At 41.3% G+C, this 72,089-nt stretch overlaps 1 protein-coding gene across 2 annotated transcripts; it reads left to right on the top strand.

The window, feature by feature from the left end:
- On the top strand, positions 16,444–67,768 carry SPARCL1 (SPARC like 1). 2 transcript variants are annotated; one of them, XM_005681882.3, is made up of 11 exons: positions 16,444–17,140; positions 45,921–45,984; positions 49,253–49,420; positions 49,927–50,892; positions 52,362–52,431; positions 53,436–53,554; positions 54,275–54,395; positions 56,498–56,634; positions 58,722–58,870; positions 59,959–60,107; positions 67,320–67,768. In XM_005681882.3, the coding sequence occupies exons 2-11, from the start codon at positions 45,931–45,933 to the stop codon at positions 67,346–67,348; spliced, it is 1,962 nt and encodes a 653-aa protein (XP_005681939.2). In that variant the 5' UTR covers positions 16,444–17,140; positions 45,921–45,930; the 3' UTR covers positions 67,349–67,768. The 2 variants fall into 2 exon arrangements, with proteins under 2 accessions (XP_005681939.2, XP_013820234.2); XM_013964780.2 differs by lacking the exon at positions 16,444–17,140 and adding an exon at positions 38,343–38,364.

Raw genomic sequence — 72,089 nt, 5'->3', positions numbered from 1 at the left:
CCAGGATGCTCGATGCTGCTCCCTTCTGGTCAGGAATGCCAGCACCCCACCCCTCCAACCCCACCCCTGCACCTCTGGTCATTCCTACTCATCCGCAGGTCCAAAGGGCACGTCTTCAAATTAAGTCCAGTACCCCTGTTACACATGTCATGCTATAATGCTTCCTTTTCTTCATCGCCCTTTTCAGTTTACACACTGACCTGTGTGATTAATGAATATCTGTCCCCTCCACTAAGCTGTAGGCTTCATGAGGACAGAAATCCTCTACTTGCACTCCCCATCACAGCTGGCACAGAAGGGGCGCTTCATAGATACCTGTTGGATAAAAGAAGCCTCCTGGGAGTCAAAGGAAAGAGAGAAAGATGATACATTAAAGCATTTACAAAGTCAATGAGGAAAAGCAAACAAGTTTTCCAGGCAAAACACAGCTTTTCCTATGTTCTGAGTTTTGAGTAAATTTTCTCCCATAGGCCCTCAAAAACAGAGCATTGTGTGAATTTGCAGGATTGCCGGCAAATCTTTATGTTGATATAATAATACATTTTAAACAGCTGTCTCTTAAAGTATCTCTCAATATAGGCCTCTGCATGCATGCAAAGTCGCTTCGGTCATGTCCAACTCTTTGTGACCCTATGGACTACAGTCTGCCAGGTTCCTTTGTCCATGGGATTCTCCAGGCAGAAATACTAGAGTGGGTTTCCATGCCTCCTCCCTACCTGGGGATCAAACTCACATTTCCCTGCATCTCCTGCATTGCAGGTGGATTCTTTACCCACTGAGCCACCTGGGAAGCCCAGTACATATATACCCCTTCTTTTTTTAATTGTCTTCCCATTTAGGTCACCACAGAGCATTGAGTAGAGTGCCCTGTGCTATACAGTAAGCTCTTATTAATTATCTATTTTATACAGAGCAGTGTATATATGTCAATCCCAATCTCCCAGTTCATCCCACCCCACCCCATCCCCCCTTTCATGTGCTTATATTTGTCAATATAAATAATTCTTAAGGGAGCAGAACAAGGTGACCTATGAGTGCAGGTTTCTCAGGGTTCTGGCTTAATGCAGAGGTAACATAACGTCAGTGAAACTGAGAGAGAGGGTTGCCTGTCCTTCGGGTCCTCTTCCCACAAATATTTCTTGCAGTCAGGATTAAAGTGTAAATAGACAGCAGAGAGCTGAAGGTAATATTCTCTGTGAACATAGAAAGGGCAAACCCACACTCATCCTCTGATGCTCAGCTGGAAGGAGTATGATTATTCAGTTGACTGTTGCTCCGAAGGAAGCATGCGTTCACCTGGAGAATTCTTCAGTTCCTCTCATTTGTTTGTGAAAGATGACAGTGGTTCATACTCCCCTCTTGTGGCCACTTCCAAGTTTACTGGCTTTCAGGCATACTACAGGAGCATAGTAAGGCAAATGAGAAATCATATTCCTTTTCTCAAGTCAGGTAATCTTGGAATCACCCCATCAATCATTCTAGAATGTCAGACCAATTTTTTTTTAAGTGGCAGGATGTTTAACAGCATCTTAAAGCAACATTTGAGTTAAAACTGGCCGAAGATTTGATGAAAATACATGAGAGGTCTGATCATTCCTTGTATATTACCCTTCCTTAATTACATTTGGCTTATTTCAATTTGGGCTTCCTAGGTGGTGCAATGGTAAAGAGTCTGCCTGTCAGTGCAGGAGATGCAAGTTCGATCCCTGGGTCAGGAAGATCCCCTGGAAGAGGAAACGGCAACCCACTCGAGTATTCTTGCTTGGGAAATCCCATGGACAGAGGAGCCTGGTGGGCTACAGTCCATGGGGTCACAAAGGGTTGGACACAACTGAGAGACTGAGAAAATGAGTATTTATATCTCAGTTTAGTCCCTTTAAGTGGCACAGGAGTCAATTTGGAATTTGGGGAGGGAAATCAGAAGGAATGGCCTAGTGGATGAAGCAATTGCGTCACAAATGCTCATATTACAAATGTTTATTGAGTACTTGACCCTGTAGGGCATCGTGGAAGTCACTCAGTCGTATCTGACTCTGCGACCCCATGAACTGTAGCCTACCAGGCTCCTCTGTCCATGGAATTTCCCAGGCGAGAATACTGGAGTGGGTTGCATTCTCTTCTACAGGGGATCTTCCCAACCCAGGGATCAAACCTGGGTCTCCGGCATTGCAGACAGATGCTTTACCATCTGAGCCACCAGGGAAGCCTGAGGTTACATTTAAAAAATAATCCTTGCTTTAAAATATTACCCAGTAGGAGAGATACCCTGGTGGCTTAGGTGGTAAAGAGTCTGCCTGCAAAGTGGGAGACTCAGGTTCGATCCTTGGATCCAGAAGATACCCTGGAGAAGGAAATGGCAGTCCACTCCAGTATTCTTGCCTGGGAAATCCCATGGATGGAAGAATCTGGAGGGTTACAGTCGGACACAACTGAGTGAATTCGCTTTCACTTTCAGGGGAGACAGGGACTTATATACATATAACTGTGTCACATGATGAAAAGTGATAGATTCCAAAGAAAAAAATTAAATTAATACTCTCTTCCCCTCTGACACAGGACAATACCAGAGATGAGAAGTGTTAGGGGCACAGTAATATGCTACGTCTTCTGAACCAACACATTCTAGTGCAGGACAAATATGGACAAAGCATTTACTCTGCATCAGATCTTCTAAGCATCTTATCAAATATAGTATGCTATTCACTCCACACCCATTAGGATGGCTGCTATCCAAAAAGAAAATAACAGAGACTTCCCTGGTGGTTCAGTGGTTAAGACCCTGCAGTCCCAGTGCAGGGGGCCCAGGTTCGATCCTTGGTCAAGGAATATCTCACCTGCACTGTTAAACAGCCAAAAATAAAAAAGTTAATAAATTTTTTAAAGTGTGCAATTCTCTTTTTTAAAAAGAAAGGAAAAAAATAAAAAAAAAAGAAAGGAAGTGTTTGGAAGGATGTGGGTAAATTGGAATCCTTGTGTACTATTGTTGAGAATGTAAAATGGAATACCTACTGTGGAAAACAGTATGGCAATTTCATTCCTCAAAAATACAGAAATAAAATTGAATTACCGTATCAGCCAGCAGTTCTACTTCTGACTATATTACCAAAGTAATTGAAAGCAGGGATCAAAGAGATATTTGTATATCCATGTTCATAGCTATAAAAATAAACAATAATAAAAATGTGGAAATAACCCAAGTGTCCATTGACAGATGCACAGATAAATGAAAATGTGATACAGATGTTCAGCAGAATATTATCCAGCCATAAAAAGGAAGGAAATTGCGACATATGTGCCGACATGGATGAACCTTGAGGACGTTATGCTAAGTGAATTAAGTCAGTTACAAAAAAAAACACAGTTACCACTGTGCAATTCCATTCATATGAGTTACTTAGAGTAGTCAGAACTGTACAGACAGAAAGTAGAATAGTAGTTCCAGGACTCTGAGGGATGAGAAGGGATAGGGGGCTATTGTTTAATGGGTAGAGGGTTTCAGTTTTACATGATGGAGAGTTATGGTGATGGATGGCCTAAAAAGTATTGAAAGTGTTAGTCACTGAGTCTGACTCTTTGCGACCCCATGGACTCTAGCCCGCCAGGCTCCTCTGTCCATGGGATTTCCCAGGCAAAAATACTGCCATTCCCTTCTCCAGGGGATCTTCCCAACCCAGGGATCGAACCCAGTTTTCCTGCACTGCAGGTGAATTCCTTACTGTCTGAAAGTGAAAGTCACTCAATCCTGTCCGACTCTTTGCGACCCCATAGACTATACAGTCCATGGAATTCTCCAGGCCAGAATACTGGAGTGGGTAGTCATTCCCTTTGGTCAATATTTGATGAGCACATAAAGTTTCAGATTTCTGACTTATCTTTAAAACAATAAAATTATCTGGCAACACTGGACATTTATTCCCCCATGGGAATAAGAATGCAGTAGTAGAACGACAGATGACCGTTTTTAGATCAGGGGTCCCCAACCTCCAAAATCTAATGCCTGATGATCTTAGGTGGAGCTGATGTAATCATAATGTAAATAAGATGCACAGTAAATATAATGTGCTTGAATCATCCCCCAACCATCCCCCAACCCTGGTCCATGGAAAAATTGTCTTGCATGAAGCTGGTCCCTGGTGCCAAAAAAGGTTGGGGACCGCTGCTTTAGATGGATCATACTTTACAGTTCCCAAGTCCCAAGCACTTCCTCTTGTCCTCCTGACACAGGGCCCAATGTCAGCTGCCAGTCATCATTATCCTGAGTGTGTTGCTTTCTTGCTTCTGACCTTCTCCATTCTTGTGTCCTCCCTGGCCCCTGTGGGCAATTACATCTGTGAATGTGGGTCCAGAGGGAGAGAGGAGTTGGCTGTGAGGTGACCAGTTCTTCCCATCAGGAAGGTGATCACAGGAATGAAGAAGAAGGTCATGTGCTAAAAATACTTATCCTGCTGTTTTTCACTGAATCTCAAACTATTAACGTATAACCTAAGAAAAGCTGACAAAATGGAACAAAAAACTTATAATTATGAAAAATTTGACTACATTTCTTCAGAAAAGCAACTATAATGTTTTCAGAAAGTTTTCTGACCTTGTTCCTTTATATAAGTTTTAGAGTAATGAATGCTGTTAGATATTGGAAAAGGTGTATGGATTCATTACATATTCTAATGTGTTGTCTATAGATTATAAGATAAAATCAAGCATGTGCCTGCTGATACTTTTTAAGTTGACCTGTCTTTATACTTAGAAATGTCTCTTAATAGTAGGCTTTCCTGGTGGCTCAGATGGTAAAGAATCTGCCTGCAATGCAGGGAACCTGTGTTCAATCCCTGGGTTGGGAAGATACCCTGAAGGAAATGGCAACCCACTCCAGAATTCTTGCCTGGAGAATTCCATGGATAGAAGAGCCTGGCAGGCTACAGTCCATGGGGTCACAAAGAGATGGACATGACTGACTATCACTCACATATATTAAAAAGAGTTCAACAGGAAAACATAAAAGACTCAATCTCTCCAACCATGAATTATTATAGTCAATTGAGTGTGTATGTGTGTGTGTGTGTGTGTGTGTGTGTGCACGCACTGTCATGTCTCACTCTTTGCAGCCTCATGTACTGTATTGTAACCTGCCAGATTCCTCTGTTCATGGAATTTTCCAGGCAAGAATACTGGAGTGGGTTGCCATTTCCTACTCTAAGGGATCTTCCTGAGTCAGGGGTTGAACCCACGTCTCCTTTTTGGCACGTGGATTCTTTACTACTGTGCCACCTGGGAAAGTGATGAAAGTGAAAGTCACTCAGTCATGTCCAACTCTTTGTGGCCCCATGGACTATATAATCCATGGAATTCTCCAGGCCAGAATACTGGAGTGGGTAGCTGTTCCCTTCTCCAGGGGATCTTCCCAACCCAAGGATAGAACCCAGGTCTCTCACATTGCAGGCAGATTCTCTACCAGCTGAGCCATCAGAGAAGACCAAGAATAGTGGAGTGGGTACCCTATCCCTTCTCCAGCGGATCTTCCCAACCCAGGAATCAAACCCAGGTCTCCCGCATTGCAGGCAGATTCTTTACCAACTGAGCCACCTGGGAAGCTTCAGTCAATTGATTACACTACAATAAATTGTATGTTTTTAAGCATGAGATGTGCTTTAGTCAATCGTTGAGGCTCTTTAGTCAAGGGTGCAAAACTGACTCTTGGGAGAGGTAAAAAATCCTATTCTTTTTTGTATATAAAACAAAAGTATGGATAGAATACATAAATGCATGTCCAGTGTAGCTATGATATTATAGTTTCGTGAAGTGAGAAGAGCAGAGGCACTCAGGAAAGCAGTTTCAGAGGGCCTTTGGCAGAGTGACAGTAAAGAAGAAACGTTGAGAACTACTAGACTAGAAAGAACAGGCATTGTTCAAATCACCCATGGTGTCTCCACTTGAGTTGCCAGCCAGTTAACGCCAGTGCAGACTCTGAGCTGTTTGTGCTTAGTTGCCCAGTCATGTCCGATTCTTTGAGACCCCATGGACTGTAGCCAGCTAGGCTCCGCTGTCCATGAGATTCTCCAGGCAAGAACACTGGAGTAGGTTGTCATGCCCTCCTCCAGCGGGTCTTCCCAACCCAGGGATCAAACCCAGGTCTCCTGCATTGCAGGTGGATTCTTTACCATCTGAGCCACCAGGGAGGCCTTCTGATCAGTCCTGATCAGGCTCTCTCATCATTTGCTAGAGATGGAGCCTCAGTTGTAGCACTGCCAATGCTCATGTGTACAACCAACCCACGTGACATCTCTCTAGCAACCCCAGTGCTCTTCCACGACTGAATTATTGACAAAAATACAAATGCCCTTGCTCAAAACCAAGAAGAAAACACAAGCACTGGAGCACATTTCCAGAACAGGATTGAATTATTACACAAACAGGACTTCTCAGTCTAAAACAGCTTGCTCTGGGAACTAGACAGTACAGCCAAAAACGCATCAGACAGATTGAGAGGAGGGCGGGCTTTGGCGAAGAACAGCAAAATGACCTCACCCCTGAGATGGCCTGAGCATAAACTTCAGTCCTGGTGAGCAAGACACATCCTGTGAGTCAAATGCACAGAAATGTGAAGTCCAGCTGCACCTCGCTTGGACAAGAGATCCAAACACCGAATGTTTGACAGATTGCGTTGTGTGTCTAGCCCAAAATGGGATCAGGATGAGAGCAGCTCACACTGCTAGTACAGGGCCACCCAGATTCCCCCAAACTCAATGAGGGCTCTGTCTGAGAAAAGACAACAACCCAGGCCTCCAGGGACGGATGTGAGCAGCTGCTGTGTTTGTAGAGCTTAACTGAAAGGATGTGTTTTATCCCTCTGCCTGAAAGCCATCATCCTTCAGAGGGTTTATTAGCAGTTTTTGTGAAAAGAGAGGGCGTTCTAATCTCTACTGCAGAAGGCCCCATGACACTTCCAGCAGCACCCAGCTTCCTTATTGGTGGCTTCACCATTCATTTATTCCCCAAATAAATCCACCGCAGTTTATTATTATTATTAATTTATTGCTCCTATTCCAGTCATGCATTAGACAAAGCATTATGCAGACATCATCTCTTCCTCAGAATTACCTTATGAGGTAGGTATCAGGTTGGCCGAAAAGTTCTTTTGGGTTTTTCTGCACCATCTTATGGAAAACCTTGAGCTACATTTCAGGGCAACCCATTATTATTAACATCTTCATTTGACAGATGAGGACCTGAAGACACAGAGAGGTTAAGTAACTCCCTCAAGGTCACACAGCTAGCAAGCAGCTAGGACTTGAAGTCAAGTCTGTCAGACTCATCAATTCTCTACAGTACTTCATCCTGGGAGAAGAAGGATTTTCAATACATGCTCCACCACCTGAGAGCCGGATTGGTATAAATCATATTGAAGGTAGTAGCACTTGTTTCTGGTGATATTCAGTCACATCAGTGATTAGAAATATCCTGTAGGCCTTTTTAATGTCCTTTGATAATCTGGCATCTGATAGGGAAGTCAGCACAAAAGATTGAAGGCAGAAGAAAATGACAGGCATTGAATTTCAACTTTTAATGTCCTTCGATTTAGAATTTACCAATTTTGAATCAAATCACTGGATTTATGTATCTACGGGTAACTTTTTAGACTGGGACTCAGACATGGGTCTTGCATCTTAGTAACGAATTTAACAATTATGTTAATAGTCAAGTACTATCAGACTGGGTCCTTTAGGAATCTTTCAGTGGTGATTAAAACTTCTCAGGGGACAGAAAAAAAGAGAGAAAAGATTTCTTGCTATTGTGATGAAGGACTTCAGAAACACAAAAATGGAGACAGACACTTAACTACTAAATGAAAACCATCTGCTCATATGCAGGTGCGAAAATATCATCATGAACTGGGCAGCATAAAAAACAGCTGTGGATTTTGATTAAGCTGAGAATAACCTTAAGCAATTACAGAGGACAAAAATATGTATGAAATTCTCCTGTTTCCTTCATCAGGCCATTGCAGCTTCACTTTTTTGAATTTCAACTTTAGTCTTTAAACTCAGCTCTCTAGAACAGGGATGCAGACATAGAGTGGACATGTGGTCACAAGGTGGGGAAGGGGAGGGTGGGAGGAACTGGGAGATGAAGACTGACCTATGCACACTGCCATATGTGAAATAGATGGCTAGTGGGAACCTGCTATAAAGCCCAGGGAGCTCAGCTCGGTGCTCTGTGATGAGCTAGAGGCGTGGGATGGAGCAGAGGCGGGGAGGTCCAAGAGGGAGGGGATACATGTATACAGTCAGCTTGATCTCCTGAAGGAGATCAACCCTGAATATTCATTGGAAGGACTGACGTGAAAGCTGAAGATACTTTGAACACCTGATGCAAAGAGCTGACTCATTGGAAAAGACCCTGATGCTGGGAAAGATTGAAGGCAGGAGGAGAAAGGGATGACAGAGGTTGAGATGGTTGCATGGTATCACTGCCTTAAAGGACATGGACGTGAGCAAACCCCAGGAGATAGTGGAGGACAGGGGGGCCTAGTGTGCTGCCTGGGGTCCCAAAGAGTCGGACACAACTTAGCAACTGAACAACAACATAGCTGGTTCACTTTGCTGTATAGCCGAAACAACACAACATTGTAAAACAGTTATACTCCAATAGTAAAACAAGAAAAGAAAAACTGAGCCTTCCACCTGAAAGTTACACACAATCATTATTTTCCTTATGTCTTCAAAGACTTCTCACATGTTCCCAGATTCTCAGTAATCACATCTTCAACTTTGTAATCTCTTGCATGGCTCATCCGGGGTCATCCACTGTTTGGGAAGCTACTTGAGGTGGGTCCTGCTCTGAGACCCATGACTGGGTCACCAGCTATTGCCCCCTCCTATTTAGCTCCTATTTAGTGCCCCTCTTGGGCACCACTGAGCCACCAACCTCACCAGGCCCTCTGTCTCTGCCCAGCACTGTTGCTGATAGTCGACATCACTATTGCCATCACCCCAAGGGTCTACACTGCGCAGTGTTGCTGGAGCCAATGAGATGCTCCAAGTAGCTCCATGTGCTCTGGAGTCATCCATACACCAGAGCCTGCCATGCCTTGCACGACACTGAGTCACGTGGTATGCAAGCAGGCCTGCTTATCAAATCAAGAGACTTAATTAAATAGCTTGTTCCATTTAAACCTAGTGTCCCCCTCTTCCCAGAGCACACTTGAGTCCACTGAAGACTGGCTTAGGGTCAAATATAAAAGAAATAAACTATCCCACCACTCCACAGGCTAGATTATTGAGCTAATCTTATCTCCCTGGTTTCCTGTTCCCTTAGAATGAGTCTTTCCCAAGAAGTCCTTAGTTCTTCCCAGAGGATCCATCCCACTCATCCTGCAGGCATGCCCAAATTTTTCAGTTGTGCATACAACTAGGGACCAACTGAACCACAGAATAGATATCAAAATTTAATTGCAAATAAGAATTACATTTTTTTGGAGTTTTGCTAATATCAAAACGGAAGGATAAAAACCAAACTATCACAGATTGTTACTGTCTCATAGAATCTTTTACTTAACTAGACTTTAACATTTTTCCATTACCTATCCACCTTAATGACGTTGTAGTAAACAGCAAAAAGAAGTGTGGTAAGCATCCTCTAAGGGTACCATTTGCTGCTCTATATAGTGCCTTATATATTTTTTTGAAATTTTTTTACCCTATGAGTTTTACCATTCATCATAGTTTCCACATTCCTTTACTTAAACTTGAAGTTTATGGTTAAATTGCAACCCACCTTGTAGTGGGTAGAGTTGTGTTCCTCAAAAAGATATATTCAGGACCTCCCTGGTGGTTCAGTGGTTGAGAATCTGCTTTGCAATGCAGGGAATGCAAGTTCGATCCCTGGTCAAGAAATTAAGATCCCACATGCCATGGGAAACTAAGCCTGTGTCCTGCAACAAAGCCTGGGCCAGTGCAGCCAACATTTTTTTTAAAAAGATATATTCAAGCCTTTGGTCAATAAAATATGGACAGAAGTGATGTGTGTCACACCCTGGCAGAAACTTTAAGAACTAAGCAGAGTTTCATCATTGATCCTATGTATAAAATAAGTAACTACTGAGAACCTGCTGCTACTCAGTGGTGACCCAAATGGGAAGAAAAAATAGGGGAATATATGTATATGTATAGCTGATCCACTTTGTTGTACAGCACAACCCTGTAAAGCAATTATACTCCAATAAAAATTAATTGAAAAAAAAGAACTGAGCATAGTTTGCCATATTTCTTCCTCCTCTTTCTGTGTTGGTCCACCCGAATCCTGGAGTAAAAACAATGCAGAGCAGAATTTCCACAGAGCACAATAAACTTCATGGCAGATAGACGGGGAAGCAGTGGAAACTGACGGACTTTATTTTGGGGGGCTCCAAAATCACTGCAGATGGTGATTGCAGCCATGAAATTAAAAGACACTTGCCACTTGGAAGAAAAGCTATAACCAACCTAGAAAAGCATATTGAAAAGCAGAGACATCACTTTGCCAACAAAACCTGTCTAGTCAAAGCTATGATTTCTCCAGTAGTCATGTATGGATGTGAGAGTTGGACTATTAAGAAAGCTGAGGGCTGAAGAATTGATGCATTTGAACTGTGGTGTTGGAGAAGACTCTTGAGGGTCCCTTGGACTGCAAGGAGATCCAACAAGTCCATCCTAAAGGAAATCAGTCCTGAATATTCACTGGAAGGACTGATGCTGAAGCTGAAACTCCAATACTTTGGCCACCTGATATGAAGAACTAACTCATTGGAAAAGACCCTGATGCTGGGAAAGATTGAAGGCAGGAGGAGAAGAGAATGACAGAGGATGAGATGGTTGGAGGCATCACCAACTCAATGGACATGAATTTGAGTAAACTCCGGGAGTTGGTGATGGACAGGGAGGCCTGGTGTGCTGCAGTCCATGAGGTCTCAAAGAGTCGGACATGAAAGAACAACTGAACTGAACTGAACAATAAATGTGGAGCACGGATGAAAACAAAACTTTTGTTGTAGGCCCCTGATTTTCTGAAGTTCTTTTGTATTTCAGCATAATCTGTCTTGATAGATGTATTTTATATTTTTGCCTTCCTACTCTTTCTAATCTTCCAGAGCTCCTTTTAACCTAATGATAAAAGAGCCAAATTGCTTAGCCTGGCATACAAAATTCATCCAACCCTAACCACTCTTCCTCTTTAGAATTTTTTTTTTTTTGCTTTGAGTTATAAGGAGAAAGATGGCAATTAATCACATTCAGCACATGATATTTAGCAACATACTTTGCATATTTGCAACTGTCTTATTTTTTAATTACTTCTGTCAGTCAAGCCTCTGCTTAAGACCTAATAAAGGGTGTGACTAAGCCCATGGGTGTGCTGGGCCAGGGGAGGATGGCTACAGCAACTTCTGCAAGTATCCATAGTCAGGAATTGACCCCACATCTGAGACATTGGAAAAACCAATTCAACCTCTCTCAGCACAGTCATCTCATTTCTTAAACAGGCATTTAATATCTACTGGGCCATTATGAAGATAAAATGTAAAACAGAATGTTTACTGTTAGTCACTCAGTCATATCTGATTCTTTGGGACCCTATAGACTGTAGCCTATCAGGCTCCTCTGTCCATGAAATTCTAAAGGCAAGAATACTGGAGTGAGTAGCCAGTCTCTCCTCCAGGGGAATCTTCCCAACCCAGGGATCGTACCTGGATCTTCTGCACTGCAGGTGGGTTCTTTATCGTCTGAGCCACCAGGGAAGCCGTAGGAAAATAGAAAATAGTGATGGAATAAGTAAAGAAAAACTATATTCTCTAATTCAATAAAAAAGTACAAAGGTGAGAAAGAAAAATTAACTGAATGAGTTGACAACCAAGACAGAACTGAGAGATCTGAAATGGTTCGGTGTCAGGATATGATGGTAGTGCAGAGGAATGGAGGAAATTCCATAGAAAGAGGTCAGAGACTAAGCCAGAATTGAGAAATGAGTGTGGTTCTCAGAAGTAAGGCCCATAAAGAAATACATTTTAAAAAGTCTGAAAAATACATGGGATGCTATGGCCTGAATGATGTCCCCCCCCATATTCATATGTTGAAGCCCTAAACCCCAATGTGACTGGATTTGGAGAAAGAGCCTTAACAGGTTATTTCAACTAAGGTGAAATGAAGTCAAAGGGTGGGACCCTAATCCAACAGGTCCAGCACCCTCATAAAACATGGAAGGGGTCACAGGGGTGTTTGAGAGCAGAAAAAAAGAAGATAAAGTGAGGACGCAATGAGAAGACAGCCATCTACAAGGTGAGGAGAAAAGCGTCAGGAGAAACCAGCCAGGCAGCACCTTGGTCTTGGACTTCCAGCCTCCAGGACGTAAAGAAGGCTGAGCACCAAGGAACTGATGCTTTAGAATTGTGGTGCTGGGAAAGACTCGTGAGAGTCCCTTGGACAGCAAGGAGACCAAACCAGTCCATCCTAAAGGAAATCAACCGTGAACATTCATTGGAAGGACTGTTGAAGTGCCAATGCTTTGGCCACCTGATGTGAAGCGCCAACTTATTCGAAAGACCCTGATGCTGGTAAAGATTGAAGGTAAAAGGAGAAGGGGGTGACAGAAGATGAAATGGTTAGATAGCATCACCAAGTCAATGGACATGCATTTGAGCAAACTCCAAGAGATAGTGTAGGCAGAGGAGCCTGATAAGCTGCAGTCCATGGGATCACAGAGTCAGACACGACTTAGCAACTGAACAACGACAAAGCTTCCCAGTGTGTGTACTTTGTTTTGGTGACCCTAGAAAAGTAACACAGGGCATCAGCAAGGAGAAGGTCCTACAGACTAGGTCTCAGCCGAAATAATCGTCGACACTGTTGTCACTACAGCTTCCCTTCATCCAGACTCACTTCCTACCTGGGACTTTCCACTCTGTGAAATAAAATTCCTGTTTTATGGGACGACAAGAAAAATTTAAGCATAAACAATTCTTCTCTGCCCTTTGTTCTCCTCTCTCCCTCACTGTGCATTGTGTATCTGATTATACATGGACCAGCCCTCCCCCATCAGCAGGATTACCTGCTCAACCATAAAGAGCGATGTTCTCTTAGCATCAACCCAACTTCTTTAAACAATCGCATTCCTTCTTGATCTTGTGCAGGGTCGCATGAACCACCATGAAGACACTCAGATCTGGAGTAGGTAAACTGTCAGTAATAATGTCGTCTGATCATTCTGTAAGTCTGTTTGTGCTTATATTTAAAATGGATAACCAACAAGGACCTATTTATCACACAGAGGACTCTGCTCAGTATTCTGTAATAACCTAAATGGGAAAAGAATTTGAAAAAGAGTAGATCCATGTGTAAACATAACTAAATCACTTTGCTGTATACCTGAATATAACACAGCATTGTTAATAAATTATATTCAAATATAAAATAAATTTGTAAAAATATTATGTCATTTGATGTACAGCCCTCTCTCTCAAAAAACTTATATAACTGTGCTTTGACTTCTAATGGATGGAACAAGTCTCAGAGCTTGCTGAGCTGTTCTTCCTGGGCTATAATCCTCAAATCTGGCTCTATTGAAATTTTCCTTTTTTTTCCTTAGGTCAGCTGATCAATTGTTCATCGACAACTTGTCCAAGGTAACCATGCCCTCTTCTGACAATGAGTGTACTCTTGACTCTTAGGTTCCTAAGACGCAGGAACTATGACATTTCTCTCCTATCACCCAGAGATTTGTGCTGTGTATAACAAAAGGACTTATCTGATGCTTGAGGACTGGTGAATATGTTCCGTGGTCCTTAACCTGAATCAAAGGTTCTTAACTTCAGGGAGGTTCATGGATGAACTTTAGGAGTTTGGCCACAGCTTTCACTAGGGTAAAGGGGAGTCCTAGAATTAAAAGCTTGAAAAACCACCAACTTTGAAAAAACACTTCAAGGGTCTGACTTTTGTTGGACCCTTCTGACCGAAGCTGATTTTATGTGGGTCAGTTCATATGCAGGAATGTAATAAGCTCCTTTTTAATCAAAGTTCTCCCATCACATTTAGATACTGGATAAGTGTCTAAATCCATGCCACAGCTCCATCTGTTAGTGTGGTATTGGAGTAGGCTTATTGTCCTCAGCTTCATGAGCTGTGAACTATTTTAGAAACAACAATTTTAGAAACAATTAGTTTGGATATCTGCCCATAAACATTTCCAAAATAAAGTCATACTTAGATACTGTGGATTCAAGGTTAAAAATACACATATTCTCTCTTTTCTCTGTTATCTAATTGTAAGAAATACAACGGGTCTTTTTAATCATTTAGATTAATAAGACCTAGAGCAAAATCCTGTATAACTGACAGTCAAAATTCTCAAGCTTTGCCACCTACAAATTCCTTAGGTACGTATTTACATTTGAGAGATAAATCCAGTTTACTCTAACCAAGTTATTTGTTATGTTAACAGATTTCTGTAGGAAATTTTATTAGGATCATTTTGTAAAAACATAAAATATCAATTTTAGTATTAGAAAAAATACTTTTCTTGGTCAAATCTTTTCCCCACAGCCCTCCAGCTGAAACTTTCCCTACGTTCTCAATGAATTGATGTAATTACCTGAAACCAATCTCATGAAGACATGTCAGACAAACAGGGAATGTTGTTATAAGAAGTTAACACTTTAGGTCCCAGAGAAAATTTTCTTTAGCCTTTCCAGGTAAAATCTTCGGTAAAGCTTGTCCTTCAGTAACGCTTGTCCTATGTACCCTGTAGGGCTTCCCAGGTGGCGCTAGTGGTAAAGAACCTGCCTGCCAATGAATTAAGAGACATGGTTCCTTCCCTGGGTTGGAAAGATCCCCTGGAGGAGGGAATGGCCACCCACTCTGATATCCTTGCCTGGAGAGATATCCCGTGGACAGAGGAGCCTGGAGGGCTACAGTCCATGGGGTCGCAAGAATTGGACACGACTGAAGTGACTTAGCTCACACACACATACCCTGGAAGAGTCCCACCACACCTGAAGTCCTCAGAGCCTTTGAAGAAATGGTGCCCATGTCTCCCACACTTCTCAGACCCAGATGTGTGCAGAGGCAGAGGAGAACCAGAGTTTAACACAGCCCACCCCTTTGATCCTTCTCTGAGGAGACTGCTCACACCCCAGACCTTGGCTAAGGAAAAACATCCCATTGTCTGAGGCAAAAGGACATCACGTCATTTCATCCTGCGCCTGGCAAGGCAGTTTGGAACAAGCGATCCTGATTGCAGAGACATTGAGACAGTTCCCAGCTGCACCGTGACTTGTTTGCAGTTCCTAGGCAACTTGCCCAGTTTCCTCTGCTCCCAAATTTTCCCAACTGCAAAACTGAGATAATTCTTATTACCTTTCTCTTGCAGTGATCTGAAAAATAAATAGGGCCAATGTTTCTAAAGAGACTAAAGACAATTGTCTGAGGGCGTATTTGCCTAGAATTACAGGTGGGGGTTTTTCTTTCTTTTCGATAATGTTGTTTGGCTTCTGTGCCAATTTTGGCATAAATGTAGTAAAATTTAAAGCTACTTTAAACTCTGACCTACCTAATGTTAATGGAATGTTCACATTATGCCAAGCACTGTGCTAGGCACATGGAGAAAACACAGAGACATGTTCCCACCCTCAGGGACCTCGCAGCTCATGGAGAAGGAAGTGTTAGAGCCTAGATATTGAGTAGCGTCAGTCAGCAAGGTAGCTGGGTTGGAATCCTGCTCCACATTCTACGAGCTAGAGACCCTGGAAAAGTCACTCAGCTTCACCAAGCTCCCATCTCCTTGTGTAAAGCATAATCACTAACATTTGAGGGTCTATTGGGTGGCAGGAGGTATTTACCTACTTAGGATGTAGAACAGCCGTCTGAGATGGACACTATTATCATCTCCTTATCTGTATTCACATCTTATAGATAAGGATTCTGAATCATAGAGACTTTATGTGACTCATCCCAGGTTATACACAGTTAGGAACCAATGTGCAAACCCACGCGGTGTGGCCTCAAACGTGCGGACTTTCCCACCAAACCACGCTATCATCGAATGGACGTGATGGTCACTTCATGTAGACTGCGCAGGATCAACTGAGACGGATGCATAAAGAACTGTTAACCAATGTCTGACACATAACAAATGTTCAATAAATGCAGAAGTTGCAGTGGAAGAGAGGAAACACATATGGAAGTAATGGAAATGGTTAAGTCTATTTCATGGGAAAGCTCCCTCTCACAGATCAATCATTATACAGGGGCTTATGGTAGGGAGTTCTGTTGCGGAAAGAAAGGTTTATGAACTGCAACATTTCTGGATCAACATATAAGTGATCCATACTATGAAGGAATAGCGCTTCATATATATGTAAATTTCTGAAGGTCATCTTTTGAAAAGGTTAAAGTACCTGCAATATCCTGCTGTTACTAAATTCAGACGCATTCGTGAGAACAGTTTTTGCACAGGAGACAGTAAAAAATGCATCTGCTACGATTATTCTTTCCCCTTCTTTAACCCCCATCCCCCCTCCAATTTCCTTTAGGAAGAAACCACAGCATGGAGTCTCTTTTCAGTCTCTTTTAAAATTAAAAAACTCTCAAAAAGAGATCCTGCTTGTAAAACCTTTTAGAGTTGTTTGCAAAAGAGAAGGGGGGCGGGGGGGAAGCGCATAAGGAGCGAAGTGCTTATATTCTGGCCAAGTTATGAGCCTCTGAGAACAAGAGCTTGAGGGGAGGACAGTTAACCCAATTCTCTCGGGCAGAGTGAGCTCCTTCCCGCGGGTCTGCACTGCCTGTGACGCTCAGCGCACCCTCGCCCTCCTCGGGAGAGGCTGGACCGCCGGAGAACTGCGGGAATCTGCAACAAAAAAAAAACGATGACAGTCTGAAATACGTCCCACTGCCAACCTCCGAATTCGTCTGTCACCTCAGACCCTGACGAGTTTGACAGAGCAGCAGAATTTCAACTCCAATAGACCTGAATGTGTTTCTGGGCAAAGAAGCAGAGCTAAACAAGGAGAGAGATTTAAAGAATATTGGGCATTTGTCAAACTTATTTCCAGGCTGTGTGCAAAGACAGGATTCAGCTGCAATTTTCTGCCAAGGCTCTGGGTCCAGCCACCTACCTGAAGGTAAATTTTAAGAAGTTTACTGTATTGGCTTAGTTGTATTTGTTAACCTAGTTTGCATGATCAGATAGAGAGGTCTAATATTTTTGCCTAATACAAAGCCACTTGTTAACAACAACAATGGAAAAAAAATCCTTTTGCATGATTTACAGAAAACCTACTTACTAGGGAGTTTTAACACTAGAAGTCATGTTTCCTTTCCTTCCCCATGGTTAAAGAGCAAATACTAATAAATGATGCTTAGAAATGTAAAAATATTGTTGGCCAGACTAGCATTCAGATCTTGGTGAAGTCTGAAATCCTGAAATGTGTTTGGCAGAAATACTTGACTAACTGTATTAAATAAATCAAAAGGAAAGTGGTTGTTAAAAATAAACTTTCAAATCAAAGTAATTTGGGTGTTTTCCCTGTTTAAATTATCTAAAGTTATTCAGTCATCACCACTTTCCCAGTCTTTTACCTAATAGCAATGTAGAAATGGAACATTTTGCTTTTCCAAAAGATAAGAAAATTTCTATAGTATTATATTCATCTTTGATTGCTTCTTTAGTTATTGTGAATTTTTTTTTCCTGATTCCCTTTTAGAGTTTTCTGACTCATTGTCTTTTGTCTCCTTTCATTATTTTTTTAGGATGCATACTCACATACACAAAATTCCTAATTCCTAATAATGTTTTATTTAGGAAGAGATAAAAGGGAAAGGGAATCAAAGAGCTAAAAAATTATCATAACTCCTATATTGTGAGGTACCTTCATTTCTGACTCTATCTTCTAAAATAAAACAATAATGCAAGCCACGCTTCCTCATTCCTCCTGGGAATTAGAGGTCGCCCTGCAGGAGAAAGCCGTGCTTTCAACTGCAGATCAACGCTGTTGATCTATAACCAAGAGGTCTTGCAGAGAGTGTATCCCTTTCGAACTGCCATTAATCTGCAAAGAGGTTAAATATGTCACCTTGGCATTATATCCAAGCTCCGCTCTGGCCCAGGGCCTAAGTATGCTGAATAGAAATGTTCACTTGGTCCAACTCAGCAGAAATCCTTTTTTTTTTATTCTCCCCTTTCTCATGGATATCAGTCTTTTTCAGTTCACAGCTTATTCAGCTCAGCCCTGATGGTTATGACTATCATTCACCATGACTATTTAAAAAAAAGGACACCCCTTTCAGGAAATATTTAAGTTTATATTTCTGTCCATTCAGTAAGAGCCAGCAAAGCACAGCAGTCTGTTTCATCTACTGACCATCCAGTGCTGCTTTCCACATTTTGGAAAAGAATATATACGTGTTATTAATGAATCTTGTTTATTTTCTTTCAGGGAATTTTTGTACAGCCATTTAGCAGTTCAAGTCCTGGACTTTCTTTTCCAGATCCTTTGGTGTTTAATCCCCAATAGGCACTCAGGCACAGTTTTACTTATCAACTAAGTAAAAATAATAAATAGTGATGACAGAAATGAAATGAATAGTGATGTGTCTAGACAGTTTCAAACATTTTTCATTTCATTTCCTCTCAACTGCTTGTTATTTTTATTCAGTTGATCTGTAATATAAAACATTGCTATCTTGTTTAACTTTAGCACAAGGTCCAGAATGTGTTGGGAATCTTTCTCCCCCAAGAATATAAGTGACTAATTTTCAGACTCCACATATCATTTTGGAACAACCTCCAGTGAAGGAGAAGGAAGCCCCAAAAATTCAGAGGAACTTCCCCTGTAGGCCTGGATGTCCAATTAGGCTAGGAACTGGTTCACACAAGGCCCACAGAGCATCTTCTCCCAAGGGCTGTGCTTGCAATGGTGGTACCACCTGAGGCTAGCCTGATTTTTATCTTGGGCATTAAAAGATGGTCAGAAGTCTGGGGAATAGAGTGTGTAGTATGGTCTTGACTGATTGTAGGGAGATGGTGTAATAAAGTGAGTAAGATCGTGGGCTCTTTAAACATACAGATCTGGTTTACATCTGGCCTTTACCAGGGTCTGTGACTTTGTGAAAATGACTGTTTGATCCTCAGTGCCCTCATTTGTGGAAATCGGGATCTTAAAATTAGTTACTGCCTTAGCGATCTGTTGTGAGATTTGAGAGGAAGTTAGCTATGCCTGATACATTTGAATCAATCTATCGATCATAGCTAATATGAATGGAACTCTGTAGAAAGGGAATTTACTCTAGGTTTTCCCTCAGGGCTTCTTCCTTGTAGTTACACACTTGCTGTAAAAAAAAATGTCAATGCCAGGTCTATGCCTAGAAGAGTAGGTAGATCATGGGTTTCAGTGTCTTACACGCCTGAGTTTAAATCCTGACTTCTGCCTCTTACAGGCTATGCGAGCTTGTGGGGTCACGTCACACCTTCTGGACTGAATTTACCCATCTATTAAGCAAATAGTGATAGTAATGCCTACACTAGGGTGGTTGTAGAATTTAAATAAGGTGTTTTTTTAATGTCAGGTACCGCACCTGGCAGAATACTAGACACAGAGTGAAGAAGTTTTTAATTCATTTTTATTGAAACATAGTTGCTTTGCAATGTTGTGTTAGCTTCTCCCGCATAGCAAAAGAAATCAACCGTGTGCATACATATATCCCCTCCTTTCAGATTTTCCTTCTATTCAGGTCACCGCAGTGTGCTACGTAGAGTTCCCTGTGCTATATAGTATGTCCCCATCAATTGTCTGTTTTATACGTAATATCAATATTGTATACCGGTCAACCCCAATCTAGTGAGGAAGTGTTTGATTACACACTTGGAATAATTTTTCTTGCAGTAAAATTGGGGGTCAAGAAAGAAATATTCTTTGAATTTTCTTTTGATTCAAAGAAATGGAAAAATAAATAAATCTGACCCCTAGTGAATTCCCTTGTGTGTGTGTGGGTGGGTAGGGGGAGAAGCTCAGCATAAAGTATTACTGCTTTACCAATTAGTTGCTTCATAATGGCCAAGTCAAGTGAAACCAAAGTGAGCTTTCTGTTTCAGATTGCTGTTAAGAGGGGTGAGACGAAATGGGGCTTTGTGTTCAAATCTGTTTTATTGGCTACTTGGACAGGAGAGAAGGCCCCAACATTTCTCCTTTCTTATCTTTTCTAAAGGCAAGAATAGGAGTTTTGACTTGCTCTTGGGGTTGTTGTTTTTTTTTTTTTTTTTTTTTTTTTCTTGCTCTCTCTAACTGAAATTCACACGCCAGGGTTTGGGTTTTGTTTTTTGTTTTTGTAAACCTCTCCCGTATGTTCCTAGGACCGAAATGTCAGCTGCTTTTTCTGGCTACATGCAGCAGGAGCCTTCTGTCGTCATAGCAATGAAAGCGTATAGAGAGACTCGAGTTTCACAGCCCTCTCTGTGAAATCACTCTTAGTCGGCTTTAAAAAGCCTTCTTTAGAAATGGAGCCTCCCGTCCTGGCTTCTTTCCTTCCTATTATGCAACCAACTTATGTACACCAGTGGCAGTAGCCAAACATTTCCTTTAAAGAGTCAATGAATGGATGTAAAGACAATGAACAAGAAAGTTACTAAATGGTGACCATTTTACTGTGGAGTGCAGGGAACAACCACCGGGAAGGCCAAGGAGGGAAAAAAAAGCAAGGACCTCACTTTCTAGCACAGGCTGCACATCCCACAATAGAGCCATTTTCCGAGTTCCCACTACCTCCTCCCAGCTTCACCATGAGCTTATCCAAATGGTTATCAATCAAGGGGATACAGGGGCAGGTTTCCTGGAATCCTGGCACTCAGACTCTCTAGATTTTTATCGTCTCCACTCTTCACCTCATCCTCCCATATATAAAAGAAAGATAATAGTGGTCATAAATTTGTCATGGGAATTGAATGAGCTACTGTGTGTAAGACTCTTATTACAGATTCTGACCAGTGGTAAAGGTTGGCTGTGAAGCTCACCAAGCCTCAGTTTCCCCTGCATCTTAAATGGGAATAACAGCTAACATAGTTTGTTGTAGGGTTCACCAAAACAATGGATGGAAGTGCTCAAGAAGTCGTAGCTCTTTTAATACTCTTCTCATTAGGTCTAACTCTGATAAGAATGACCTTTTTGAACCTTGAATCTCCCAGTAAGTAAACTATAATGAAAACAGGCCTCAGAATTGTCACTGTATAAACATGAACCCTTGAGTATCTTAAGAGAATAAAAGGGAATAATTGAGGATTTTTACATTTATAAAGAGTAAATAAAAATTCTTCTCATCTTAATTAATGCTAGGGCAAAAGGTATCAAAGCATTTTATCTTTCATTAAAATGCCTTTTTTTTTTTTTTTTTTTTTTTAGTTTCTGGCAGACCAGTGGTTAAACTTGTGCTTCCACCACAGAGGGCACTGGTTTGATCCCTGGTCAGGGAACTAAGATCCTGCTTGCCACATGGTGCAGCCAAAAAAGAAAAAGAAAATTCCATTTTAGTTTCCTCAGTGTTGAAATATTACTTATTTCTTCAGGTCATGAAACAAATAATATTTTTATCTTACATCTCAAATGGCTAATATGATGGCATCACCAAATCAGTGAGCGTGAGTTTGAGCAAACTCCAGGAGACAGTGAAGGACAGTGAAGGAAGCCTGGTGTACTGTAGTCCATGGGGTCACAAAGAGTTGGACACAGCTGAACGAATGAACAACAATTCTGTGTGAAATGCCTGGAATACTATAGGTGCAAACAGAGAAGGGTTGTGTTCTTGTAGCACTTACTATGTAGTTAGGCAAACAGGTATTAATCAAATCATCACGGTAATAAAAAGTGGAAAAATATTTATTTTTGTTAAGAACATATGTGTGTGTGTGTGTAACTGAATCACTTTGCTGTACAGCAGAAATTAACACAAAATTGTAAATCAACTAGATTTTGATAATTTTTTTAAGAAAGTACCTTTGCCCAAACATATAGTGGCCTCAAACAAAAAGTCATCTTCGTTTTTCTAATGAAAAGATCCTCAGGCAAAGTCTTTGGCCAGCCTAAGTGCACAGAAGGATAATATATTGTAATGTATACTTAGGACACTTACTCCATTGTTACAAATACATTAAGTCTCATATCATTTTAAATATTTTATGCTTCTAAAAATACTTTTTCCCATTCTTCTATTTCCTGAAACGACGTTGTTAAAACTCTCTCTGTGCATCTTTGGATCATTGTGTTCACCGGATCCAGTCTGTAATTATCTAATAGAGAACAGTGCATCATCCATCTTCCGCAAGTCACTTCTCAGAAATCTGCTGATGCTGCAGATTTGAGCCCCAGGCATAAATTCTCATCCTCTGGTTATGATCTCTACATTTAATTACCTCTATATGACTTTTTTCCAGTGCTCTTTAAAAGGCTTATTTAAAACCACCTGAGTCTGTAAAGTGTGGTTTTCTAAAACTGTGTGATTCCAACACTTGCAAAAATGAAGTCATGCCTCAGGAATAATTACCAAATCTGCTTTAAATATCTTCATCTCTTTTTTTCTTGTCCAAGTGACCTTCTTAAGATCAAAAATAAGCCTTGCTTTAGATCATTTCAGGCTGTTTGCCTGAAATGGTACTCTGTTGTTGAAAATGAAATAACTGAGACCATGACCTTTCATGTAGGAGACATCAGAAGTACTAGAATATAAGGCAAATCCCTCTTTTCTGTGGTTTGATCTGGGGTGGGGGGAGTTTGCATTATATGGAGCATGAATTGTGTATAATTATATGCTGATTGATAAGTGTTAAGAAGGCAAAGCACCTTTGTTCTAAGAATGTATATAAGGAACCTGACCTCCACTCAAGGTCAGTGATGGCTTCCCTCGATCCAAGGCTAAACAAAGATTAACTCTATGAGAACTGTGTGTGCTGGGCAGTGGTGGTTGGGGCAAGTGGGTGCTGGCAAGAGAATTCTGAGTGTGTCAATACTTTGTGCAAAGACCCTGTAGCAGGAGGGATCATGGTATATTTGAGGAACAGAGAGAAGGCCAGCTCTTGTGAGAGGAAGGAGCAAGGCAATGGGAGACATGAAGTGTAAGCAGGTCCCCATAACACCCTCTTCCCTAAGCACTAAAAGTATTTATCCTCTGCTTGAGTCATGTTTAATATTCAATTCTGGTTAGAATTGAAGATCCAGTGGGTATGAACTGTATCCATCCCTGCCTAGACTCGCATAGTTGTTTTTGTTCAGTAGCTTGGTTGTGTCCCACGCTTTGTGACCCCATGGACTGCACAATGCCATGCTTTCTTGTCCTTCACTGTCTCCCAGAGCTTGCTCAAACTCACATTCTTAGAGTCGATGAGTCAATGAGATCCAACCATCTCATCCTCTGTCACCCTTTTCTCCTCCTGCCTTCAATCTTTCCCAGCATCAGTGTCTTTTCTGAAGAGTCAGCTCTTCGCATCAGGTGGCCAAAATATTGGAGCTTCAGCTTCAGCTCCAGTCCTTCCAGTGAATATTCAGGGTTGATTTCCTTTAGGATTGACTGGTTTGATCTCCTTGCAGTCCAAGGGATTCTCAAGAGTCTTCTCCAACACCGCATTTTGGAAGTATCAGTTCTTCACTGCTCAGCCTTCTTTATGGTCCAACTCTTACATCTGTATGGACTACTGGAAAAACCATAGATTTAAATATATGGACCTTTGTCGGCAAAGTGATGTAGGTTCAGTTAGTCAAGATGACAGGCAGGTGAAGGTCATACCCTTAGAAAGGTCTGCATCTGTGAGTCTGAGTGTATCATACACTGGAAGGGCTGGAACACTTTGATATCAAACGGTGATTCAGCAGAGATCTCGAAATAGAAAGCCATCTTTCTTAATCCTTCAGATTACTGTAACACCCAGATACAGAGCTCTCCCAAGAGATTCACTAATATTTTAAAAGCCCTGAAGCAACAGAGTTAACTCTGGATCAGGTAACAACATGTATACTTAGCCAAAATGTGACTAAGGGATTTGCTCTCTGATAACTTGGCTATGTGTAAAGGCAGGGTGGAGGAGAATGTTCTGTTTGAGTCTGATTATGAAATATCTATAATAATCATTTTGTTCACTCCATTTCCTTGAAGGGAAATTTTTCCATAGCTGTAATAATTTCTTAAAATAGCAGCCTACAGTCTTCCCCTGATATAAACAAACTTCACCAAAGATACCTGGCCTTATTTGGAAGCGTGGACATACATACTCTGGGAAAGATACTAACAGTAAGAAGAAAAGTGAAGTAACAGGGAAAATGGTCAGTGCAAACCTCTCCTTTTTCTAGGGCATATGTTATGTTGCGTTCAGTTCTTCTTACTTCCGATGAGGCAAGATGATTGGATCAAGTAGTCATCATCTGCCTTGAAAACTGAAAATGGTAAAGGAAGTTTCCTAGGTCTCAAAGAGAAGGAGGAGGACTTATAAGTTTGGCTGAGGCTGCCAATGAAGGAACCAACAATGGTAGAGTATATACTGGCTGCCTGAGGAACTCGAGTCAACATGAGAATTCAATTAGAAAAACTTGAAAGGATAACTGCCAGAATTAAGATTTCCAAGGAGTCGACGTAGCCAACACAAGAGATGGAAAAGAGTAGACTCCAAGCCTGTTCCTGACTTTAAAGGCACGGAAGGCCATGTTTCCATTCCAGTTTAGTGGTCAGACAGCTTGTCAATGCTTAGGAGAAAAAGGAAGAGCGGGGAGATAAGAAGAGAGAAGAGATATAGCAAGATACGGAGTACCCCATGGAGATAGATGGTTGGAGTAAGTAGATTTATATGGCAAGGCAACAAGCAGAACTTTAAAAATAAAATGTAACATTTAAAATGTAAATTTAAACTCATGTTCTTTTTTTAAAAAAAATCTATAAGAACTGAAAATAAATCAAATACAGTACCTACTCTGACCCAATCCTATTCCAATTTAGACTTCTAGAAAATATTATGGAAACTGAAATGGAACCAATACAAATAAGAACTCAAAATGAACCACAGTGCCCAAAATGTTTTCTGGTTGTTTGTGTAAATTCTGTCTAAATCTAGATGGAGAATGCCAAATTCTACAATATGCCAAACTTTAGGTGCTCTTGCCTTCTCTAAGAGCTAGAAATTTTAGGAAACCAAGAGACAGAGAGACAAAGAGTCAGAGGGCTTCATTCGGAGGAATGTCCTATGTTTCCTACCAAATGCCAAGCAATATTTAGCTATCACTTGCACTGCTTTCTACCCTCAACCTGAAGGACCACACACTTAGTCTCGGAGACCAGAGCTGAGATTACTCCATCAGAGGTCAAGGGTGGCTGACACCCACATGGCCCATTCTACCCATTCCTTTCAGACCAGTCTCTGCAGGCTTGGCTGGACTACCATTCTAGCTAGAGGGAAGATTATTCAGACCCTTTGCTGTTTTTTCCCAGTGACAGAACTCATAGACCTGCTGAGAAATCTAATTACAATCTCCTTTCATGGTGAAATCCAATTACAACGTCTCCTACCGTGAAAGCTAATCCTTTAGATACAAAAGGAAACTCAACATAGCGGTTTCAGACTTGAGGATGTGTCTATGTTCTGACCTCTCTTAAGCAACTATGCAGAAAGGTTGCAGTGACCTTGACCTGCCTTGTTTAGGAACAATGGTCATTCTATTACTACTCCCATTCCCATAAGAAGGAAAAGTATGCTCTTATTTGATCCCAGGAGTTTCTAAACTCCTGTCTCAAGGATCCATTAGTTGAGCAAAGCAAATCCTCCATGTACACATTCTTGATTCTGCAAAATGACTTCTCTTTTTGAATGTGGAATGTCATGTCAAACAAGAAAAAAAAATGAAGAGTTTGTAGTCAATATCTTCCTATAATTTTTTCCTGACATCTTTTTTAACATTTATTTATTTTCATTTCTTTCTTTGGCTGCTCCAAGTCTTAGTTGCTGCATGTGGGATCTAGTTCCCTGAGATCGAACCTGGGCCCCCTGCATTGGGAGTTCAGAGTCTTAACCAATGGATGGACCACTAGAGAAGTCCTTTTCCTAATATCTTTAATGCCCCATGCCACTCTTTCAGCCAACTCATTCCCTTGAGGATAGTGAGAAGCTGCCATGCTGCTTGAAAAAGGGTCACCCCAAATTCCTAAAACTTATTTGAGATAAATGGAGACACTTCTCAAGATAGTCATTTATGGAAACACATATTTTACAAATACCTGGCAAAAGTCTGTAATTGTTGAAACAATGAAACTACCAACCACATTCCAATCACATCGTTATTTCTACCACATAATCACTCTAGTCCACTGAATAAGTAAGTGTAAGACCCAGATTTGCAGCCTAGCCCCCCAAATGGGCAATATTTTTAGAAGGAGCATCCAATCAACTTGCAAGTTTTTTTTCAAGGGGTCACTTATTTATTTATTTCCTTTTGGCTCTGATGGGTCTTTATTGCAGTGTGCCGGCTTCCCATTGCGGTGGGTTCTCTTGTTGCAGGGCACAGGCCCTAGGGTGTGTGGGCTTCAGTATTTGCAGCTCCCAGGCTCTGGAGCACAGGCTCAATAGTTGTAGCTCACGGGCTTAGTTGCTTCAAGGGATGAGGGATCTTCCCAGACCAAGGACTGAATTCATGTCTCCCGCATTGTCAGGTGGATTCTTTACCACTGAGCCACCAGGGAAGCTCAACCCATACGTTTTTAATTGAGTATGAGCAGAACAAGAACACATAAATACTTTTGTTTTGTTTTGTTCTGTTCTGTTTTATAATAGGGTAAAGTTTACCATGGGCTTCCTGGGTAGCTCAGCTGGTAAAGAATCCACCTGCAATGCAGGAGACTCCGGTTCAATTCCTGGTAGGGAAGCTCCCCTAGAGAAGGGATAGGCTATGCACTCCAGTATTCTTGGACTTCCCTGGTGACTCAGACAGTAAAGAATCCATCTGTGGGAGGCCTGGGTTCAATCCCTGGGTTGGGAAGATCCCATGGAGCAGGGCATGGCAACCCACTCCAGTATTCTTGCCTGGAGAATCCCCAAGGACAGAGGAACCTGGCAGGCTACCATCCATGTAGAGACTAAAGGGAAAGGAAAAGGGAAGTCGCTCAGTCACGTCCAACTCTTAGCGACCCCATGGACTGCAGCCCACCGAGCTCCTCCGTCCATGGAAGTTTCCAGGCAAGAATACTGGAGTCGGTTGCCATTTCCTTCTCCAACGTATGAAAGTAGAAACTGAAAGTGAAGTCGCTCAGTTGTGTCCAACTCTTAGAGACCCCATGGACTGCAGCCTACCAGGCTCCTCCGTCCATCGGAGTTTCCAGGCAAGCGAAGTTTACCATAGTTTCATAATACTGCTATGCCCATAGAGTTAATAAACGTAAATGAACAAGGATAAGAATCCCCCATTCAGAGTGACCCTCAATAGCCCCAAAAGTAATGTATTTTTACTTGATTCAAGTTGAGTTACCTAATTATCTGTATAAAATGATAGAGACACAGAGGGAAGATGACCTAAAATCTACAGAAGTCAGAATTGATTTTGATTATGGGTCAAAGAAAACCTGTAGCTGGTTTCAAGACATCATGACTGGTCAGATCTTCATACTGCCTGTCTTGTTGTTGTTGTTTATTTGCTAAGTCGTGTCTGACTCTTGTGACCCCATGGACTGTAACCCTCCAAGATGCTCTGTGCATGGGATTTCCCAGATAAGAATACTGGAGTGGGTTGCCCTTTCCTTCTCCAGGGGATTTTCCTGACCCAGGGATCAAACTTATGTTTCTTGCACTGGCAGGTGGATACTTGACCAGGAAAGTCCCTCATGCTGCCTTAGCACAGTGGAATCATTTTTAACTCTCAAACCATTTGTTCAGTAGATTTCGCAGCCTTTTATTGGGGACCAAACAACTTTGAGCTAAATCTAAATCGGCAAACCATTCTGTTGGAATTCACAAGGAGCAAAACGCAGGTGCTGAACCCCAGGTGTCTTCTTTCCTTCTCTTTTCCTTCCTTGCTTCCCGGTTCCAGCACACATAACAGCAGGCTTTTAAGGGGATAGAGATTAAGCTCTTTCTAGGACAACATTTCAATGATTTCTAAAATACAGGCAGATAAAACTACGGGAAGCTTTTGTTTTAAACCAGGAGCTTAGAGCTTTTGGCATAGACCTTGGCATGCCCAGTGGTCTTGCATCAGTATCTTTTTAGGGGGACAGAGAAGTGGAAAGTACCAGCATCAGCTCACCTATAAAAACAGATGATTGATGTCTTCCTGTGATAGGAAAACAATGCAAAGCGATTGATTTCAAAAATAAATGTTTTCTTATAATTTGAAAAATAACCTGAGTAGAAAGTTGGAGATCACCATGGTCTGAGATCTGGATATGACTAACTTCTTTTCTTTCTCAAAAGTGACACACAAAATTCCAGCCCATGCTTCTTCTAAATTTGATTCTTTATTGCTTTCTCTTTCCCAAATCCTGTGTTTAGATGGTGGCCACAGTAAGGTCTGACTTCGTGGTCATGGCTGGAGGTGGCCAGCTCACCTCACACTTCCCAGCATCTTGTTAGAGGGGTTAATATCTCTAGAGATCCATAGCCAGTTATTGAATGCGGTGTGTACTTATCAGTGCCAGGAAACCCAAAATAGCCATTGTCCAAAAACAATTAACAACAGATTCCCTTGCGCAGTATTTTTCATCCAAAATACAATTTTGTTTTAATTTGGCTAAGTAGATTACTCTTGATTGGGCAAATTTCTACCCATTCTGGGACTAATCGTCTAAAACCAGTATTTTTAGAAGTGTTCAGTCAGCCTAAGCTAATGAGTTGTGTTTCCTTTGGTGTGGGAAAGGAAAAGAACAGAGAGACTCATTTGCTTCCCAAGTCTCCAGATTAATCCTGGTGTCAGGACATTCTAGAGACTTCATGAAAAGGGAAATGGAAGAGTAAAGAGAAAAATGCCAAGTTCCAACTCAAAACACTCCCAGAGCTAGTTGCCCATATTTCTTTCTAAAAGTCTTCTATTCTATACCACCTTCAAATCATGTGTGAAATCATCTTAGTTGAGTACCAATCACACGTAACATCTTGTAATTTTTTATTGTCTCCAAAGATAAAGACTGATATGTTCCATTTAAAAAGAAATATGTGCACTTGCTAAGATATGTAAGGGAGGAAAAACTTTTTCCTCTACCCTCTTATGTTAAGTAATTGGGGTCTGCAAATTAAATTGACCAAGTACAGATTAATAGGAGAAAAAGTTTATTCCCACATATAGAGAAGCCAACAAAGGTTCAGTTCAGTTCAGTCACTCAGTCGAGTCCAACTCTTTGCAACCCCATGGACTGCAGCACACCAGCCTTCCCTGTCCATCACCAGCTCCCAGAGTTTACTCAGACTTATGTCCATTGAGGCTGTGATGCCATCCAACTATCAAATCCTCTGTCGTCCCCTTCTCCTCTTGCCTTCAATCTTTCCCAGCATCAGGGTCTTTTCCAATGAGTCAGTTCTTTGCATCAGGTGGCCAAAGTATTGGAGTTTCAGCTTCAGCATCGGTTTTTCCAATGAATATTCAGGATTGATTTCCTTTAGGACGGACTGGTTGGATCTCTTTGCAGTCCAAGGGACTCTCAAGAGTCTTCTCCAACCCCACAGTTCAAAAGCATCAATTCTTGGGCACTCAGCCTTCTTTATAGTCCAACTCTCACATCCATACATGACTACTGGAAAAACCATAGCTTTGATGGATCTTTGTTGGTAAAATAATGTCTCTGCTTTTTCCTTAAGCTGTTAAAGTCTTACCTACCTAACACAGTGGGAGAAAGAAAAGGGAGAGAAACAGCTTCCATTGGAAAAGCAAAAAGGTTTCTTTAGGAAAGACAAATAGTTTTTAGAACAAATGAGATAAGAGTTTGTGATACTTGTCTATAAAGATACAAGTGGTTTTTTGGTCTCCTTCAAAGTCATAGAACTCCCCTGAAGAGGAGTAGGTCTTGGTCTCTCTTCTGGGAGTAGAAGCCACACTGAAGAGGGAATTTATATGACCGTTCTCACTTCTCAAATTTTCTGTTTGTAGTTAGACTAGGGAAGCTCTGAGAAGGTTTCTTTTTGCCTCTATTGAATTCCAATGTCTTCATCCTAATAATCTATATATCAACTCTAGGATTCTAAGTGTGTCCCTATAGCTACTACAGAAAGACTTGAAACAGGGCAGGACAGGGGAGCAGGAGGAAGCTTTGTTGGCAGTGGATCTGAATTATATTTAAACCCATGAATCCTAAATTTGAATCAAAGACTGTGTGGTTTAAAGTCCCAGCAAGGAAATGATGGATCCAGGAAGGAAAACTGAATTTGTGGACTTGAGTGTGTTTCAGTGTCTGACTCTCTGTGACCCCGTGGACTGTAGCCTCTCTGCCCATGAGATTTTTCAGCAGGAATAGTGGAATGGGTTGCCATTCCCTTCTCCAGGGAATTTGAGAAGAGTGAAATTAAGGGGTGATTTACTAAGGAGTGAGCAGGGCATAGTGAAGTCACAAGGGGTTGCAGGAATAGACTAGGAAGACCTAAACTTGTATGAAGCAGGGAGAGGAAGACTTTTTGAACTCAGAAAATGCTGTGTGGAGAAGGACACTGATCTTCAGGTGAGGGACATAGTCACCAAGAGGGTGCTGAGAATATATGTTCCCTGATTTTACTCTCCTCCTTCCCTCCAATCTCTCCTGACAATGCACCCCATTGGCTGAACCCAACAGAAACCATCCATCATGCAAGAAAACCTGCTGATGCAGTCCACACAGGCCCTGGGGCAGCTCAGGATGGAGAACGCTGGAGAGTGGGTGTGGAATGATTCTAAGATGTGGGATGTTCAGAGGAACAAAATCTCTTCCCAACGTGGGAAAGGCAGAATGCACAGCTCTGTAGACCAGCTGTGTCTTCTCCTTGCTTGAAAGAATTTTCTAGAACGTCCCCTCTGACAGCATAAATAAGCCTAGGGTTTTCACCCTATTTTCAAAGAACTCCCCAAACCCCAGCCACGAAATCCATTAGGGTTTACTGTATCTGCGGCTTTCACAGAAGGCAGATAAGGAGTAACATTTCACCACTGGGGTGGGCAGTTCTCTGATTCAGCATGTTGGCCGCCTGAGAAGCCACTGTGAGCATGAACTGAATTCTGAAGGGACTTCTGCTTGGAGTGAGTGCTTTCATTAGCAGTTCTCAAAACTGCTCCTCAAAGCCCATCATTGTTCCCCAACACCATGAGAATGAGGTTACTTGGAACTGTTCTTAGGTATGACTTGCTGTTTTTCTTGATCCTGGAAAAGAACAACCCCAGTGAATGATTCTTGGTACATTCACAGAGCCAAAAGCACTTAAAATTCTTTTCCCAACTAGCTGAACTCAACAACCGACTTACTCTGTTAACAAAAGAGCAGAGACAATTTCCATTGAATCCAAAGAGGTATTGTGTGCCGGTAGAGTTTAACTAATAAGGAAAATTCAAATAAGAGCAGTCAAAGGAGAAAGCTAAGAACCTGGCATTGAGAAAAAAGACATTCCAAGGAGGTTGAGAACAAAATAAATTATGGGGTTGAGAGAGGAACTAAACACAGGCAAAGAATAGGACTAATGTAACTGATCACTTCAGGGGCTAGGTCGGCTTTGAAAGGTGACGCTTCATGGTACCAGCAAATCACTTAGATATTAATCCTGTAATTGACAAGTGCCACAGGCCTTTAGGTGAGCCATACTCAGGAGTAGATTCAGAACTTGCAAACCAGAAGTTGACATAACGTGTGGGAACTTCTTTTTTAAAAATAGAAAAATCAAAAGCGGCATAGGCTTTTGTAAGAAGCCTGTACAAGTAGGAAGCCCTGGAATTTGAGCTTCTTGGCTTTGTGGCACATCCACCTCTGACCATACTCAGAAGTCTGTGCCTCAAATGATATGCAAGAAAAGGGAAAGGAATGAATAAATATAAGTATGAGAAACCCCTGCATTCACAGAGAAAGAGGAAATTGACAAATAACAATATGATTTGAGGAAAGAAAAATAAATACAGCCCAAGTCATTTCTTCCCTACACCCCAGGGCAGGGAGGGGTGGTGATTTTCCAGAGAACTGTCAAATGCCTCAGGAGAGCAGAGCACTGCCTCCAGGAGTCCATCCCATACAAAGCTGTGAAATGAGACCAAGGTTGCTCCATGTTTAAAGAATCCACCTCCCAATGCAGGAGATGCTGGTTCAATCCTTGGGTCGGGACATCCCCTGGAGGAGGAAGTGACAACCCACTCCAGTATTCTTGCCTGGAAAATCCCATGGAGAGATGAGCCTGGCAGACTACAGTCCATGGGGTCGCAGAGTCAGGCATAATTTAGCAGCTGAGCATGCACACATGGGATTAGTGGGTAGCAAAGTAAGATAAGGAACTCTGAAAGGAATGATGAAGAGATGTCAAAACAGGGTTATCGCACAGTCTTGCCTAAAATAAGTCTGTGGGGATCCTCTAAATATAGTTAAAGTAATCCCTCAATTACACATTACAGGATGGAAAGAATGTACTAATTTCTCCTGAGCTAGAAAGAGAGAGATCCTTGAGAAGGTCAAAGCCACCCCTTTGGAAATTCTTGCATCTTTTGGCTGGCATGCTCCTCATTCACAACTGGACACAGTGGTCAGAAGGATGTGCAGGAAGCTCTCATGGAATGGATGGATGGATGGATGGATACTCTATGAAGCAGAAGTGAGGTGACAATACATGTATGATGCATGGGTGAAATATTTACGATAGTACCTGGCACATAGTAAAATCTCAAAAAAGATAAGCCATCACATCAGTTACTTTATTAACCAGCCAAGAATGAGAACCTATTTTTTCAATAAATAATACATTCTTGAATATAAGTGATTCTACTTCTAAAGAATATTTCACTCAAGATATTTAATACCCATGCCAATTCTTCATTGCTGCTTACAAACTGTGACTTTCAAATAATACTTATTGCACAATTTCTCAAGATTTTGTGGATTAGGAGTCTGGGCAGGTCACTCAGGGGTACTGAGTTGGCAGGTGAGCCACTCTGCAGGGCCCACAGTGGCTGCACTCAGACACACTGTGCCTTTGCAAGCTTTGAAAGCTGGGGTCAGCAGGGATCATTGAACAGTGTGTACAGTAGGGTGACAGTCTCTTACAAAATGGCTTGGAACTCCCAAAGCAAAATGTTCTGAGAGATTCGGGTCAAAATTCCAAGGCTTCTTATGAGCTAACCTCCAAAGTCCCAGGACATCACTTCCACTTCAATCATTTGGTCAAGTAAGCCACTAAAGGCAGTCCAGATTCAAGAGGAGAATTTGACTTCACTTCTCAATGGAAGATGCAGCAAAAAATTTACAGTCATCATTATTATACCATATGTTGATACATATTAAATGAAAAACGTTAGAAATTGTCTCAAGACAACTACTCACATGAATTAGAATAGAGTTGACATTGGTGGGTATTTAGTTCTTAATGGAAGACCTGTTTCTGCCATATCAATGTTTCATATGTATATTTGTTTTGGTGGTCTATGGGCCAGCCAGAAGACCTCCAGGCATTTGAAATTTCAAATCCTGGGCTTCCCCAGAAAGGCTATACCTATAAAACAGAGTCTAGCAGTCATCTTGTAAAACCCCAGATGAGTTTTCCTACAAATTTGGTAATAAGACACTTTGTTTCTAAGAGACGGAAAAGGCTCTCCTTGAATTTCCCTACCATCTTTCATCTTTAACCTCTATATTCCCACGGGGGGTGGTGGGGGAATGGGACAAAGGGAAGGAAATAATAACTTAAGGGAATTCCCTGGTGGTGCAATGATTAGGACTCCGTGCTTTCACTGCTAAGAGCCTAAGTTCAATCCTTGGTTGGAAAGCTAAGGTCCTGCAAGTCAGGGGGCACAGCCAAGAAAAAATAATGATAATAATTTAAGAACTCCAAGTAAAAGGATGAATCAAAGTTTCTGTGCATTATTACTTATTACAGTTATTAAGCCATCTTTAGCCTTATGAATATTTCAATGAAATGATATCTTTTTTCATTTTTATAGTTAGTAAAATTATCAAATGACTAGTTGATCACATTTGAATCTCAAAACAACCCTAAGAGATAAAAAGGAAAACTACTATCGTTTTTCCTGGTTTGTAGATGAAGAAGACAGTGACTTGACCAAAGTCTCTGGCCTAGTAAAAAATATATAGTTCAGGTCAGGGGACTTTCCTAGTGGTCCAGTGGCTAAGACACTGCTCTTCCAGTGCTGGAGTCCCAGGTTCAATCCCTGGTCAGGGAACTAGATCCCACATGTCTCAACTAAGACCCAGCACAGAGCCAAAAACATAAATAAATGTTTTTTAAAATTTATATAGTTCAGGTCTAGACTTAGATCTTCCAATTCCATACTATACTTAAATTCCAGGGCTTGTTACTTTCAGCTATGCTGCTGCCTTTGAATAAATTCACACATTTGGGCAAAATAACATTTATCTAATTTCATGTAAACACTGAATATTTAAGTCTGCAAGAATAATAACTCTATATTCAAAATTTTTTCTCACTCCTGCATTTTTATACAGTTTTATTTGCGCTTTCTGCAAAAATAACAATTTGTATTCTGTAGAGTGCACACCAAATTTGAATGTCTCAAAATATATGACTTTTTACTTACCCAAGAATAAATGGTATTCATCATACTTAGCAAGAACATCATGGGTTTCATTTTCAAAGTATGTTGCAAGCATCAGCTGATTAAACCTTCTGTAGTCTCCAGTCTGACAGATGTTTTAAAAAACCTCTCATTTCCCAGAAAAGTTCTCCACTCTGTCTTATTTACACAAATCAGTACATTTGTTCAGTTCTTAAAATAAGAAGCAAAAGGCTGTGAAATTATTTTTGATCAGTATGTCGCAAATACAATTAGCTTCGTGAGACAAAAATGCCCAGTGACTAATCTGAAGGTCAAAGTTGAACACAGCAAGGGAACTTGAGGCCTTTTGCTTTCTAGATACTGGACTATTCCACAAAGCTCTGTCTTTAAAAATACAACACAGGCATCTGCTTTACAATTAAAATTTAAGGTGCTTTCCTGCTTGGGTCATTCTAAATGACATAACCATAGTCTTCCTTTAAATTTTGTTTTTAATTTCAGGTGGAAATAAACATGAGACCCCTAAAAAATAGTTCCATCCTGGGACACAGTAAAGAATCAGGGACCATGCAAGAAAGGTTGGGGTGGACTCCCCAAAAGCCTGCACAGCTGACCACTGAAGCTCATACAACAAGCTCATCCTGCCTTCATATGTCTTCTCCACAGCTGTGCCAAGATTCTCAGCATTCTATAGTTCATTTGAGATAAGGCGAATGTGAAAATGTCTCTTAACTAAGACTAGAAAGACACTAACTTGCAAATTTTATCTCCTACTGATGGATTAGCTGTATGTGCAAAACTAGAATTTAAATGTGTGGAATATAGAGCAAGTGAGTTGGTTTTACTGAGAGAACCAAATGTGAACATATTCTGGAATTAGGACTCCTGGGCAGCTTGAAATCCACAAGGGGAAGAAGACTTGAAAAGAGGGAAGAGAAAAAGTAAGGAACACTGAAGGCTGATTTCTCTTATACCACACGAAATATAGGGCTTCCCCGATAGCTCAGTCAGTAAGGAATCCACCTGCAATGCTGGAGACCTCGGTTTTATTCCTGGGTGGGAAAAATTCCCTGGAGAAGGGATAGGCTACCTACTCCAGCATTCTTGGGCTTCCCTTGTGGCTCAACTGGTAAAGAATCCACCCACAAGGTGGGAGACCTGGGTTTGATCCCTGGATTGGGAAGATCCCCTGGAGAAGGGAATAGCTACCCATTCCAGTATTCCGGCCTGGAGAATTCCATGGACTGTATAGTCCATGGGGTCTCAAAGAGTCAGATACTATGTGAGCGACTTTCACTTTCACACTAAATATGAGACATAATGGCTATAATGGTACTATTATTATGGGATTTTTTTTTTTTTTTTTTTTTTGCTTTCTGGAACTTTGTTGCAGTGCATGAGCTCCGTAGCTATGGCACCGGGACTTAGATGAGACAGAAGAGCTCTTAGTTCCCCGACCATGGATTAAACCAGGCCCTTTGTATTGGGAGCATGGACTCAGCCCGCGGACAACAAGGAAGTGGTCCCTATAATGATAATCTTGATGACAAGCACCAGACAGAGCAATAGAAATAATACTCATTTACACATGTATGTTTCAAGTTTACAAAGAGCTTCCCCGCCTCCATGGTGCCCTTTGACACTGGATTTGTTATTCCCATTCTGTAGATGAAGTTTGGCAAGATTCAATAATTTGCTCAAAGTAGTATTTAGTACTTGGCAGAGCCAAGGCCCAAAGCCAGACTTTGGATTTCTATTCTGCAGCCTGTTCTGTGAAACCGTGTGAGAACCCTGGACTTGGAGTCCAGAGTGCCATGTTCTAGTCCTTGCTGCTGCTGCTGCTGCTGCTGCTAAGTCGCTTTAGTCGTGTCCGACTCTGTGCGACCCCATAGACGGCAGCCCACCAGGCTCCCCCGTCCCTGGGATTCTCCAGGCAAGAACACTAGTCCTTACTCACCTCTTAAGCCTTTACATGTGTGCTGAGTCACACAGTCGTGTCTGACTCTTTGTGACCCCACGGACTGCAGCCCACCAGGTTCCTCTGTCCTTGGGATTCTCCAGACAAGAATACTGGAGTAGGTTGCCATTCCCTTCCCCAGGGAATCTTGCTGACCCAGGGATTGAACCCGCGTCTCCAGAATTGCAGGCAGATTCCTTACCATTTGAGACACCCGGGATATATATAGCCAAATAAGTTAGATATTTCAAGCTTCTGTTTCTTTCTTTCTCTTTTTTTTTTTTAGTCACACCATGCTGCATGTGGGATGTTAGCTTCCCAACCAATGACAGAAACCATGCCCCCTGCAGTGGAAGGGCAGAGTCCTAACCATTGGACCGCCAGGGAATTCCCAAGCTCCTGTTTCTTTGGAGTTAAATGTTATCTCTCCTCCTTTCCTTATTGGATAAAATGAGACAGTATGCAAGAAAATATTTTACATGCTATGAAATGCTATATGAATGTGAGGAAGGTATAAATACATCCAACTTAATGAACTGATATTTCTAGGGGCCTTACCTCAACAGATCCCTACAATTAAGTTTTCCTCCCTTTTGTCTGGAAGAACAAAGAATCTCTCCTCTTCTAAGTAGTATCAAAGGCTTCAATTCAGTTCAGTCGCTCAGTCATGTCCGACTCTTTGTGACCCCATGGACTGCAGCACCCCAGGCCTCCCTGTCTATCACCAACTCCTGGAGTTCACCCAAACTCATGTCCATTAAGTCGGTGATGCCATCCAACCATCTCATCCTCTGTCATTACTGAGCAAATATTTATCAAGGGCTTACTGACATTTTATCATCTTACTTAATCTCCATCATCACTTTACAAATGAAGAACTGAGGTTTCAAAAAAGCTGAATAATTTACGTAAGATTAAACAAAGCCCAGAAGGTCCCCTTTCAGAGCCTATGCTTTTAATCACTGAGCAATACTGCCTTCCCAATGACTGAGGCAGCTTCTCTGTTTTTCCCCCATTTTCATTATCTATTACTGCATAACAATCCACCCCAAAATCAAATGGCTTCAACCCGATCCCCTTATTTGCACATGATTCCACAATCCATCCTGAGCTCACCTGGGTCGTTCCTCTGTTGACTTTGTCTAGAGCCACTCTGGAGGCTTCAGCCAGCTGGGAGCTCTGCTGGGGCTGAACCTCCCACAGGCTCTCATCCTCCAGACTCTTTTTCGTGCAGCCACTTACTGGTCAGCAGTCTGGACTGGCCTCCAGTCCAGGCCTTTTTACATCATGGCAGATGGCTTCCACAGGACGACAAATCCCACTGTGTAAGTGCTGCCCAGGCCTCTGCGGTCATCATCCTGGCTGATGTCACATTGACCAAGGTAGTCACAAGGCCGGGAGCAAAATCACAGTGTATGAAACCCAGGAGGCACGGTTCACTGGAGGTCATCGTGTTTACCACAGCTCCTGTCTTCCCATCTACCTTCTCATTCATTACTTATGCCTTCCCCTCTGCAGAGAAAATGCTTGGATGACCACGTAGGCGTCCGACCCTTTGTGACCCTATGGACTGTAGCCTGCCAGGCTCCTCTTTCCTTGGGATTCTCCAGGCAAGAACACTGGAGTGGGTTGCCGTGCCCTCCTCCTGGGTCAGGAAGATCCAGGGATCGAACCTGCATCTTTTAGTCTCCTGCATTGGCAGGTGGGTTCTTCACCACTAGTACCACCTGAGATATGGGTCAGCATATTAGAATACAAATGAACATTTCCTGTGCCTGCACTTTCCCCTCTAGCTAACATCTTACTCTCCTTCCTTTCATAGCCAGCTATCTTTTTTTATTATTATTATTGATTGATTGATTGATTTGGCTGTGCTGAGTCTTAGTTGTAATATGTGGGATCTTCAGTCTTTTTTGAGGCACACAGGATCTTTAGTTGTGGGATGTGAACTCTTAGGTGAGGCATGTGGGATCTAGTTACCTGACCAGAGATCAAACCCCGGCCCCCTGCATTGGGAGCAGAATCTTAGCCACTAGACCACCAGGAAAGTCCCTCCCCACCAACTGTCTAAAGAGTGGTCTACACTCACTGTCTTCACTCCATTGCTGTCTATTTACTCCCCAGTTACTGAAGACGCCTCCACTGACACTATCACACCAAAACCACTTCGTTTTCTTCAACTCTCCACTAACCTCTGCATTTCCAAAGGGAAGGATAATCCTTAGCCGTGTTTACTCTGACCTCTCAGTAACATTCAACACTTTCTTTTTCTTACGTGACGCTCCTGTCTCATCATTTGTATCTTTCATCTTCCCATCCCCCAACAGCACCTAATGATCTACACTAACCAGTGTGCTGGCTCCTGCCCTCTGTTCTATTCACTGTATGAAAAGTAAGCTTTTCATGCTTACTTCCAGACCCGTTTATCTAAGTATGTGGAAGTCTCAGTTGCTCAGTCATGTCTGACTCTTTGCAACCCCATGGACTGTAGCCCACCAGGCTCCTCTGTGCATGGAATTCTCCAGGCAAGAATACTGGAGTGGGTAACCATTCCCTTCTCCAGGGCCTGGAACCCAGGTCTCCCACATTGTGGCAGGCAATCTGTTTACCATCTGAGCCCCCAGGGAAGCTGCTTATCTAAGTATCAGTTCAGTTTAGTTCAGTCGCTCAGTTGTGTCTGACTCTTTGCGACCCCATGAATCGCAGCACACCAGGCCTCCCTGTCCGTCACCAACTCCTGGAGTTCACTCAGACTCACGTCCATCGAGTCAATGATGCCATCCAGCCATCTCATCCTCTGTCGTCCTCTTCTCCTCCTGCCCCCAATCCCTCCCAGCATTAGAGTCTTTTCCAATGAGTCACCTCTTCGCATGAGGTGGCCAAAGTACTAGAGTTTCAGCTTTAGCATCATTCCTTCCAAGGAAATCCCAGGGTTGATCTCCTTCAGAATGGACTGGTTGGATCTCCTTGCAGTCCAAGGGACTCGCAAGAGTCTTCTCCAACACCACACTTCAAAAGCATCAATTCTTCAGCGCTCAGCTTTCTTCACAGTCCAACTCTCACATCTATATGTGACCACAGGAAAAACCATAGCCTTGACTAGACAGACCTTAGTCGGCAAAGTAATGTCTCTGCTTTTGAATATGCAATCTAGGTTGGTCATAACTTTTCTTCCAAGGAGTAAGCGTCTTTTAATTTCATGGCTGCAATCACCATCTGCAGTGATTTTGGAGCCCCCCAAAATAAAGTCTGACACTGTTTCCACTGTTTCCTCATCTATTTCCCATGAAGTGATGGGACCAGATGCCATGATCTTCGTTTTCTGAATGTTGAGCTTTAAGCCAACTTTTTCACTCTCCACTTTCACTTTCATCAAGAGGCTTTTTAGTTCCTCTTCACTTTCTGCCATATATCTCTACTCAAATTCAACAAGTTCAAAACTAATTCATCATCTTTCTTCTAAAACTCTTATAATCCCTTGTCTTAGTATTAACACTACTGTGTACCCAGTGGCTCAAATTAGAAATATAATAGCCCAACCCTCTTCCTTCTCTTCTTTCCACAGTATACAATTTGTCATTAAGTCCTACCTGTTCTGCCTTTAACTATTTCTCAAAACTATCCACCAGTATACCAGCAAATGTTCAACAACCATTTTTTGCAGGGAGATGGTGGAATTAGGTAGCATTTGAAGATTTCCATGGTGTAATCCTCCCGCCATGGTTGATTTCAAGCTACTAGTGTGACATCACTGAACAGACTTGGGAAGAGAAGTGCATTACCACACATTATATAGTATTTCCACCTACAGATACAACAGGCATAAATAACCTTAAGAAAATAAGTGGTAAAGTAGTAAAAATAAGTATAAAGGGGTGACTTTTGAGTATTTCTTTTGTTTTTAACATAATTAAATTGTAAGTGTATATAATTTAATTTTCAATGATGGCTTTGTTTAATAGCCAGCTCACAAAATTCCTGGAAAGTTAGCAACTGGCTCCCATGAACCAGGACAAGCTGGATCTGTCTCTTTGTTTTCCATTCTCAAGACCAGAGGCAAAATTTAAGGCTCTGACCATCTCTCATCTTGATATTGCAATTTCCTCCTGTAAGTCTTTCTACTCATCTGTCCCACACATGATTGTACCAAGGATCCTTTCTAACATTCAGATGTGATTATATCACTCCCCCACTTACAATCAGTCATTGAGGCCCCATAGTTTTTCAGCTGGAATTTAAAATTCCTAGTTTAACACACAAAGACTTGCCTTGTTTTGAGCCTTATCTCCCTCCGCTTCACCCACTAACACCCTAGGAACACAAACATACACTGTCTTATGACTCTGGACCGTCACCCATGCTGTTTGCATCCTCAGACTGCCCTTCTGTCTTTCATACAGCTAACTAGTACTGACTGGTTTTTCAAATCTCAGGTCAAAAACTTCCTCTTCCGAAAGCCTTTTCTATACAGGAGCAGTAGACTGTAATGGTTAAGAACACAGACATAAAAGCAAATTCCTAGGTCTCAAACACTGGTTCTGCCACTTAGCTGAGTAACCTTGAACGCATTACTTAACCTTAATTTCCTTACTAATAAAATGATGAAAATCAAGTGTTAGGTAGTAGAATTATTTAAAAGATTCAAAGAGCTAGTATGTGCAAAAGCCTTAGAATGGTACCTAAAATTTAAGCCCTTAAGACTCAGTAAATGTTAGCAGTGTGTGTGTGTGCTAAGTCGCTTCAGTCTTGTCTGACTCTGTGTAGCCTGCCAGACTCCTCTGACCATGGGGTTCTCCAGGCAAGAATCCTGGAGTGGGCGCCATTTCCTTCTCCAGGGGATCTTCCCGACCCAGGGATCAAACCTATGTCTCTTATATCTCTTGCATTGGCAGGTGGGGTCTTTACCACTTAGCAACACCTGGGAAAACAATGTTAGCGTTAAAACTACCTAATTGTAAATGCTTCTTATCTGTGTTTCCACTGCATCATGCACACACTCATCACATTATACTAAATCATCGATTTACTTGATACCCTCCTTTGTAACTCTTCAGGCAGGAACCAGGTGGCCCTGTGCTTAGGCAGAGTCTAGTAAGAGCTCAATAAATGAGTAAAAGAGTGATTGAGTAATAGTGAAAGAGTGATTGAGTTGGCTCTGGCCAACTGGACACATATTTCTTTTTTATTCATTTGGTTTCATTAGATTTGAGAAAGTGAAGGGAATTTGTGAGATCCTGTGATCAAATCAAAGGGAAATATGTTCTCAAATGTAATTACCTATATATACTGCTATTAAAACTAAAATCAGAAGGAAATTAGCCTTAAAACCCACAATATTTTTGCTGATTCATTCTGCTTTTTGTTGCTACCATTTTAAAGAAGAGTGGTTAACAGTCTCAGCCTAATTCCGTCATTACTTGTGATGAACGTAGGAAAGACTCCTGGAGTTAAAGGGAGCTTTGGTCAACGTGTGGGCAAAAGGACTTTATATGTTCCACTGAAAAATTCTTCTGACCTCACGGCAAAACTTAGATTATATTATTTTCTGAGGTTCTACACTGTTGTCCAAGAATTGCTATTTGACTTTTACGGAAAATGAAAAACGCAAAAAGATGAATCAAGCACTTCTTAGGCATCAGGCATTTATACAAATACTATTTCTTCTTCTTCTTTTTCTTTCTTTTTAATTGAAGGAATCACAATACTGTGTTGGTTTCTGCCATACATCAACATGAATCAGCCATAGGTATACTTTGAGCCTCCCCATTGAGCCTCCCTCCCACCTCCCACCAATACTATTTCTTCTAATCTTCACAGAACTGAATTAGATGTTGTACTAGGGTTCTCCAGGGTGGTGGTGGAGGTGGGGGGGATATATATGTTTATGTGTACAGACAAGAGAGAATGATTGCGTGTAAGAAATTGGCTCATTCAATTATAGATACTGGTAAAGTTCTGTGATTTGCCTTTACAAGTTAGAGACCCAGTAAGCATGGTGATCCCAGTTAACTCTGCAGCTCTAGTCTGAAGGCCTGAGCACCAGGGGCCCTGATGAGTGTATGTTACATCCAGAGAGCATCCATCCAGACCAGTGTTCCCACTCAAACGGTGAGGCTGAGGAAGCAAATTCTCACTTATTCCAACATTTTGTTCTATGCAGGTCCTCACCAGATTGGATGAAATACACCCACACTAAAAGGAAATCAGCTTTATGCAGTTGACTGATTCAAATGCTAATCTCTTCAGAAACACGCTCACAAATGCACCTAGAAAAAATGTTTAACCAGACACCTGGGCATCCCACAGGCCAGTCAAGTTGTCACGTAAAATTAACTATCACATAGCCAACAAAGACCTACCGGGAACTCTGCTCAGTGTTATGTGGCAGTGTGGATGGAAGAGAGTTTGGGGAAGAATGGGTACATGTATGTATATGGCTGAGTCCCTTTACTGTCCACCTGAAATTGTCACAAAATTGTTAATTGGATATATAACAATACAAAATTTAAAAATTAAAAAATAAAAATAAAATTAACTATCACAGGTGTTATCCCCATTTTCAGATGGGGAATCTGAGGCTCAGAGGGTTAAGTAACTTGCCAAAGATTCCACGGATGGCAAATGTGGGTTCATGTTCAACACCATCTGTGTTTCTAATCCCAAAGTACCATGTTCCTTCTACTAAGCCAGTAGTTCCAAATCAGGTGAGTTTGCCCTCCAGGGTGACTTGGCAATGTCTAGAAACATTGTTGGTTGTCGTAACTGGTGGGGATTAGGGGACTTGCTACTGACATGTAGTGGGTAGAAGTCAGTGATGCTACAAACATCCTATGACACACAGGACAGCCTCCACCACTAAGAATTATCCCACCCCAAATGTTAATGGTGCCAAGATAAAGAGACCCTGTGCTAAACTATACTATTTTATATTTAAACAGTTTTCTAAAACAGTAGAAAAATAATAGGCTGATCTAAAACATAAATGATTCAGTTCAGTTCAGTTCTGTTGCTCAGTCATGTCCGACTCTTTGTGGCCCCATGAATCGCAGCACTCCAGGCCTCCCTGTTCATCACAAACTCCCGGAGTTCACTCAAACTCATGTCCACAGAGTCGGTGATGCCATCCAGCCATCTCATCCTCTGTCATCCCCTTCTCCTCCGCCCCCAATCCCTCCCAGCATCAGAGTCTTTTCCAATGAGTCAACTCTTCACATGAGGTGGCCAAAGTATTGGAGTTTCAGCCTCAGCATCAGTCCTTGCAATGAACACCCAGGGCTAATCTCCTTTAGGTTGGACTGGTTGGATCTCCTTACAGTTCAAGGGACTCTCAAGAGTCTTCTCCAACACCACACTTCAAAAGCATCAATTCTTCAGCACTCAGCTTTCTTCACAGTCCAACTCTCACATCCATACATGACCACTGGAAAAACCATAGCCTTGACTAGATGGACCTTTGTTGGCAAAGTAATATCTCTGCTTTTCAATATGCTATCTAGGTTGGTCATAACTTTCCTTCCAAGGAGTAAGTCTCTTTTAATTTCATGGCTGCAGTCACCATCCGCAGTGATTTTGGAGCCCCCAAAAGTAAAGTCTGTCACTGTTTCCCCATCTATTTCCCATGAAGTGATGGGACCAGATGCCATGATCTTCGTTTTCTGAATGTTGAGCTTTAAGCCAACTTTTTCACTCTCCACTTTCACTTTCATCAAGAGGCTCTTTAGTTCTTCTTCACTTTCTGCCATAAGGGTGGTGTCATCTGCATATCTGAGGTTATTGATATTTCTCCCGGCAATCTTGATTCCAGCTTGTGCTTCTTCCAGCCCAGCGTTTCTCATGATGTACTCTGCATAGAAGTTAAATAAGCAGGGTGACAATATACAGCCTTGACATACTCCTTTTCCTATTTGGAACCAGTCTGTTGTTCCATGTCCAGTTCTAACTGTTGCTTCCTTACCTGCATATAGGTTTCTCAAAAGGCAGGTCGGGTGGTCTGATATTCCCCTCTCTTTCAGAATTTTCCACAGTTTATTGTGGTCCACACAGTCAAAGGCTTTGGCATAGTCAATAAAGGAGAAATAGATGTTTTTCTGGAACTCTCTTGCTTTTTCCATGATCCAGCAGATGTTGGCAATTTGATCTCTGGTTCCTCTGCCTTTTCTAAAACCAGCTTGAATATCTGGAAGTTCACGGTTCACGTACTGCTGAAGCCGGGCTTGCAGAATTTTGAGCATTACTTTACTAGCATGTGAGATGACTAAAGTTCCATAAATTTAATAAATATTGATGGAATGAGTGAGTGAATATTAAATTCTAGACTAAGATTTTAATAGCTTCACCTGCCTTTGAAAATTTAGGAAGAGTAGGTGATGGGTTCATGAGAAATTATTTTTAAAAGGGAGTCAGTTTCTAGATCCAGACAAAAGCAAAATATTGTTCAAGAAAAGAAATTTAAAAATGATTCAACACAGGAAATTACTGTTTTGCTCAGTTGTGAAGAATATTTACATTGTCATATGTTAAATAATGTTTTAAACAGGAATTGTGATACAACTACTTTAGGAAAAGGGGGAAAAAGGAGATGAGTATTGTGTATATGTGTGCACGTATGTTGTGTGTGTGTGTGTGTTTGTGAAGTGATAGCTGATATAGTATTAAATCAGTTGGATAATGTTTAATATTAATACATTTTTAAATACCCACTTAAGCATTTTTTTTAAAATATGAGTAACTAACAGAAGAAACTTCTTCCTTTCCTTAAAACATCAAAGTATTTTTTAAGCTCTAGGGATGCATTTGTATATAAAACTATGATTGTAAGAAAAATCATCTAAAACAGTCATCTCCCATTTGTAAAACTCTGCACTGAATGTGTGAGTTTCTCCAAAACCAAGAAGCAGTTTGTTGAATCCAAACCTAACACACTGTATTACTTCACTTTGTGACTTTTACGTTCACTGTGAACACTTACAAACCTTCAGACCTAAGATCTGCATACGCCTCCAATTAAGGAAGCACAGTCATCAACAGAGACAAGTTCTGCCAAACACAGCCAGGCCAGAAAATCCAGGAGCATTCTCACTGGGACACAATTGGGTAAAAACTGTCATGAATCTGTCTTTTCAGACACGTTAATCTACAGACAAGTGCCTTTAAATACAAAGGACAGTATCAAGCTCAGTATTTGCTAAGAAGAGTATCTTTTAACTTCTTACAAAGAAGCTTTTACCCATGACTGTTAATTATCTTCTTGATTTACAGGTCTAGAACAATGAAGACTGTGATTTTTTTCCTATGCATTTTGGGAACTGCAGGTGCTATTCCGGTAACTGTCCTTTTCTCTGTTGTTAGTTAAATCTCTCCCTCCTGACATTCAGTTTAGGAATCCTCCATTTGAAAAAAAAAAAAAATGTTCTTGAGCTTGTGCTATTTACTTAGTAATGTGTTAATCATATCACTTGATTTTATAAAGCCCTAAACTGTTTAGAAATAAACAGGTCAGGGATAGCCCCAACCAAAAAATAAATAAGTAAATAAAAGTGTTCTTATATAATAGTTTAAAATTCTTTTTTTATTTTAATCATATTATTTTTCCCATGCAGGGAATGAATGACTAGTAAAAATGAAATAAGGCACTTTTTAAAAATAAATTTCTTCAAGAACTATCAGGCTCTACAAATATAAATATAAGTGAAACTGTTTGCTAACAGTCTATTAGCCAAATACCAAAGAGAAAAGGAAGAAATAAATTCTCCTATGGAAGTTCACCATACTAATATGAGAAATCTAAGAAATCAGTTTGAGAAATCTTGGAGCAAATACCCACCCTCTCCAGCAGTATTTTCTGCAAGATCAATACATCCTGACTGAGAAATTCTGAGTCTATAATAGAAACAGGAACCAAGAGGTTAGGCACAGGAAAATGATATAAATTAATCAGATCCTAACTTATCCTTGGAGGTACATCCAAGCAAGCATGCTGAAAGCAGACAGGACTAAAACATTCTTTTCTTCACACCCAGATATACTGGCCCCAGCATTCACCCTGTAATAAATCAGCCTCATAGAAATCAGATCATTTGAGACTGTGTCAGCAGCCTCAAAATACCTGAAAGCTGTCTTTGTTTCTTTGTTTGATTATAGCTTGGATGATCATTTGGCTGTCTCCCAAGAGATCTATATCATCCTTAATCAAACTAAGGGATTTGTGCCTTTTTTCCCTTTTCACCAAATGAAGGGATCAACCTTAAAACAGACAAAGCACTTTATCTCTTGTCCCTTCCCTCCCTCTCTATTGCATCCAAGATTCTGTCCTTGCTTTTTGGATAGCTTCTGGTTGCCATCTGTGCCTTGCCACCCTGAGAATCTTGCTTAAGTAGCAAGGAGCTACTCCAGCTGGAATTCTACATTGTCCTCTGAAATTACAGAAGTGGAATCACTATTTTCAGCATAGAGGGAAGTTCCCACAGAACCATTGTTTTCTTGCCCTTGCAGCTGTTGTCACAAATGTAAACAGGCATCAAAAGTGTCTTTGAACCAAATGTTTGAATGGCACGCCTGTCTACAGACATATTCCAGATGTTTCCCTATTAGGAAAACGTGTTTTAATACAGATTCAGTCCATTGGCAAAAAGCTAAGTATCTTTTCAAATGATGTACCTATTAAAAATATTGTATCATTTTTCCCACCTGCCTGAATTCTCCAGAAATCAGTGGGTTCTGTATGGTTAGGAGATTCCACACAGATTTCCAGAGGGTATGTTGTTTCAAATGTACACGTGGACAGAATGATGAAACAGAATTTTGCCTTTGAAAATTCCTGAAAGATAAGCTGTCATGTTTTTCTTGCATTTCTTCCAGCTTGCTGAGGGGGCATGGGGGGAGGCAGGATGCAGACCAGGGGAGCAACTGTCCACAAAGCCAAGATCCCAGCCACTACTGTCATCCATCAGGCCAAACCGGCCACCGCTCTCTCTCCACATTCCTCTGAGGGCTTTTCTGGAGGGCTCTTCCCTGGTGGCTCAACAATAAAGAATCCACCTGCAATGTAGGAGACCTGGGTTTGATCCCATGGTCTGGAAGATCCCCTGGGAAAGGGAATGGCAACTCCCTCCAGTATTCTTGCCTGAGAAAATCCCATGGACAGAGGGGCCTGGTGGGCTACAGTCCATGGGGTTGCAAGAGTTGGTCACAACTTTGCAACGAAATCACCAGCACCACGCGTTTAAGACTTTGCCTTCCAGTGCAGAGGGTACAGGCTCAATTCCTGGTCAGGGAGCTAAGAACTCACATGACTTGCGGCCAAAAAACCAAAACACAAAACAGAAATTTAATAGAGACTTTTAAAAATGGTCCACATAAAAGATCTTTTTTAAAAACGGTTTCTCTGGATACTTTATTCAAATATGATCATTCCTTTTAGTTGAAAAGATAATAAGCAAGAGAGGAAGCCACATCTTAAAAAACCTCATACACTATATATTTCTTTATATTATACAATCAACAATATAGGACTTGCTAATGGAGTAGACCAGTCAAACCAAATAAAATCTGAGTTTTGGACCTCCCTGACATCTGAGTGTCCACAATATCTCTCTAACAAAGATCTGTGATAAATACCTGCCTAAGATACCAGACAGTTCATATTATTACCACTGTAGGATATTACTACTGGCTATAGTAATTTTTCACTTGGATTATCCCTTTAAAATTCAGAAATGTGTTATATACTTAGCCTTATCTCGATATTTCTTCTCATTGCACCTTTAGAGATGAGAAATTAGAGATAAACAATTTGTCAGACCACCAACAGATAGTAAATAGCACAGTCAAAACTTGAAGGTCTCTTGGCTCTATGTTCAATTGTTTGACTTTTCCATCAAGCCTCACTGCCCAACTCTTCATCTGTGCCTCCAATCTTGCTAGAAATAGAACCATTCCTCTAGAGGAAACAATATTCAATAGCTATTCAACCCTAGTAGACCTGGTGTCCTGTTTCATATAGTTCATTAATTAGTTCAAGATTAAATTATTTTTTACTATTATACATGATTTCTCAATGGATATAAGACTGATAGTGTTAGGAAAATATATAAATACAGAATAAAGTATTTATAACTTTTTCTGCTAATTATCAGTGAGCACTTATAAATTAACTTAAGAAAATATTCAATGCAATGATAACCTATGATTAATCTGACTTCAATCTGACTTTATGCTAAAGAGTTTTCAAAATCATGAAGTTTAAATGCTTTGTAAAAGTTTGAAATAATGCCAAAATTATTTTGGAAATAATTTGAAAATAATTCCAAAAGTAAAAAGTTGCTATTCTTGAGATTATTTTGCCCTATTTTCCCCTAGTCTCTGCATTATAACTTTTTCTTAATCATGACTGGGATTTTTTTATCACTTAAGATTATATTCTGACTATTTGCTTATATCTTTAAAAATTCTAGAGAGTATCTTTTTGCTGATGTTACAAATGAAATATATTACTACTAACAATGATGACAAGAAAAAATAACTAGAAATTGTAAGCATTAACATCTAGGCATGAATAACACAAATCAGTTTTTAATTTTTTTTTTTTTCAGACACAAGCAAGGTTCCTATCTGATCATTCCAACCCAACTGCTGACTCCTTGAGTTCCTTCCAAGAGGCTGAAACATCTGAGCACACTGCAATACCACTTGTAGAGGCTGAAGATGCAGAAAATGAAAAAGAAACTGCAACATCCATAGAAGACCATTCCCATCATAAGGTAAAAGGAATACAGGTGTACTAGTACAATTTTTTAAGTCTCCAAAGGCCTCAATTTTAAAGCATGGTTAAACAGACTACCTTATTCACTCTAAGTTTAATTTTTTTAAGATGATGATCATAGAAATACATGTATATGTAAGACTGAGTGCCTTTGCTGTCCACCTGAAACTATCCCAACATTGTTAATTGGCTGTACTCCAATATAAAATGAAAAGTTTTTTTTTAAAAAAGATAATGATCATATCAACTGCCTCCAATCTCTAAAAGAATTGTGAGGATTAATGAGTTTTACTTCTTGGGCTGAAGTGGTACATAATTCTTATATTTCACAAAAGTCAAATTCAGGTTAAACTCATAGTTGTTGAATGTGAAAAACATCATAAATAAGTTTATAAGACATTGTGTGAAGAAAAAGAATAATAACTATTCAATCTTGCTTATGAATTGCAAATATGACATAGATTAATATTATCATTTGTTTCAAGAATAAACTTTTTTTTTCAGCCTGAAAAATCTTCAGTGCTAAAGTCAGAGGAGGAAAACCATGATCAGTCAGCGGATCAGGAAGAGAGTTACAACCAAAATCTGGGATTGCAGGACCAAGAGAAAACTGAAAGTGACTTAACTGAGAATTTGGAGTATTCACCAACTGAAGGCACATTGGACCTAAAAGAAGACATGAGTGAACCTCAAAAGGAGGAACTCCCAGAGAGCTTCCTTGCTCGTGATGTTAGTTCCATTGTAGATTCTAACCAACAAGAAAGCATCACAAAAACAGAGGAAAACCAAGAACAACCTGTACATGCCTCTCATCCTCAGTTGAACAGTCAAGACCCAAGTGATCAAGGAAACCAAGATCAGGACACAAATGGAGAAGAGGAAGGAGGGAGAGAGCCAGGTGAAGTGGGTACCCACAGTGATGAAGAAGAACGGGAGACAGAGCTTCCCAAGGAGCCTTCTAACAATGAGCAGGAAGAAGACAGTACCCAATCAGATACTGTTTTGGAAGAGTCTTATCAACCAACTCAAGAAAGCAAGATGCAGAAAGAGGAACTTGAACAGGGTAGCCGAGAACGAGAAGAGGAAAACAGCAAGGAAGAAATGGAAGAAGAAACTGCATCAAAAATCGATAAGCCCAGTCAAGATACAGAATGGCAGAGCCAAGAAGGAAAGCCTGGCCCTGAAGTTATCAGCAACCACGAGGAGATGGATAAAAAGACCCTTTCTGAGCCTCTATTGGTGGAGCCTACTGATGGTGTTAATGCCATGGCCAGAAATCATGGGGCCAAGGATAACAGTGATAATGGCCCCAGACACAATGCAAGTGAGGACTACTTCATCCCAAGCGAGGAGTTCCTGGAGAATGAAAGAGCTCAGTCCATTTACTATCACACCGAACATGAAGAGCAAAGAGGAAAAGCACAGGAGAATGAGAACGCAGATACCAGTGAACCTGTAGAAAACCAATGGGTGAGATTATTTTCAATGATGCTTGTCTGATAAAGCAGTTAGCTTTATTAAAAAAGAAAAATAGCCATGACCTTTCTCTGTGTTCTTGCAATCTCTGTGCTTATCTCTCAGTACCTTAGTGAAATATTTTATAATTATGTATTTTTCTCTGCATCTCCATCGTTAGCCTGAAAATACCTGTTTTATTTGGGTTCCCCTAGAAGTAGACCCTGGATTTTAGTGCAGTTTGTTTGAGAGGTACAGGACAAAGAGGAGTGGAGAAGGGATTCAGGGAAGAAAAGGAAGGTAGGTAATCAGTGGTATATCAGTTAAACCATGTAAAGCATGTTTTTCTGAATTATCAAATTTGGAGAGTGAAGGAGCTATGGCTTTTACATAAGCTGATAACTACTAGGAGAGGTGTCAATTTCCAAGTATTTCCAATCTATCCTTGAGAAGGCCTTCTAGAGTATCATGGTTTTCCAGGCACCGAGATGCAGATACTGGCAGCAGAAAGTTCCTGGTGCTAACTAGAAAGGTAAATTCTGACAGATATGAGGATGGGAGATGTGACAACAGCTGCTCTGATGCCTTGAGAGCAGACACCAGGTCAGTCAGGCTGAATCACCAATACCTTGCAAAATGCCTCTAACATAATAGATCCAGCAATGTTTGTTGACTTAGCTTATAGGCAATGAACAAAGACTTGAGCCACAACTTTATTCAGCAGACATGCACCAAAAGGATAATCAGGGAACAGCAACAGGGTGGGGGAAAGGAAGAAACACATTGTTATTTGGTAGTTTAATCATTTGGAGCTTTCATGCAAAACCCTGGCGGGCACCCACCAGAAGCACCTGATACAGCTTTTTGGTAGGCAAGGTGGACAGGAATTTTGATTCCTGAGAACTCTGCTGCCATTCTAAGGTAGGAGTTTTCTTACATTTGAGGAACCTGGTAAGAAAATTTTCCCAACAGCTTCATAGAGATTACTGACGTAATCGTGTCTTAAGAGGATCGCATGGTAATACCACATTTCTACTCTCTTCCCAAACCAAAGGGGGAGGTTCCAGCTTTGCTTCTAGTGTTGGTTCCAACTTTTACTGGGTAAACCCAGACATACACCTAAATCCAGTTAATAAAGACAGAAACAAATCCTGTTTTCAAAGGGCTACTGTCTCTTTCCACCACTGTGGCTCGTGTCTCCCTCTGAGATCTAAAATGATTGGGGTAGGGACTTCCCTGGTGTCCAGTGGTTAACACTCTGTGCTGCCAATGCAAGGGGCGTGGGTTCAGTTCCTGGTCAGGGAAGTAAGATCTCAGATGCCATGCAGTGTGGCCAAGAAAAAAGTTTTTTTAATAATAATTGAAGTAAAATAAAATGATTAAGGTATGAAAAGATCTGTGAAGGAAAGCAGAGTGAAAATATAAATAATGGCACAGCTTTCCTCTAAACATAATTCCACTTCTGCTTTTCTGTTATTATACAGGCCAAGAAAGCAGAGAGCTCACCGAAAGATGAGAGTTCAGCTGAAGGCAACAGGAGGGTGCACAGTGTCGGTGAGAACGGGCTGTCTGTGACCGTGTCTGAGGAGAGATGGAATGGGCCACGCTGGGCTATCCCCAACTCTTCATCCGAATTTTTTCTCTCCCAGCTCCTCCCCTAGGAAAGACTCCCATAAATTGCTCACATTCTCCTGTGCATATTTGATAGACAACTACGGTTAACTGTGTTTACAAACTGGAAGTCCAGTTGCAATATTACTGATAGAATTATTTTTCTCGAAATAATTTTGCTTTGAAGAAGCATTAATTCTGCCTTATTTACACTCAAACTCATAACTTAAGAATGGAGATTCAATATTTAATTAAGACCTAATCTCAATCTTTGAGTTTCCCTGGTGGCTCAGATGGTAAAGAATCAGCCTGCAATGTAGAAGACCTGGGTTTGATCTCTGGGTCAGGAAGATCCCCTGGAGAGGGGAATAGCTACCCACTCCAGTATTCCTGCTGGAGAATTCCATAGACGAGTCCAGTGGAGTACAGTTCACAGGGTCTCAAAGAGTCGGACACAACTGAGTGACTAATACTTTCAATCTCAGTCTCACACCCCAATCACAAAATTTTAAATTTCAACCAATAAAATTCTCATGGCTTATTTACCTTTTGACCAACTTGCACAGCCTGGCACTATAGATGTCAGACTATGACCATTACAGGCTAGCCAAGAAGAACTGTTTTTTCTTTTTAAATCCCCAATCCAAACTGTACAGAAATCTAGCCTATTGTGTAAAATAGCCTCATACCAGAGAGTCCCACTTGAAAACCAATACATTCATTCCAAGGGAGGGGATGTAAGTAGCAAACAGCTGATTCACTTTGTTGTACGGCAGAAACACAACATTGTAAAATCATTATACTCCCCTAATAAAAAAATTTTTTTTTAATTTCTAATGTTTCCCCACATTTTCTCTTATTCATGAAAATGGAACTATCTGGGTGAATCTGAGTTTATGTACTCAATTTAGCTTTGTCCGTGTTTCCTGTCCAAATTTTTCTGTTAGATTCTTGCATGAGCTTCCAGTGCAAAAGAGGACACATCTGCAAGGCTGATCAACATGGAAAACCCCACTGTGTCTGCCAAGATCCAGCATCTTGTCCTCCTACAAAACTCCTTGACCAAGTAAGTATTTTACAAAATGATCTTTAAGGGACATCAAACAGTTGGGTGATTTGAATGAAAGTAATTTGCAATTATAATTTTTGTTTCAAAAAAAAAAATGTAGGGACTTCCCTGGTAGTCCAGTGGTTAAAAATTCACCTGTCAATGCAGGGAACACAGGTTTAATCCCTGAACTGGGACTGTCCCTCAAGCCCATGCCACAGAGCAACTAAACTCATCAACAAGAGAAGCCACCGTGATGAGCCACCTTGCACTGCAGCCAGAGAGTAGCCTCCGCTGGCTGCAGCTAGAGGAAGCCCAGATGCAGCAATGAAGACTCAGCACAGGCAAAAATTTAGAAATTAAGTTTAAAAAGAAGTAAATGTCCCGGTTATCACCTGATATTTAAATAATAGCCAAGAGAAACAAATACCAACAAAATCAAAGAATTTCAACTGTGCCCTCAAATAATAATGGCATTTATGTAGAATTCATTTTAAAATTCATTCTATCCTTGGAATCATCTGCAGTTTCTATTCTGCGTTTATCAGCTAATTAGCATCACCATGGGTATAAGTTAGTTGATTTGGGGGGTCAGATGGGATAGTTATGATTTTAGTACCGTCCCCTACCTGACCGCATTTTTGGCTCAGCAGTTGGTTAAACAGCCTATAAAGAGCAGAGTACTTTCCCAATGAACATTCATCAACTTGAGGTTTTTCTTATGCTTCTCTTTCCTAGGTTTGTGGCACTGACAATCAGACCTATGCCAGCTCCTGTCATCTCTTTGCTACTAAGTGCAGCCTGGAGGGGACGAAAAAGGGGCACCAACTGCAGCTGGATTACTTTGGAGCCTGCAAATGTAAGAGTCCATCACTACTGCCATCTACCATTGCCAAAAGAGTTTGGGGTGAACCTGAATAAAATGTATTTATACATATATATTCATATATATATATATATGGGCTTCCCTGGGATCTCAGCTGATAAAGACTCCACCTGCAATGCAGGAGACCCTGGTTCAATCCCTGGGTTGCGAAGATCCCCTTGAGGAGGCATGGTTACCCACTTCTTGCCTGGAGAATCTCATGGACAGAGGAGCCTGGTGGGCTACAGTCCATAGGGTCTCAAAAAGTGGGGTATGACTGAGAAACTAAGCACAACACAACACAGCACTCATATATATGCAGACAACATGAACAACAAAATCTAATGTAGTACTGAATTCAGGCTGTACATTAAGATAACTGGGAAGGCTTTTTTTTTTTTTTTAATTAGAAGAATGAGGACTTCCCTGGTGGTCCAGCGGTTGGGACGCCACGCTTCCAATGCCAGGGACAAAGGCTCCATCCACAGTTGGGGAACTAAGATTCCATGTGCCTTGCACCACAGCCAAAATAAATAAAATAAAAATTTTAAATAAAAATTAGAAGAATAATTCCCAGGCTTTAACTATAAGTGATTCTGATTTAATTGGACTGAGTTGGAACCTTGGCATTGTTCTTTCATTTGTTTTCAAAGTAACCTAGACAATTCTAATGTGCAGCTAGGGTTCAGACCACTATGATAATGTTATCCACTTAATAACTGAGATGAATCATTGGAATTTTGTTAAATTAGTTGTCCTCTTCCCAAGTGAAAGCCTGCCAAGAAGCTTTAAAGACAACTTATTCTTCCAGACTTTTTTAAAAATTGTCTTCCTTCCCCAGGATACTCTCAATTGTGTTTGCATCTTCTGGTCACTAAATGATTCTCCACATGAGCAATGCTCACTAACCTCTCCTGTCCTTCCGGACACATGAGAGGAGTCAGTTTCTCAACCCCTTGATGTTAGATGCAGCCATATGATTTGCTTTGTCCAGTGAAATCTGGGCAAAAATCACCCACATGAGCTCTGGGCAAAGCGTTCAAGAGCTGGAATATGGGGACTTCCCTGGTAGTCCAGTGGTTAAGACTTCACCTTCCAATGCAGCGGGTGAGGGTTCAGTCCCTGATTGGGAAGTTAAGACCCCACATGTTTCTTGATCAAAAAACCAAAGCATAAAACAGAAGCAATATTGCAACAAATTCAATAAAGACTTTAAAAATGGACCACATCCCAAAAAATTCTAAACAAGAAAAAAAAAATCAGATCTGACTTGAAAAAAAATAATAAATGAGCTGGTGTATGGCTCTCCATGCTCCCTTCACCTCGTGTTGAGATGGTGTTAAGATGGTGGTGTCTCCCCTACCCTGAACCCCAGAGAGACTGAGATGAGCAGAGCTCAGTTGTCAACTTGCATGGGACATGTAGCAGGATTGAGAAATGTTTGATGTGATATACAACATAATGGTCAGCCACTGCTGTCTAATATATTTGAAAGTTACTAAGAGAGTAGATTCTGAAAGTTCTCACCAGAAGGAAATAAAACATGGAGGTCACTATACAAGGTTATGAATGTTAACCAAGCTTGCTGTGCTATCCATTACACAATATATCTGTATGTAAAGTCATTATGCTATACACCTTAAACTTACTGGGTGGTATGTCAGGTATGTCATACCTGAAAAAAAAATCCTTTAAGTCAAGATTTAATATTATTATCACAGTATTAGCTGACTTCTGCCTTTCTCTCTTTTCTCCTAATAAATAACTCTTGTGACCTCCACCTCTGAATTCTAGAGCAGTGGTTCTCAGTCCTGGCTGCATGTCACAATTACTTACAGAGCTTTTAAAGCATCCTGATTCCTAGGCTCCATGCCAGATCGATCAAATCTTTGAAAGGCCGCTGGCATCTAGTATGGCTTTACAATGCTCCTGGCAATTGTGTTTCGGCAGCAGGATAAAGGACCGCTGTTGTGACGGAGGACCAGTGAGGATGCTATCAGTCACCAGAAGGTGTAAAGCATCCTGTTATGAAGACTTTTCCTGGGACAGGAGTAAGACTTCAAAATTAAAATCAGTGTACTTTCTATTTGGAACAGCTATTCCTGCTTGTACGGACTTTGAAGTGACCCAGTTTCCTCTAAGGATGAGAGACTGGCTCAAGAATATCCTTGTGCAGCTTTATGAACCTAACCCTGAACACTCTGGATATCTGAATGAGAAGCAGAGAAATAAAGTAAGTTATCCATGGTCAGCTACCCTGTCTGTCTACCAGGAAAAAAGGTATGGGGCGGGAGAGAGGTATGGTGAAGGCTTATGTTCCTCCGTAAAACCACACCTGGTTGATACATATGGATGAACAGAATAGTAGAGGTCATTGTTCATGCCCCAAAGTTTGGGACACGGCCAAACCCAGCCACCATTTCTACACACAGGGCAGGGGCCTTAGCAAGGGCTCTGGAACTCATACCCAGAGCAAGCTCTACTGACCTCAATTCAGTGTTCATATCTTCAGGCCCAGACATATTCTTTAAATCTAAACCTATTTATTGCCCTCATAGGGCAGATTTATGATATAAGATCAGTTCAGTTCAGTCACTCAGTTGTGTCTGACTCTTTGTGACTCCATGGACTGCAGCACACCAGGCCTCCCTGTCCATCACCACCTTCCAGAGTTTACTCAGACTCATGTCCATTGAGTCGGTGATGCCATCCAACCACTTCATCCTCTGATAAATCCGTTATTAACAATGTCAGTAATATATTGACAGATGAAAAAGGGCAGAATATTGGTTCTAGAAGTTCCCAGGGGAAAACTAGCATCTGATAGTTATTGAGTATATACCAGGTACCTGGAATTGATTTACATGCTGGAAATACAACAAAGAGGAACCCCTGGAGGCTAAGAGGGCTCAGAGGGAAAAAACAAGCCTGCAGTGCAGGAGGCGCAAGAGACCGGAGTTTGATCCCTGGATTGGGAAGACCCCCTGGAGGAGGGCATGGCCACCCACTCCAGGATTCTTGCCATGGACAGAGGAGCCTGGCAGGCTACAGTCCATGGGCTTGCAAAGAGTCGGACATGACTGAAGCACCAGCATGCACTATACAGCAGAGAACCAAACAAAAAAAATCTCTGGCTTCATGAACTTATATTCTAAGCAAAGAGACAATATATAGTTATAAACACGCATGCTAAATCACTTCAGTCGTGTCCAGCTCCTTGTGACCCCGTGGACCACACATAGCCTGCCAGGCTCCTCTGTCCATAGGATTCTCCAGGCAAGAATACTGGAGTGGGTTTCCATGCCTTCCTCCAGGAGATCCTCCTGACCCAGGGATCGAACCCTTGTCTCCAGCATTTCCTACATAGGCAGGGGGGTTCTTTACCACTAGTGCCACCTGGGAAGCCCATGTATGTGTATATAATTATGGGGCTTCCCAGGTGGTGCTTGTGGTAAAGAACATTAGATACAAAACAGGGACATTTCAGTGGAGATACCACATGGCATCACACCAAGACTAACCTGAGACGCAACAGGCACTGGATAGAAATACTTAGACCAGGGTCCCCAACCTCCGGGATCTAATGCCTGATGATCTGAGGTGGAGCTGATGTAAAGATACTAGAAATAAAGTGTGCAATAAATGTAATGTGCTTGAAAGTGAAGTGAAGTCTCTCAATCGTGTACAACTCTTTGTGACTCCATGGACTGTAGCCCACCAGGCTCCTCTGTCTATGGGATTTCCCAGGCAAGAATACTAGAGTGGGTTGCCATTTCTTTCTCCAGGGAATCTTCCTGACCCAGGGATCAAACCCAGGTCTCCTGCATTGCAGGCAGACTGTTTACCCTCTGAGCCATCAATCATCCCAAAACCTTTCCCTCCTCTTGGTCTATGGAAAAATTGTCTTCCATGAAACCAGTCCCTGGTGTCGTAAAGTCTGGGGACCACTGACATAGAGGATTAAGAATGAAGCATGCCAGTGGGGAAGAGCAGGACTTTTCACCAACTAAGTGCCTAGATCAGTTCAGCCCTTTTCATTCAAACCTTCTCATTGTTTTCAGAAACATGATGGACATTATTTGGTTAAAAGATAAAAAAAAGATTTAAATTTCTTCAAAAACCGCAGGATTTTTTACTGTTAGCTATTATTCTATATAGAAAGGCTGTGGTGTTGATTAGTTAGAAGGCATGTAATTTATTCTCAAATAACATTCTGGGTTTGTTTTCCTCTGTTGTTACAATGACACTTCAAGTAAAGTTTATTAAATGATAATTCCATTACACTTGTCTGATTCTCTGATGATCCTCTCCCTCCCGAAGGTCAAGAAAATTTACCTGGATGAAAAGAGACTCCTGGCTGGAGACCATTCCATTGACCTTCTCTTAAGAGACTTTAAGAAAAACTACCACATGTACGTGTATCCTGTGCACTGGCAGTTCAGTGAACTGGACCAGCATCCTCGGGACAGGTAAAAACTGTCCACCTTCCCATCACTAGGTCATGCCCCTGATATAATGGCTAGTTGTTTATACCAAGAGAATTCTAAACAGATTTAGGAAACTTCCCACTATCCACTGGAGGACACAGAAATGCCAAACAAATATACAAAGCTGCTTTGAAAACAATGGAATATGGCCACACCTCTGCTCCCTAGTTCACTTGTTAGGGTCCAGCCCCCTACAGAGACCTTTCAACTCTTTCTCATTTTTAAAAAAAATTTCTTTATTTGGCTGCACCGAGTCTTAGTTGTAGCATGTGGGATTTAGTTCCCTGACCAGGAATAGAACCCGGGCCCCCTGCACTGCAAACTCGAAGTCTTACCACTGGACCACCAGGGAAGTCCCAACTTGTTCTCATTCTTTTTTAAAAAAAATTGTTTATCTATTCATACTTTTGGCTGTGCTATTCTTGTTGCTGTACCGGCTCTTCTCTAGTTGCGGCAAGTGGGGGTTACTCTCCAGCTGTGGTACACAGGCTTCTCATTGCAGTGGCTTCTCTCATTGCAGACCACGGGTTCTAGGACTTGTGGGCCAGTAGTTGCAGCTCCAAGGCTCTAGAGCACAGGCTCAACAGTTGTGGGGCACGGTCTTAGCTACTTCCCAGCTTGCGGGATCCTCCCAGATCAGGGATCGAACATGTGTCTTCTGCACTAACAGGCCAACTCCTTACCACTGACCCAAGAGGGAAGCCCTCTTTCTCATTCTTGATCCTAAATTTCCAAGATACTCTGATGGACCCCACTTGAGTCAAATGCCTACAATCGGGTAGGCCAGTGGTAAGATCTAGGTTGCATAAACATGATTCTTGGGGTGCATCCGATAAATTTAGGGTGGAGGGAGGACAGTTCCTAGTGAAGAAGGAAACCTTATCCACTGACATTCAAAAAGCTGCATCTTGCCCATAAATAGTTTATTTCATTTGTAGCTTTTCATGAATGTACTATGTATTTGCTATCCTTGGCAACCTTGTGAAAGAAAAATGCCCTTGGTGATCAGAAGAGTTCACTTTTCATACACTGGTTACCCAGTTAACTGGCTGCCATTTGTCTCATTGCAGGGTCCTAACCCACTCTGAGCTCGCGCCTTTGCGAGCATCTCTCGTGCCCATGGAACACTGCATAACGCGCTTCTTTGAAGAGTGTGACCCCAACAAGGATAAGCACATCACCCTGCAGGAGTGGGGCCACTGCTTTGAAATTAAAGAAGGTAAATTGACCGTCAGGCCAGAGAGAGGGGTGTTTTCTTCCCCCAGACAAGCCCTAAGCCCTGAAGTTCCCAGAGGGGTCCTGCTTGCTGTGTGTTAGACTGCAACCTAGGAGCCACAAGGTGGCAGTGTTCCCCGGTAGAATCGCTATCACTGCAAGGTCATTTCTTAATCTGCTCCAAAGGGTGTGCCAGGGTGCCCAGGCACTCAGTCATGTCTGACTCTTTGTGAACCCCTGGACTGTAGCCCACCAGGTTCCTCTGTCCATGGGATTTTCCAGACCAGAATTCTGGAGTGAGTTGCCATTCCCTTCTCCAGGAGCTCTTTCAGACCCAAGGATTGAACCCAAGTTTCCTGCATCTCCTACACTGGCAGGTGGATTTTTTTTAACCACTGAGCCACCTGTTCTAAAGGGTAGCAAGGGTGAATATTTAAGAGGTAAAGGCACTGAGGTCTCAGAAATTGGTTAAACCTGAGAAAGTGATGTGAACTCCAACAGGTGAGCCAAATCTCAGAAGGCTACCCTCTGAGCAAGGAAGGAAGGATTTTATATCCTTCCTTAATTTGAATATTGGGCCAAACTTTAAAAATTATATGTGAAACTGAAACTCTAATACTTTGGCCACCTGATGCGAAGAGCTAACTCATTGGAAAATACCTTGATGCTGGGAAAGATTGAGGGTGACAGAGGATGAGATGGTTGGATGGCATCACCAACTCAATGGACATGAGTTTGAGCAAACTCCAGGAGATAGTGAAGGACAGGGAAGCCTGGCGTGCTGCAGTCCATGGGATCACAGAGGTGGACACAACTTAGCAACTGAGCAACAACAATGTGAAGGGTAAAACAGCAAGCTTGATTCTGAAAATCGGAGATGCCAGAAGAATCTTAGAATTTATTACCAACACAAAAGATTTTCACCAGTTGTGCCCAGATATAACTCCTTTAATCCAAAAGGAATTCCTCCTGCAGTGGAGGAATTTAAATTTAGACATATATTTTGCTAGGTTATGTCTTAATCTACTTCCTTTTCTTTTCCTAAGTCACAATTTTTTTTCTGAGCAACCATGCTTTTAATAATCAAGATATGAAAAACAGTCAAAAATGAGCAAGCAAATCTGCTTACAGAATATAAATCAACAATGAACATCAAATCTCTATAGCAGAGGTTTGACCCATATGTTCACTATATACATGCACGTAGTATGAATATACAACCAAAAAGTAAAAGAAATGTAAGTTCATCAAAGGTCGGAGTTTCCCCAAAAGAGGGACTCTGTGGGAACTTCACTTTAAAAATATTCTTCATGCACATGTGTGATGCCTTGACGTTGGAAAGAAACAGTTGAAATATGAGGATTTAGTCATTTATGGATAAACAGATAAGCATTTCTCTACAATGTTATTCTATGAAATAAACACAGCTGTAGTGAGCTAAGAATGAATAAGCACCTGAAAGTGAAAGCTTAGTTACTCAGTCACGTCTGACTCTTTGAGAAGAGATGGACGGTAGGCTCCTCTGTCCATGGGATTTTCCAGGCAGGAATACTGGAGTAGGTTGCCATGCCCTTCTCCAGGGGATCTTCCCGATGCAGAGACTGAACCCGGGTCTCTCGCATTGCAGGCAGATTCTTTACTGTCTGAGCCACCGGAGAAGCCTGGTAACATAAGCACAATTGTAATGAGCAAACAATGAAGAAGCAGCTCACTCTGTGTATTAGTTGTGTATTTCTGCACAACGAATTGCCCTAAAGGTTAGAAGTTTAAAACCTCTCTCACAGTTTCTGAGGATCAGGAATCCCTGGTAGTTTACCTGGATGGATCTGCTTTGGGGTCCACGCTGAGGACTGACGCTTTAGGATCCACTCTAAGCTCATTTACATGGCTGTCAGCAGGAGCCTTCAGTTCTTCACCATGTGGTCCTTTCCACAGTGCTGCTCATAATCATGGTATCTGGTTTCCTCCAGAGCAAGTGATCAGAGAGAGACGGAAGGAGAGAGAGAGTCCAAGACAGAAGCCACAATGTCTTTTAGGAATAATCTCAGAAGTGACGTTTTTCTGCCATATTCTGTTTGTCACACAGTTGAACCCTGCCACGGTGTGTGAGGAGATCACAGGAGATGGGGATCACTGGGGGCCCTCACGGAGACTGGCGACCACATACTGTTTGCACCCTATTAGCATCAATAGGAAGTTAACGGGAAGTTAAGAACCAGACTCAAGCAAATAATACCAATTTCCTTTCTAACACATCTTCTATAAACACAGAATATGTGTTATCTATGTGGCTTAGAAGGTAAAGCATCTGCCTGCAATGAGGGAGACCTGGGTTCGATCCCTGGGTAGAGAAGATCCCCTGGAGAAGGAAATGGCAACCCACTCCAGTATTCTTGCCTGGAAATTTCCATGGATGGAGGAGCCTGGTAGGCTACAGTCCTTGGGGTCGCTAAGAGTCGGACACGACTGAGCGACTTCACTTTCACTTTCATAGATATCCAACATCTATCTTACACACTGACATACATCCCTAAAAAGGGTTAACACAGTTTTTTCCAATTCCCATTTTAAAAAGACAAAATGTACCCAAGCTGCCCCACCCCCTCCTCTCCACCAGAATCAAGAGAAAAATTTAGCTGAGACAGGACATATTTATGTACACCCTCTTAACACAGCACGTGATTTTAAGGGTGTGATCCAAAGTCAAATTTAAACAGAGGCCATTTCAGGAACCCAGTTGCCCTTCACTGTTCATTTTGAAACTTCTGGCAGCTCTTCAGCACGTGGGCCCACTCAGGCCTTGTGCTGGCTGACTGTCTGGGAGAAGCAGAAAGAGCTTCAAGTTCAGCCACTCGCAAAGCCCCTAATGATCTTGTTTGTTCACTGTGGTTTGGCCATGATTATGTTATTTAGAAGAAAGGAAAGATTTATCACAGAGTAAGCCAATAAAGCAGATATTAAATATTCAGTCGGAACATGTAAACAAGTACTGATTTGGGATGCAGCTAGGCGGGGAAAAGAGGCTATTTGAAGGCATACCCTTTCCTCCCTTAGGACTGAGAAATCCACAGGGCAAAATACATTTTAGCCAGTGTTGTCCTGAATTTTAACTCCCTTTGCTCTGGACTAGATGTGCTCAAATATTCCAGCTCTGTCATTAACGAGCTCTGCAGATTAGGGCGTGCCACTTAGCCTCAGCAAGTCTCATCTTCCTTGTGTGTAAAATGGGATTCAATGCAGAGGTGAGGAGTCTTATTTATTGAATACCTATGGCATACCATGGACTGACATATATCCATGTGAATCTTTAGGAAAACCTTCCAAGTAAGACGAAGAAACCAGTCACATCATGCAGGTCCTACTAAGCCAGTTAAAGACGTTATCCTCAGAGTACTGGAGGATCACCAAAGTGCCTTAAACAAGGCAGTGATTTCACTGGATTTGTATTTAAGAAAGATTCTTCTGGTTACAATGTGGATAAGCCAGAGAACCCTTGTGGTAAATCCAGGCAAGAACTGATGAGAACTTGAATTAGGGCAGTTGTAGTGGGGGAAAAAGACGAATAAACATATTTCAACTATATTTATTTTATTTTTTATTTATTTGTATATTTTCTTGACCTGGCCACACAGCATGTGGGATCTTAGTTCCCCTACCAGGGATTGAACCCGCAGCCCCTGCGTTGGAAGCACAGTCTTAACCACTGGACTGCCAGAGAAGTCTCCTTAAATATATTTTTAAATATAAACATATTCAAGATATAGTTGACAATATAAACATATTCAAGATGTATAGTATGTAGAAATAATAAGACAATGTTCAATAGGAAATACGTGGGGGCTGGAAGCTGGCAGTTGACAGCCCAAGAGGAAGAGGTGTACAGTGCCTCAGTTCCTGGCTCCGGCAGGGCAGACCAAGGAGAGGCACTTTCCACTGAAAAGTAAACACAAGAACAGAAGTTGGTTTGGGGAAAATGTTAAATCCCATTTGGGACACATTGAGTTTTTAAGTCCTTGGGTGACAGCATACAGTTGATAGTTGAATATATGAGTCTGCTTTTCAAGACAGAGTTGGGGAGTTGAAATACGTATTTGGCGATTGCAAGTGTACAGAAAATAACTGATACCAGGGAAGGAAATCAATTCCCTAAGGAAAAGGTGCCGAGTTACGTGGGAAAAGGTCTTGCATTGAGTATCAAGGAGCAACATCCAGACAATGGACAGAGGAGGAAGGATTTAGTGAAGGAGAATGAAGAGGCTCCTGTAAGGAAAAAGAAAAGAGGAGAGGGCCACATCTCTGGAGGTGTTTCAAAGAGGAGGAAGAGACCACAGTGCTACATGCTGCTGAGACGTCAGTTCAGTTCAGTTCAGTTCAGTCGCTCAGTCGTGTCCGACTCTTTGCAACCCCATGAATTGCAGCATGCCAGGCCTCTCTCCATCACCAGCTCCCGGAGTTGACTCAGACTCGTGTCCATCGAGCCGGTGATGCCATCCAGCCATCTCATCCTCTGTCGTCCCCTTCTCCTCCTGCCCCCAATCCTTCCCAGCATCAGAGTCTTTTCCAATGAGTCAACACTTCCCATGAAGTGGCCAAAGTACTGGAGTTTCAGCTTCAGCATCATTCCCTCCAAAGAAATCCCAGGGCTGATCTCCTTCAGAATGGACTGGTTGGATCTCCTTGCAGTCCAAGGGGCTCTCAAGAGTCTTCTCCAACCTCACAGTTCAAAAGCATCAATTCTTCGGTGCTCAGCTTTCTTCACAGTCCAACTCTCACATAGTAAAGTTAAAAAGAATTTCCAGTGGATGTAGAAATAAGGATACCTTCAGTAGCCTTGGAAGAGCAGTTTTTGTGAAACAGTCAAGATGAAAGCCAGACACAATAAGAAAGAAGAGGTGATGAGAAAGGCTAAAGAGAGGAGGTTTGAAGGCAGGAATGAGCTAGAGAGGGATACAGAGTTGAGGGAAGCATTTCTGAGAATAAAAGAGGCTTGAGCTCTCACTCATTCACTCATTCATTCATTCCTTCAACAAATCTGTCCTGGCAGTCTGCACAGGGCCAGGCACTGCTCTCAAGGCTGGATATGCAGCATAGTTAAACATTAATGGGAAGGGCCTGGTTAAAAAAAGAAAGAAAAGGAAAGACTGAGGATATAAGAAAAAAAGAGGAAAATGGGGGTGAAGAGACGCTGAACACAGGCAGAGGATTAGCCTCCAAGTCAACAGGAGGGCTGAGTGCCCAAGAATTGATGCTTTTGAACTAGAGAAGTGTGGTGCTAGAGAAGACTCTTGAGAGTCCCTTGGACAGCAAGGAGATCAAACCAGTCAATCCTAAAGGAAATTAACTCTGAATATTCATTGGAAGGACAGGTGCTGAAGCTCCAATACTTTGGCCACCTAATGACTCACTGGAAAAGACCCTGATGCTGGGAAAGATTGAAAGCAAAAGGAAAAGGGGGCGGCAGAGGATGAGATGGTTAGAGAGCATCACCAACTCAATGGACATGAATTTCATCAAGTTCTGGGAGTTGGTGATGGACAGGGAGGCCCTGTGTGCTGTAGTCCATGGGGTCACAAAGAGTCGGACACGGCTGACTAAACAACAGCAATAGGAGGAACATCTCTCATCCGAACAACAGAAAGAAGACAAAAAGTATGAGTGCAAATATAAGTAAATTTATGAGTAAGCAGACTATTATCCCTACTTTACAAATGAAGCCAGTGCTCAAGAGAAATACACCCCTCCCTGGGGCAAGATGAAGACTGACATCAGGCAGGGAAGCTGCCTGGTGTTCCAGACAGGGTAGTATGCCTCAAATTAGTCCACTTTACATGTCTGCTCAAGAATTAAGAGTGGGTCACCCTGCTTCCATCCCCCAGAGGATGCTGTTTTCTTCCATAAGTGTGGCAACAAGTTCTTTTACAACTACTTGTTTGGAAATTTGATATAATTGGCACTCGGTTCAGTTCAGTCACTCAGTCATGTCCAACTCTTGGCGACGCCATGGACTGCAGCATGCCAGACCTCCCTGTCCATCACCAACTCCCAGAGCTTGCCCAAATTCATGTATACTTCTATTTATTTGGGTTATAGCTCAGCAACCCTTATAGATTAGTCCAGTAAGTACCCTACATACGAATGAGTTCCATTCCCAGAGCATGTTCAACTGGTTCGTTAAGTCCAGCAACGCGTGCCTAGGTACCCATCTAATACAATCAGCTACATACAACTGCTCTTACGCTTGCTTCTAGACATCCTGGGTTTGAAATAAAGATGCTATACTACTGTACTCTATACAGTGCTGTAAAGTACACAAAAGCGTGGCTAATTGTAGAGGATGCACGCATGTGACAATGGACACCAGATATGAAAGAACTTATGTGACTGGACTTGAGAATGTATGTTCACATCTTTGAAAGTTCGCAACTTGAAGCTTCGTATGTAGGAGACTTACTATTTAGTAGTTCCTGGCTGGGTTTCCCCTCAACCTCCTCTATCAGCAGTTCTCACCCTACATCAGAACCACCTGTGTGCTCAGCTGCACAGTCATGTCCAATTCTTTGCAACCGCATACACTGTAGCCAGCCAGGCTCCTTTGTCCGTGGGATTTCCCAGGCAAGAGTACTGGAGTGAGTTGCCATTTCCTTCTCCAGAGGATCTTCCCGCCCCAGGGATCGAACACATGTGTCCTTTATCTCCTACATTACAGGTAGATTCTTTACTGCTGAACCACCGAGGAACTAGCTGCACAGCTTTCCTAAATGTATACATGTCGTTGATCCATCTAATCCCATGGATGGAGGAGCCTGGTAGGCTGCAGTCCATGGGGTCGCTGAGTCGGACACGACTGAGTGACTTCACTTTCAGTTTTCACTTTCATACACTGGAGAAGGAAATGGCAACCCACTCCAGTGTTCTTGCCTGGAGAATCCCAGGGACAGGGGAGCCTGGTGGGCTGCTGTCTATGGGGTCGCACAGAGTCGGACATGACTGAAGTGACTTAGCAGCAGCAGCAGGGATGCTGATTCAGGAGGCCAGGAACTAGGTCCGAGGATATGTATTTTTTCAAGTTTCATGGGTGATGTTAACACCCTTCCAGGACTGAGAACCACTGTTGTACTGCCTTATTCATGGTTTCTCTGATGCCCTAGTTCTAACATGGTTTATGTTACTGCTCTGACTACTTTCTAAAAGTATGTTTTGTGTTTGTTTTTTACAGAAGACATAGATGAAAATCTCCTGTTTTGAATTAAGATTTGAAAGAACTCAAAATACCCAGCCTCCTCCTTTGTTCTGACCACTTCTGAAGTATATCCAATGTGATACTTGTAGATTTATATTTAGCAAAATGCTTGCATGTCTGAGAAGACAATGAGAGTAACTGCTTGATAACAGTATAGGCACCAGGCATTTACCATTAGCTTTAGAAATAAAACTTTAAAATTAAAGAGTCAGTATATGTAAAATATTGTACACTGTGAACAGGAGTTTAACTCATTACTCTCTGCATCCATTTATAATATACTTAAAGATTATAAAGCTAAAAAAATACATTCATTTTGTCCATAGTATCATGTGCACTTCAGAAAAGTGAAATAAGTCTCTTTGTTACTGGTGTGTGTTATTGTCAATATCTTAACATCCTAATAAAAATCCATATAAATCCAATGCTTATTCAAGTTTATTTACAGTCATTTACTTAAATAATTATATGCGAATGACCAACCCAGGGCTCATAGTTCATATCAAATCACACTTTCTAGAACCTACTACTTTTTTAAAAAGTGAGAATAATTTCATCAGTACCATTTTTCTAGATTTCTAGTTTGTTTTCTCTTTCTGAGTTACTTCACTCTGTATAATGGGCTCTAGGTTCATCCACCTCATTAGAAATGACTCTAATGGCAACGGAGATGCAGGCATAAGAGAACAGACTTGTAAACACACTGGGGGGAGGAGAGGAGGGGACAAGTTGAGAGAGTAGCATTGAAACATATACAATGCCATGCGTAAAATTAGACAGCCAGTGGGAATTTGCTGTGTGACACAGGGAACTCAGATCTGGTGCTCTGAGACAACCTCTAGGGGTGGGATGGGTGGGAGGTGGGAGGGAGGTTCAAGAGAGAGGGGACATATGTATACCTCTGGCTGACTCATGTTGATGTATGGCAGAAACCAACACAATATTCTAAAGCAATTCCCCTCCAATTAAAAATAAATTAATTAAAAACAAAAAGAAAAGTGTGGTTGAGGGGGATGTTTCCTATGGCAAACAAATATTCAGTTGTTAAATGGTAGCTGCTCATTAATGTTTTTTGTCAAAATTTAAGTTTAAACAGAGAAAAAATAAAGCCAAGCACTCTTCACCAAATTCAGTTTAAAATAAGGATGATTATACACTGCTTGATACAACTAATTTTAGCTTCTGTGTGGGTGTGCATGTGTGTCTGATAAAAAGGAGGCCCAGCAAAATCTCTACACATTTCATGTCCTCTAAATAAAGAAACTGTAAAGATAACAGACAGTGAAGAGCCCTGAGGAGTCTTGATGTCCAGTGTAGTCAGAGATGAACAGTACTAATATCATTTGATAGCAAGACAATGTGTCCTAAGAGAAAACTGGTATCTTTATTTGAGCTCTTCTTTGGTAACTATTAATACATAAAAGCCGGCTTGTACAAAGAAGATACCAAAATAAAGTTTAACAAGGGCTGAAACAAGGCAATAAAAAAAAAAACTGTCACCCAGTTAAATATCTACTTACCATATATTCTTTTAAATATGAAATATCTTTTACATATTATCCCATCTTTTTGTTTTCTGGCCACGAACTTGACATTTGGGATTTTAGTTCCCTGAACAGGAATTGAACTCCTGCACCTGCAGCAGAAGTGCAGAGTCCTAACCACGAGACCACAGGGAGTCCCCACATCCCCATCGGAAATGGAATATGTCAGCGCAATTGTCTTTTTCAAATAATCAAAACTGTGTTGTTATTTAGAGACGTTTTGTAATAGTGACTGAAAGAATATTCCCCTGGGAGTTTTATCTGAAGGATATTTGTGGAAGAATTTGGTTTTTTATCAGAATTGTATTTATTATCTCTTTTCTTAGTTTACTGACTCACTTGTTCTTAATCAGAGCACATCACACCAGGTCATGTCTAAATAATTAAGTTCACTGTGATTAATCAAAATCTAATTAAGCTAGCCAGTGAGAATTTGCTGTATGACTCAGGGAACTCAAACTGGGGCTCTGAGACAACCTAGAAAAGTGAGATGGGGTGGGAGGTGGGAGGCAGGTTCAAGAGGGACGGGGACGTATGTATACCTATGGCTGATTCATGTTGATGTATGGCAGAAACCATCACAATATTGTAAAGTTATTATTCTTCAATTAAAAATACATTTTAGAAACTAAGCATTGTTTATAATTTCTTTAAAGTGCAGAAATAAATTTAGAAATTATCCCAAAATTCAAAATGTTATTTACATGTGCCTACACAGAAATATCACAGGAGGTCCTAACTAATTAGAAACCAAGTTTCTAATTGCACGTTTATTCAGATAAGAAAATTAAAAGACCTGATTTACTATTTTTAATGTTCTAAGTATTTTAAATGTTTTTAAATAATGAAAGTGATTTTAATGCTAAGGACACTACCTAAATATTCATTTAAAATGTTTTATTTGAAAATAACTTTCATTTTGAAATAAAAATATTATTTAATAATATAAAGTTTTAGAACTTTAAAATGTTTATTAGTTAAGGCTCCCACATGTATAACTGTCTTGGATGATCTATTGTAAAAGCAGTTTAATATCCTTAATAATCACAATTTTTTATTGTGAGTTGTTTGCAATAAAGACATTAATCCCAGCCAAGGAGATTAAGTTATTTCTCAGTAATCAGTCTTTAAGCCTATCTCTGTGTAATTTAAATTCTTTAGACATTGGTGTTCCTAGTGTAGAACCAATTATTCAATTTAGCTTCAAATTCTGTGACTCACATTACCCATGACCACAAAGGCATCAGCAATATGGCTTAAATATGAGTTGGGCATAGAGATTCTAGATCACACAGCTCTTTGAATTTGTTGCCAAGGACCATTTGAAGTGCAGGTAATTGAAAAGACACAGTATACTTTGGACTGATTCTATTGCACTTGGTAAAATTTATTGTGTTGGATAATTTAATGAATAGGTACACTTTTCAAAGGAAGAAAAAAAGTTGAGGGTTTGAATGCAGAAGGAGGAAAAATACAAAGAAGAAACATGAAAAGGGGAAAGGGAGATGAGCTGCCTAAACTCGGGCAAACTGAAATAGCACAGAGATAAATCTGAGTTGTTTCAAGTACATATGTGGTAAAATAGTTGAAGAGTGACTTGCGTATCATGAGATATAACTTGCTTCAGATGCTGGGGACAAGTCTTAATAGGAATATGATGAAATTGATCTTTCTCCCAAAATTCAATTCCAGAGTACAGTGATTTGGTCTGAAACTCCTAAGGTAAGTTAATCTGAATTAAATGTGACTTGAGATCATAAAAAGGTTTACATTCAGAAACTGCTGGCCAGGAAAGACCACATGGACTTGCTTTATTGAGTTTATTCATAATGTACACTTTCTCTACCAATCCAAAATGGCTTTCAAGACTTTTCCCGTGTCATTTTCTTCTTGAGAAATTATAATTGTCAGTAAGAGCATCCATACCATGTGAAGACCTGGTAAATCTCATGGGGGAAGAAGCTCAAGGTGGATTTATTTGTATACGTAAGAAATCTCACTTGAGCCAGTGGTACTATATCGCCAATAATAAGCATGCTATGACACTGATGTTTGATTTGTGGGTAGAGATCACAAATTTGAATAACTTCTGAGACCACGCAGTACAGGTTGAACCGTGAGATTATGAGTGGTAAGAGTAAGTAACGTTATGAACCAGAGAATGCATGTCTTGTCTAAACTCCATTTTTAAAGCACTGATGTAGTCTTACAAAACCTGGATCTACGGGCAGAATTTGGTCTCATCACTATTTCAACACTCTGACTAAACAGTCTATTAATAACAGGAATAGGACTTAGAAAAAACCTTAAAAAATGATCTCCTAACCCTTCAATTCCAGACTCCTCCTTCAGAATGAAATGTCTTCTCCTGGCTGGCCTTTTGATTATGGCCACTGCTTTGCCCGTCCCTGTGAGTACTGCCCTCAATTTTCCATTCCATTTCTGTCCTAGAGACAGTACCTAGGTCTGCGTCTTTTCCTGTATCTTTTCATTTCATGGAAGAGGAAAGTGGAAAATTGTAGAACCAGGAATTTACCAGTCTTCTTCAGTCCAAGGGTCTTCCCAGTACAAATCCCAGCTCTGCGTGACATTTGCAAGCTGCATGACCTTTTTAAAATTTGTATGCATGTGTATATATACATATATATATTCAGTTGAGTTGGTCTTAGTTGTGGCACACAGATCTTTGATTGCATTGTGGCATGTGGAATATTTCAGTTGCAGCATGTGAACTCTTAGTTGCAAGATATGGGATCTAGTCCCAGACCAGGGATCGAACCTGGGTCCCCCACATTAGGGGCACAAAGTCTTAGCCACCAGACCACCAGGGAAGTCCTGCAAGTGTATGACCTTGAGCGAGGAAATAACCCACGGCTTCCCAGCCTGTGTCATGAGTTAGAAGAACTACCTCAGATCTGTGCAAGGATCATAAAAGTGCATGAATGTCCTAATTGGGATATAGGAAGCTCTCAAATAAACTTCGCAATATAGAGCAAGTATTCCACACTGACCTGTCTTAATTAGGCAGTTTAAATTGTTTCATTTACAGTATCCCCACCCCAACTTGTCTCATGTTGACTATAGACATGCTTCCTCATCTATACAAATGAGATCTGTGAGTTTAAGCTGTGCTTATTACGATCTGAATATGTAGGGCACCAAGGAAGCAGGAGGATTTCCCAGATGGCACTAGTGGTAAAGA

Source organism: Capra hircus, chromosome 6 (genome assembly GCF_001704415.2).
Source record: "Capra hircus breed San Clemente chromosome 6, ASM170441v1, whole genome shotgun sequence".
In the NCBI taxonomy this organism is placed as follows: Eukaryota; Metazoa; Chordata; class Mammalia; order Artiodactyla; family Bovidae; genus Capra; species Capra hircus.
This window is presented reverse-complemented; position numbering and strand designations above follow the sequence as displayed.

What these genes read in the sequence shown, in the direction of transcription:
- SPARCL1 (XM_005681882.3), top strand. Translation starts at nt 45,931, where the DNA reads ATGAAGACTGTGATTTTTTTCCTATGCATTTTGGGAACTGCAGGTGCT. An exon ending in GAACTGCAGGTGCTATTCCG is followed by an intron (nt 45,985 to 49,252) that starts GTAACTGTCCTT and finishes TTTTTTTTTCAG; the next exon opens with ACACAAGCAAGGTTCCTATC. An exon ending in CTACAAAACTCCTTGACCAA is followed by an intron (nt 53,555 to 54,274) that starts GTAAGTATTTTA and finishes TCTCTTTCCTAG; the next exon opens with GTTTGTGGCACTGACAATCA.